This window comes from Hyla sarda, chromosome 9, assembly GCF_029499605.1.
Source record: "Hyla sarda isolate aHylSar1 chromosome 9, aHylSar1.hap1, whole genome shotgun sequence".
Lineage (NCBI taxonomy): Eukaryota > Metazoa > Chordata > Amphibia > Anura > Hylidae > Hyla > Hyla sarda.
The window spans coordinates 22,120,513-22,192,601 of NC_079197.1; the positions used below are offsets into that span (position 1 = coordinate 22,120,513).

Sequence of the window (72,089 nt, forward strand, 5' to 3'; positions counted from 1 at the left end):
TATGAGCCACAGAGCCTCTTTGCTGGTGGACAAACAATGCTCACATCCCTTGTGGGCAAACTGAGCTGCACTCTCATTGGTTGCCTACCTTTTTAAGCTTAGGATTCGCACCCTAATTCTTACCAAAATTATTATTGCTTTCGGAACCCAACAGGTTGAGGGGGGGGGGGGGGCTAGTTTACAAAATACCAGGGCACAGCCCTTTGGGATTACATCTACGTGCTATCAGTTTGGGCTTCGCTGGTAGGATTGACAGCGCCTAACACAACCACATCTTGGACCAATCTTAGTGTTATCCAATCTAATATGTGGCAGGAGGCCTGATAGTACCCTGAGGGGCATAGACATTGATCTGGGTGAGAGGAGGAGACAGGGGCCTGCGTACAGAGATTGCGCAATGCACAGTCACGCTTACCTGGCTCCAGGCTGCCATGATAGAGACATGGTGCCCCACTGGACACCGCACACACAGTCTGTGTGATGGCAGTGCAATGTCTGATGTCTGCCATAAGCGGTGAGCCACGGCTGCTTGTAGCAGCTGATACGCAGAGTCTATAAGGCAAGCGCAGACAAAGTGTCCGGTGTCCAGTCAGAGTTTGGCTAGAGGAGTCTTTACACTTTCTGGTAGCTAGGACTGTGAATAACTGACCCTGAGCACATTGTATGTGCAGACTATTAGGTAGAGTCCTGAGCACTTGTATAGGACTACCTTACCGGCTGGCACCCGTATGGTGGCGGTTGCGTGCAGTTCTCCAGTTGAAACCAGGTAATAGCGATGATGAATGTGATGTTGACATGTCCCGGGCAGAGAATGAAGCGCTGACTGTGAGATCAGGGCACAACACATATCCCAGATCTTTGGTGGTTGCCGTCTTCCATACGGCAAGATGGCTGAGTGGTTAGTGCTCTTGCCTTGCAGAGCCGAGGTCGTAGGTTCAAATCCAACCAAGGACAACATCTGCAATGAGTTTGTATGTGTTTGCGTGGGCTTCTTCCAGGTACTCTGGTGTCCTCCGGTTGGGTGGGGTTTTGCAGCTCAGTTGTTATTGACGTATATGGAGCTAAGTTGTAATACCACACACAACCTGGGGACAGGTGTGGTGGTGTTTTTGGAAGAAACCGTCTCTCTTTTTCTACACCTGCATAACCCCATTGGGAGTGATGCTGTTGCTCCTTAACGATTTGGGGACACTATCCAGTGATGTCTATATATATCGCAGGATAGTGTCCCCCACTGCTAAGCTGAGGGCCCTGCGCTTCCCAGCACTGTAGGGTTAACTAGCTAAGCTGATCATTGCTAGTTAACCCCTCCTGCCCTATACATTATACAGCCAGTATACTCTATCCTGTACACAGTCAGGAGCCATCCAATTGTTAGTGATTTTGGAGGTTACCGCCATGCCCTGGCTTATTTACGGATACCGTCCATAAGGAGGCTTCTGCCAATAAGCCTGTAAATTAAAGTACAAAAAAAAAAATCAAAAGAATGAAAACAAAATGTATTACAAAAAAGAAGAAAAAAAAACACACAAACCCACCTTAGACATTTTATTAGAAAAAAAAATGCTGGTCATCATCCTAGTCCCTGAATTCTGGCGTTTTCTTCAGCAAACACGTATCTAAAACAAAGAATAGAGGACTAAACAGATGGTTAGTACATTTTTCCCAAATAGGGGCAACTTTTTTTAACATGCCTTTTTAAACTACGTAAATAAGAAAAAAGATTGTTGCTAAAGCTATGCGTGAACACTGCATCACTAACAGATCAAGTCTTGTGTACAGTCTTCTTCCCTCTGTAGTTCTGCCTCTAGTGACATGATGTCATTAGAGGCGGAGCTAGAGTAGAAACAAGACGCTGTACAGGAACCCAGATAAGTAAACGCACAACTCCTTACACTACGCAGCCATCTATATAGATGGCCGTATACTGTATATCCCAGGAGGGATTAACTAGTGATGCGCAGCATTGCAAGTTAACCTCTTCAATGGTTGCCTAACCCAAAAACCTCGGCCCAGCAGTGGTTGGCCGCTACCCAGCAATCTACCGACATCTCAGGATAGTTTCCCAAAGAGTGAAGGAGCAATCATCGCTCCTTAACTCCTTCCCACAAATGGACGTAATTGTACGTTCATTTTTTTCTGTGCGTTCCCGCAAATGGACGTACAATCACGTCCAGTCACGATCACAGCGCCACGGGTGTGCGAGCGGTTATCAGCAGCGGGGGTGGCGATCTACTTTACAAGTAGAGAATCTGGAATTAAAAAAAAATGCTAAATGTTCAATTTTTTATGAAATTTTGGTGTTTTTCACATAAAAATGCAGAATTTATGGACCAAAATTTACCATTAACATTAGGTACAATATGTCACGGAAAAACAATCTCAGATTCACTTTGATAATTTAACGTGCCCCGCAGTTATTACAACATAAAGTGGGACAGGTCAGAATTGAAAAATTAACCTTGGTCCTTAAAGGGGTACTCCCGTGGAAAACTTTTTTTTCTTTTCAATCAACTGGTGCCAGAAAGTTAAACAGATTTGTTTAAATCAACTGGTGCCAGAAAAATCTTAATCTTTCCAGTACTTTTTAGGGTCTGTATACGACAGAGGAAAGGGTTTTCTTTTTGGAACACAGAGCCAAAGCCACTGCTGTAAACCGGCCCGCCTCCAGCTCAGAGCGGGGGCTCCGGACAGCCTGGAGTCCGGGCCCCTGGGAAAGGTGTTCACTGCTTAGGATATCTACTGAATGGAGACATTAGTGGGTCACGTGCAGCCAGTAAAGGCGGATGATCCCACCGCAGTATACGTGGCCCAGTATACAGTGTACACCGGGACACAGACCAAAGCCAAGAGGTGAATGGGGCCTTATAAACCTATCACTGTACTTACCTACAGTGAGGAGACCCTAAGCCCTTTTAGTTGCCTATCTAGTCTATAAGTCAGGGTTTCCCAACCATGGTGCCTTCAACTGTTGCAAAACTATAACTCCCAGCATGCCCGCACAGCTGAATGCTGCTGTAAGCAGTCACACTGTTTATGAGACTTTATACTTGTGGACCAGCCATATACTGTAAACTTCTGGATCTGTAACATTTTAATCTGCATACCCAGGTAGGTCCTGCAGGGCTCGTAGTAACACGGCTGCAGGAGCCAAGACGTAGATGTCTGTGCCCGCTTGGGGCCACTTCATGTAGAGCTGACAGTGAGAGAGACCATTCCCATATTGGGTTGCCATCAGTTTGCCAGTTTTAAACTGCAATTCCTCTCAGTTCCCCAGTAGAGGACATTGTCCATACAGCACTGTCCGCATCTAACAGCTTCTTCAGTAACCCCCAAAAATAAATGTCACCCCCCCCTTCCCCTCATGTAGAGGACAATGTACAGAGACTGATTCCCCTCTCCAAGCCTTTTAGCCATTGTTTGTCTGCTCTGCAGCGCTGTCTATAGACTGAATTCCCTTCATCAGTTGGTATCCATAGGGGGCACTCTCTGTGTACACTACTTTCCCTGTCTCACATATGCACCAAGCACATAGCAGACTGCATTAACTGACTAAAGCATCAGCCAATCAGAGTGCTGGGCCAGTGCAATATGCAAATGAGCTGCCACAGGTGACGTAACCGCCCCCTTTCTGTCCTGTTTTTCAAAAGAGGGAAGATGTTTAGTTCGGGAGAGGACGGAGAAGGGGCGGGCAGAGGGGGTCATTCTTTTGCCAGGTCCTTTTCCATTCACTTGTCATATACACCTCTCCCCAAGTTCAAGGTCTCACCCCCATGGGCCCATAAATAGAGTGGCGGTTATAGTATAGTACGGTAGGTGAGATGCTGACAGTCATCTATGAGCCACAGAGCCTCTTTGCTGGTGGACAAACAATGCTCACATCCCTTGTGGGCAAACTGAGCTGCACTCTCATTGGTTGCCTACCTTTTTAAGCTTAGGATTCGCACCCTAATTCTTACCAAAATTATTATTGCTTTCGGAACCCAACAGGTTGAGGGGGGGGGGGGGGCTAGTTTACAAAATACCAGGGCACAGCCCTTTGGGAGTACATCTACGTGCTATCAGTTTGGGCTTCGCTGGTAGGATTGACAGCGCCTAACACAACCACATCTTGGACCAATCTTAGTGTTATCCAATCTAATATGTGGCAGGAGGCCTGATAGTACCCTGAGGGGCATAGACATTGATCTGGGTGAGAGGAGGAGACAGGGGCCTGCGTACAGAGATTGCGCAATGCACAGTCACGCTTACCTGGCTCCAGGCTGCCATGATAGAGACATGGTGCCCCACTGGACACCGCACACACAGTCTGTGTGATGGCAGTGCAATGTCTGATGTCTGCCATAAGCGGTGAGCCACGGCTGCTTGTAGCAGCTGATACGCAGAGTCTATAAGGCAAGCGCAGACAAAGTGTCCGGTGTCCAGTCAGAGTTTGGCTAGAGGAGTCTTTACACTTTCTGGTAGCTAGGACTGTGAATAACTGACCCTGAGCACATTGTATGTGCAGACTATTAGGTAGAGTCCTGAGCACTTGTATAGGACTACCTTACCGGCTGGCACCCGTACGGTGGCGGTTGCGTGCAGTTCTCCAGTTGAAACCAGGTAATAGCGATGATGAATGTGATGTTGACATGTCCCGGGCAGAGAATGAAGCGCTGACTGTGAGATCAGGGCACAACACATATCCCAGATCTTTGGTGGTTGCCGTCTTCCATACGGCAAGATGGCTGAGTGGTTAGTGCTCTTGCCTTGCAGAGCCGAGGTCGTAGGTTCAAATCCAACCAAGGACAACATCTGCAATGAGTTTGTATGTGTTTGCGTGGGCTTCTTCCAGGTACTCTGGTGTCCTCCGGTTGGGTGGGGTTTTGCAGCTCAGTTGTTATTGACGTATATGGAGCTAAGTTGTAATACCACACACAACCTGGGGACAGGTGTGGTGGTGTTTTTGGAAGAAACCGTCTCTCTTTTTCTACACCTGCATAACCCCATTGGGAGTGATGCTGTTGCTCCTTAACGATTTGGGGACACTATCCAGTGATGTCTATATATATCGCAGGATAGTGTCCCCCACTGCTAAGCTGAGGGCCCTGCGCTTCCCAGCACTGTAGGGTTAACTAGCTAAGCTGATCATTGCTAGTTAACCCCTCCTGCCCTATACATTATACAGCCAGTATACTCTATCCTGTACACAGTCAGGAGCCATCCAATTGTTAGTGATTTTGGAGGTTACCGCCATGCCCTGGCTTATTTACGGATACCGTCCATAAGGAGGCTTCTGCCAATAAGCCTGTAAATTAAAGTACAAAAAAAAAAATCAAAAGAATGAAAACAAAATGTATTACAAAAAAGAAGAAAAAAAAACACACAAACCCACCTTAGACATTTTATTAGAAAAAAAAATGCTGGTCATCATCCTAGTCCCTGAATTCTGGCGTTTTCTTCAGCAAACACGTATCTAAAACAAAGAATAGAGGACTAAACAGATGGTTAGTACATTTTTCCCAAATAGGGGCAACTTTTTTTAACATGCCTTTTTAAACTACGTAAATAAGAAAAAAGATTGTTGCTAAAGCTATGCGTGAACACTGCATCACTAACAGATCAAGTCTTGTGTACAGTCTTCTTCCCTCTGTAGTTCTGCCTCTAGTGACATGATGTCATTAGAGGCGGAGCTAGAGTAGAAACAAGACGCTGTACAGGAACCCAGATAAGTAAACGCACAACTCCTTACACTACGCAGCCATCTATATAGATGGCCGTATACTGTATATCCCAGGAGGGATTAACTAGTGATGCGCAGCATTGCAAGTTAACCTCTTCAATGGTTGCCTAACCCAAAAACCTCGGCCCAGCAGTGGTTGGCCGCTACCCAGCAATCTACCGACATCTCAGGATAGTTTCCCAAAGAGTGAAGGAGCAATCATCGCTCCTTAACTCCTTCCCACAAATGGACGTAATTGTACGTTCATTTTTTTCTGTGCGTTCCCGCAAATGGACGTACAATCACGTCCAGTCACGATCACAGCGCCACGGGTGTGCGAGCGGTTATCAGCAGCGGGGGTGGCGATCTACTTTACAAGTAGAGAATCTGGAATTAAAAAAAAATGCTAAATGTTCAATTTTTTATGAAATTTTGGTGTTTTTCACATAAAAATGCAGAATTTATGGACCAAAATTTACCATTAACATTAGGTACAATATGTCACGGAAAAACAATCTCAGATTCACTTTGATAATTTAACGTGCCCCGCAGTTATTACAACATAAAGTGGGACAGGTCAGAATTGAAAAATTAACCTTGGTCCTTAAAGGGGTACTCCCGTGGAAAACTTTTTTTTCTTTTCAATCAACTGGTGCCAGAAAGTTAAACAGATTTGTTTAAATCAACTGGTGCCAGAAAAATCTTAATCTTTCCAGTACTTTTTAGGGTCTGTATACGACAGAGGAAAGGGTTTTCTTTTTGGAACACAGAGCCAAAGCCACTGCTGTAAACCGGCCCGCCTCCAGCTCAGAGCGGGGGCTCCGGACAGCCTGGAGTCCGGGCCCCTGGGAAAGGTGTTCACTGCTTAGGATATCTACTGAATGGAGACATTAGTGGGTCACGTGCAGCCAGTAAAGGCGGATGATCCCACCGCAGTATACGTGGCCCAGTATACAGTGTACACCGGGACACAGACCAAAGCCAAGAGGTGAATGGGGCCTTATAAACCTATCACTGTACTTACCTACAGTGAGGAGACCCTAAGCCCTTTTAGCTGCCTATCTAGTCTATAAGTCAGGGTTTCCCAACCATGGTGCCTTCAACTGTTGCAAAACTACAACTCCCAGCATGCCCGCACAGCTGAATGCTGCTGTAAGCAGTCACACTGTTTATGGGACTTTATACTTGTGGACCAGCCATTTACTGTAAACTTCTGGATCTGTAACATTTTAATCTGCATACCCAGGTAGGTCCTGCAGGGCTAGTAGTAACACGGCTGCAGGAGCCAAGACGTAGATGTCTGTGCCCGCTTGGGGCCACTTCATGTAGAGCTGACAGTGAGAGAGACCATTCCCATATTGGGTTGCCATCAGTTTGTCAGTTTTAAACTGCAATTCCTCTCAGTTCCCCAGTAGAGGACATTGTCCATACAGCACTGTCCGCATCTAACAGCTTCTTCAGTAACCCCCAAAAAATAATGTCACCCCCCCCCTTCCCCTCATGTAGAGGACAATGTACAGAGACTGATTCCCCTCTCCAAGCCTTTTAGCCATTGTTTGTCTGCTCTGCAGCGCTGTCTATAGACTGAATTCCCTTCATCAGTTGGTATCCATAGGGGGCGCTCTCTGTGTACACTACTTTCCCTGTCTCACATATGCACCAAGCACATAGCAGACTGCATTAACTGACTAAAGCATCAGCCAATCAGAGTGCTGGGCCAGTGCAATATGCAAATGAGCTGCCACAGGTGACGTAACCGCCCCCTTTCTGTCCTGTTTTTCAAAAGAGGGAAGATGTTTAGTCCGGGAGAGGGCGGAGAAGGGGCGGGCAGAGGGGGTCATTCTTTTGCCAGGTCCTTTTCCATTCACTTGTCATATACACCTCTCCCCAAGTTCAAGGTCTCACCCCCCATGGGCCCATAAATAGAGTGGCGGTTATAGTATAGTACGGTAGGTGAGATGCTGACAGTCATCTATGAGCCACAGAGCCTCTTTGCTGGTGGACAAACAATGCTCACATCCCTTGTGGGCAAACTGAGCTGCACTCTCATTGGCTGCCTACCTTTTTAAGCTTAGGATTCGCACCCTAATTCTTACCAAAATTATTATTGCTTTCGGAACCCAACAGGTTGAGGGGGGGGGGGGGGGGCTAGTTTACAAAATACCAGGGCACAGCCCTTTGGGATTACATCTACGTGTTATCAGTTTGGGCTTCGCTGGTTGGATTGACAGCGCCTAACACAACCACATCTTGGACCCATCTTAGTGTTATCCAATCGAATATGTGGCAGGAGGCCTGATAGTACCCTGAGGGGCATAGACATTGATCTGGGTGAGAGGAGGAGACAGGGGCCTGCGTACAGAGATTGCGCAATGCACAGTCACGCTTACCTGGCTCCAGGCTGCCATGATAGAGACACGGTGCCCCACTGGACACCGCACACACAGTCTGTGTGATGGCAGTGCAATGTCTGATGTCTGCCATAAGCGGTGAGCCACGGCTGCTTGTAGCAGCTGATACGCAGAGTCTATAAGGCAAGCGCAGACAAAGTGTCCGGTGTCCAGTCAGAGTTTGGCTAGAGGAGTCTTTACACTTTCTGGTAGCTAGGACTGTGAATAACTGACCCTGAGCACATTGTATGTGCAGACTATTAGGTAGAGTCCTGAGCACTTGTATAGGACTACCTTACCGGCTGGCACCCGTATGGTGGCGGTTGCGTGCAGTTCTCCAGTTGAAACCAGGTAATAGCGATGATGAATGTGATGTTGACATGTCCCGGGCAGAGAATGAAGCGCTGACTGTGAGATCAGGGCACAACACATATCCCAGATCTTTGGTGGTTGCCGGCTTCCATACGGCAAGATGGCTGAGTGGTTAGTGCTCTTGCCTTGCAGAGCCGAGGTCGTAGGTTCAAATCCAACCAAGGACAACATCTGCAATGAGTTTGTATGTGTTTGCGTGGGCTTCTTCCAGGTACTCTGGTGTCCTCCGGTTGGGTGGGGTTTTGCAGCTCAGTTGTTATTGACGTATATGGAGCTAAGTTGTAATACCACACACAACCTGGGGACAGGTGTGGTGGTGTTTTTGGAAGAAACCGTCTCTCTTTTTCTACACCTGCATAACCCCATTGGGAGTGATGCTGTTGCTCCTTAACGATTTGGGGACACTATCCAGTGATGTCTATATATATCGCAGGATAGTGTCCCCCACTGCTAAGCTGAGGGCCCTGCGCTTCCCAGCACTGTAGGGTTAACTAGCTAAGCTGAGCATTGCTAGTTAACCCCTCCTGCCCTATACATTATACAGCCAGTATACTCTATCCTGTACACAATCAGGAGCCATCCAATTGTTAGCGATTTTGGAGGTTACCGCTATGCCCTGGCTTATTTACGGATACCGTCCATAAGGAGGCTTCTGCCAATAAGCCTGTAAATTAAAGTACAAAAAAAAAATCTAAAAAATGAAAACAAAATGTATTACAAAAAAGAAGAAAAAAAAACACACAAACCCACCTTAGACATTTTATTAGAAAAAAAAATGCTGGTCATCATCCTAGTCCCTGAATTCTGGCGTTTTCTTCAGCAAACACGTATCTAAAACAAAGAATAGAGGACTAAACAGATGGTTAGTACATTTTTCCCAAATAGGGGCAACTTTTTTTAACATGCCTTTTTAAACTACGTAAATAAAAAAAAAGATTGTTGCTAAAGCTATGCGTGAACACTGCATCACTAACAGATCAAGTCTTGTGTACAGTCTTCTTCCCTCTGTAGTTCTGCCTCTAGTGACAAGATGTCATTAGACGCGGAGCTAGAGTAGAAACAAGACGCTGTACAGGAACCCAGATAAGTAAACGCACAACTCCTTACACTACGCAGCCATCTATATAGATGGCCGTATACTGTATATCCCAGGAGGGATTAACTAGTGATGCGCAGCATTGCAAGTTAACCTCTTCAATGGTTGCCTAACCCAAAAACCTCGGCCCAGCAGTGGTTGGCCGCTACCCAGCAATCTACCGACATCTCAGGATAGTTTCCCAAAGAGTGAAGGAGCAATCATCGCTCCTTAACCCCTTCCCACAAATGGACATAATTGTACGTTCATTTTTTTCTGTGCGTTCCCGCAAATGGACGTACAATCACGTCCAGTCACGATCACAGCGCCACGGGTGTGCGAGCGGTGATCAGCAGCGGGGGTGGCGATCTACTTTACAAGTAGAGAATCTGGAATTCAAAAAAAATGCTAAATGTTCAATTTTTAATGAAATTTTGGTGTTTTTCACATAAAAATGCAGAATTTATGGACCAAAATTTACCATTAACATTAGGTACAATATGTCACGGAAAAACAATCTCAGATTCACTTTGATAATTTAACGTGCCCCGCAGTTATTACAACATAAAGTGGGACAGGTCAGAATTGAAAAATTAACCTTGGTCCTTAAAGGGGTACTCCCGTGGAAAACTTTTTTTTCTTTTCAATCAACTGGTGCCAGAAAGTTAAACAGATTTGTTTAAATCAACTGGTGCCAGAAAAATCTTAATCTTTCCAGTACTTTTTAGGGTCTGTATACGACAGAGGAAAGGGTTTTCTTTTTGGAACACAGAGCCAAAGCCACTGCTGTAAACCGGCCCGCCTCCAGCTCAGAGCGGGGGCTCCGGACAGCCTGGAGTCCGGGCCCCTGGGAAAGGTGTTCACTGCTTAGGATATCTACTGAATGGAGACATTAGTGGGTCACGTGCAGCCAGTAAAGGCGGATGATCCCACCGCAGTATACGTGGCCCAGTATACAGTGTACACCGGGACACAGACCAAAGCCAAGAGGTGAATGGGGCCTTATAAACCTATCACTGTACTTACCTACAGTGAGGAGACCCTAAGCCCTTTTAGCTGCCTATCTAGTCTATAAGTCAGGGTTTCCCAACCATGGTGCCTTCAACTGTTGCAAAACTACAACTCCCAGCATGCCCGCACAGCTGAATGCTGCTGTAAGCAGTCACACTGTTTATGGGACTTTATACTTGTGGACCAGTCATATACTGTAAACTTCTGGATCTGTAACATTTTAATCTGCATACCCAGGTAGGTCCTGCAGGGCTAGTAGTAACACGGCTGCAGGAGCCAAGACGTAGATGTCTGTGCCCGCTTGGGGCCACTTCATGTAGAGCTGACAGTGAGAGAGACCATTCCCATATTGGGTTGCCATCAGTTTGTCAGTTTTAAACTGCAATTCCTCTCAGTTCCCCAGTAGAGGACATTGTCCATACAGCACTGTCCGCATCTAACAGCTTCTTCAGTAACCCCCCAAAAATAATGTCACCCCCCCCCTTCCCCTCATGTAGAGGACAATGTACAGAGACTGATTCCCCTCTCCAAGCCTTTTAGCCATTGTTTGTCTGCTCTGCAGCGCTGTCTATAGACTGAATTCCCTTCATCAGTTGGTATCCATAGGGGGCGCTCTCTGTGTACACTACTTTCCCTGTCTCACATATGCACCAAGCACATAGCAGACTGCATTAACTGACTAAAGCATCAGCCAATCAGAGTGCTGGGCCAGTGCAATATGCAAATGAGCTGCCACAGGTGACGTAACCGCCCCCTTTCTGTCCTGTTTTTCAAAAGAGGGAAGATGTTTAGACCGGGAGAGGGCGGAGAAGGGGCGGGCAGAGGGGGTCATTCTTTTGCCAGGTCCTTTTCCATTCACTTGTCATATACACCTCTCCCCAAGTTCAAGGTCTCACCCCCATGGGCCCATAAATAGAGTGGCGGTTATAGTATAGTACGGTAGGTGAGATGCTGACAGTCATCTATGAGCCACAGAGCCTCTTTGCTGGTGGACAAACAATGCTCACATCCCTTGTGGGCAAACTGAGCTGCACTCTCATTGGTTGCCTACCTTTTTAAGCTTAGGATTCGCACCCTAATTCTTACCAAAATTATTATTGCTTTCGGAACCCAACAGGTTGAGGGGGGGGGGGGGGGGGCTAGTTTACAAAATACCAGGGCACAGCCCTTTGGGATTACATCTACGTGCTATCAGTTTGGGCTTCGCTGGTAGGATTGACAGCGCCTAACACAACCACATCTTGGACCCATCTTAGTGTTATCCAATCTAATATGTGGCAGGAGGCCTGATAGTACCCTGAGGGGCATAGACATTGATCTGGGTGAGAGGAGGAGACAGGGGCCTGCGTATAGAGATTGCGCAATGCACAGTCACACTTACCTGGCTCCAGGCTGCCATGATAGAGACACGGTGCCCCACTGGACACCGCACACACAGTCTGTGTGATGGCAGTGCAATGTCTGATGTCTGCCATAAGCGGTGAGCCACGGCTGCTTGTAGCAGCTGATACGCAGAGTCTATAAGGCAAGCGCAGACAAAGTGTCCGGTGTCCAGTCAGAGTTTGGCTAGAGGAGTCTTTACACTTTCTGGTAGCTAGGACTGTGAATAACTGACCCTGAGCACATTGTATGTGCAGACTATTAGGTAGAGTCCTGAGCACTTGTATAGGACTACCTTACCGGCTGGCACCCGTATGGTGGCGGTTGTGTGCTGTTCTCCAGTTGAAACCAGTTGAAATTTTGGTGTTTTTCACATAAAAATGCAGAATTTATGGACCAAAATTTATCATTAACATTAGGTACAATATGTCACGGAAAAACAATCTCAGATTCACTTTGATAATTTAACGTGCCCCGCAGTTATTACAACATAAAGTGGGACAGGACAGAATTGAAAAATGAGCCTTGGTCCTTAAAGGGGTACTCCCGTGGAAAACTTTTTTTTCTTTTCAATCAACTGGTGCCAGAAAGTTAAACAGATTTGTTTAAATCAACTGGTGCCAGAAAAATCTTAATCTTTCCAGTACTTTTTAGGGTCTGTATACGACAGAGGAAAGGGTTTTCTTTTTGGAACACAGAGCCAAAGCCACTGCTGTAAACCGGCCCGCCTCCAGCTCAGAGCGGGGCCCCTGGGAAAGGTGTTCACTGCTTAGGATATCTACTGAATGGAGACATTAGTGGGTCACGTGCAGCCAGTAAAGGCGGATGATCCCACCGCAGTATACGTGGCCCAGTATACAGTGTACACCGGGACACAGACCAATGCCAAGAGGTGAATGGGGCCTTATAAACCTATCACTGTACTTACCTACAGTGAGGAGACCCTAAGCCCTTTTAGCTGCCTATCTAGTCTATAAGTCAGGGTTTCCCTACCATGGTGCCTTCAACTGTTGCAAAACTACAACTCCCAGCATGCTCGAACAGCTGAATGCTGCTGTAAGCAGTCACACTGTTTATGGAACTTTATACTTGTGGACCAGCCATATGCTGTAAACTTCTGGCTCTGTAACATTTTATTCTGCATACCCAGGTAGGTCCTGCAGGGCTAGTAGTAACACGGCTGCAGGAGCCAAGACGTAGATGTCTGTGCCCGCTTGGAGCCACTTCATGTAGAGCTGACAGTGAGAGAGACCATTCCCATATTGGGTTGCCATCAGTTTGTCAGTTTTAAACTGCAATTCCTCTCAGTTCCCCAGTAGAGGACATTGTCCATACAGCACTGTCCGCATCTAACAGCTTCTTCAGTAACCCCCAAAAAATAATGTCACCCCCCCTTCCCCTCATGTAGAGGACAATGTGCAGAGACGGATTCCCCTCTCCAAGCCTTTTAGCCATTGTTTGTCTGCTCTGCAGCGCTGTCTATAGACTGAATTCCCTTCATCAGTTGGTATCCATAGGGGGCGCTCTCTGTGTACACTACTTTCCCTGTCTCACATATGCACCAAGCACATAGCAGACTGCATTAACTGACTAAAGCATCAGCCAATCAGAGTGCTGGGCCAGTGCAATATGCAAATGAGCTGCCACAGGTGACGTAACCGCCCCCTTTCTGTCCTGTTTTTCAAAAGAGGGAAGATGTTTAGTCCGGGAGAGGGCGGAGAAGGGGCGGGCAGAGGGGGTCATTCTTTTGCCAGGTCCTTTTCCATTCACTTGTCATATACACCTCTCCCCAAGTTCAAGGTCTCACCCCCATGGGCCCATAAATAGAGTGGCGGTTATAGTATAGTACGGTAGGTGAGATGCTGACAGTCATCTATGAGCCACAGAGCCTCTTTGCTGGTGGACAAACAATGCTCACATCCCTTGTGGGCAAACTGAGCTGCACTCTCATTGGTTGCCTACCTTTTTAAGCTTAGGATTCACACCCTAATTCCTACCAACATTATTATTGCTTTCGGAACCCAACAGGTTGAGGGGGGGGGGGGGGCTAGTTTACAAAATACCGGGGTACAGCCCTTTGGAATTACATCTACATGTTATCAGTTTGGGCTTCACTGGTAGGATTAACAGCACCTAACACAACCACAAGTAGGACTCATCTTAGTGTTATCCAATCTAATATGTGGCAAGAGGCCTGATAGTACCCTGAGGGGCATAGACATTGATCTGGGAGAGAGGAGGAGACAGGGGCCTGCGTACAGAGATGGCGCAATCCAACCTATATAGCAAAAGAACTGTGGCAGACAACAATGTGAATGCAAATAACAAGAATTTTTACTATTTAAAAATTACAATAAAAACAAGAATGGCGTCAAACATGGAACATCTTTCATATATTGGTACTGCTAGTATGGGGTAATATAGAATATAGAATGCCCACACAACATGGAGGGATAGTGCTAAGTATCTTTGTAGCAGCATAAGAATGGTAAGGTGCTGTATCCAAATAAAGTGCATGGGATACAAACACAAAGTGCATAGGTAAAGTACAAGCATAGGATCACAGCAACAGATACCTACATGTGCAAACAAAAAGTACAATGGAGAGACGTCCACCCCTAAATCCAATTCGGACTTGCGTCCTTCTTCCGGGAGTCATGGCGCAATGCACAGTCCCGCTTACCTGACTCCAGGCTGCCATGATAGAGACACGGCGCCCCACTGGCCCCCGCACACACACAGTCTGTGTGATGGCAGTGCAATGTCTGATGTCTGCCATAACCGGTGAGCCACGGCTGCTTGTAGCAGCTGATACGCAGAGTCTATAAGGCAAGCGCAGACAAAGTGTCCGGTGTCCAGTCAGAGTTTGGCTAGAGGAGTCTTTACTCTTTCTGGTAGCTAGGACTGTGAATAACTGACCCTGAGCACATTGTATGTGCAGACTATAAGGTAGAGTCCTGAGCACTTGTATAGGACTACCTTACCGGCTGTTGAATCCAGGTAATAGCGATGATGAATGTGATGTTGACATGTCCCGGGCAGAGAATGAAGCGCTGACTGTGAGATCAGGGCACAACACAAATCCCAGATCTTTGGTGGGTCCCGGCTTCCATACGGCAAGATGGCTGAGTGGTTAGTGCTCTTGCTTTGCAGCTCCGAGGTCGTAGGTTCAAGGACAACATCTGCAATGAGTTTGTATGTGTTTGCGTGGGCTTCTTCCAGGTACTCTGGTGTCGTCCAGTTGGGTGTGGTTTTGCAGCTCAGTAGTTATTGACGTATATGGAGTGATGCTGTTGCTCCTTAACCATTTGGTGACATTATCCAGTGATGTCTATATATCGCAGAACAAAAGTACAAAAAAAAAAAAAAAAAGAATGAAAAATATTTATTACAAAAGAAAGAAAGAAAACCCCCTCACAAACCAACCTTAGACATTTTATTAGAAAAAAAAATGCTGGTTATCATCCTAGTCCCTGAATTCCGGCGTTTTGTTCAGCATACACGTATTCAAAACAAAAAATAGAGGACTAAACAGAGGGTTAGTACATTTTTCCCAAATAGGGGCAGCCTTTTTTAACATGCCTTTTTTAAACTAAATAAATAAAGATTGTTGAAAAAGCTATGCGTGAACACAGCATCACTAACAGATCAGGTCTTGTGTACAGTCTTCTTCCCTCTGTAGTACTGCCTCTAGTGACCATGATGTCATTAGAGGCGGAGCAAGAGAAGAAACAAGACGCTGTACAGGAACCCAGATAAGTAAGCGTACAACTCCTTACACTACGCAGCCATCTATATAGATGGCCGTATACTGTATATCCCAGGAGGGATTTACTAGTGATGCGCAGCATTGCAAGTTAACCTCTTCAATGGTTGCCTAACGAAAAGACCTCGGCCCAGCAGTGGTTGGTCGCTACCCAGTGATCTACCAACATCACAGGATAGTTAGTGGGATCCCCCGCAATCTCTCTGCAGCACCTGCCAGGTACGGTGTCGAAGGCTTGTGACATCACACTACGCCCCCTCAATGCAAGTCTATGGTTGCCCAGACATCCAGTCGGATCTATAAAATGTGTGTCAACACAGTAAGCCAATCCTTCCATTGAGTTTCGGCACCTTAGGGTCACCGCACTAACCAAGGCACAAAAGAACCTAGGCTCTATACCCTCCCGGCCCATGGCCATACCTGGAGGGAACAAGTCTCATTGGAGAAGCCATTGAGTCAGCTTCAGGACTGCTCCTGGTACACCTCTCCCCTTCATTCAGCACCTATCCCCACCAGTAGCCACCTCACAACCACTGATAAGAAAAGATACTACATTTGATCTTAGCCAAGAAGCTGAAAAGCAATGTCATATATATATATAATATATATTGCTGGACAGTGTCCCTCACTGCTGGGCCTAGTGCCCTGTGCCTCCCAACACTGTAGGATTGACTAGCTAAGCTGAGCATCACTAGTTAAGCCTTCTGGCAATCTTTTGTGTGCTGGAAATCATGAAGTATTTCCTGCTTCATTGTTTCTTTAGTACAGAGCTATACAACAGGGTGTTTGCTTCCTTGGTTGGCCTAGGCTGGCCAGTCTCTTCTATGTGGAATGGGTCTCTGGAGCAGAAACCTTGGAGGCTGCACCGGAGAATGTTATTCCTAGTGGTCAGTTCGTACACGGGGTATGCACAGTGTTTAGTGTCAATGCAGCCTAAAATCCTCCCTGTGGATGAGGATGTGGATTAGGAGCATACTGGGTGACCTGGTGAAGGTGCATTCTTTGGAGTACCAGAGGCTTGGTGCTGGTAGAGACTCTCATCTTTGGAAGGGCTCTGCCTTTTAAGTGCCTTAGCCTGGTGTTTCATTTCCTATTGGTGGGCTGATGCTGACACAACTGTTATTTTGTTTTGTGCTGTAATATATAGAAATATAGGGCTTGCAGGTGCTGAACTTGGGCTTTAGTGGTTGGTTTGTGTGGTGAAATGCCACAGTATTGTTTGGTTTGTATAGTTTGTAGTATCTTTTGCGTTTATTTGTTTTAAAGATTCACAGTTGTGGACCCACTTTGCCACAAAAGGTAGCTGGCCAGGCAGAAGGTGCAAAGTGACACTAAAGATAGCATCAGATGTAGCAGAGCTGACTATGTGTTTATTTGCAGAGCAGATGCTGTGAGAACAACTAGCCAAGATGGCTACAGGAGCAGGATGGCTGGAACAAACTGTTAGCAGACAGGAACATAATAGACAGTCCAAATTCATACACAGGAGAGACAGGTCTGGTTTCAGGGGATGAAACAAAGGCAAAGTTCAGAAGACAGGTAGGGTCAACAGTACATGCGGACCCCAGAGGACCAGAAAATACTTTGATGGACATTTATAGACTAATATGGACTTGTGGTGACCCAGTACAGAATCACATGTTCTTCTGTACTCCTGCCCATCCTGTTTGGCAGATGCTGCTTCAATGTCCGTCTTGGGCCCACTCTCCTTAGAACTCTCTATAAGGGTACGTTCACATATACGCAGATATGATGTGCAGGATTTGATGTGCAGGTTTTTCTGCTGCAGATTTCAATGTAAACTAAATGACTGATCACAGCTTCTAATTGGCAGTTACAAATCCTGCGCATCAAATCTGCACAGGATCCTGTATGTGTGAACGTACCCTAATGCACTATATAATGTACTGTCATATAAGGGTTAATGTATGAGTATTTTCTATGCACTTGTTACTTTAAATATCCTGTTGCTAAGGACCTTATGTTAGGGGAGTATGCAGAGGTGTACATGTGACTTATCCGGCCAACGGGATCTCTCTAAATTCCTCCCATATATATAGTGAGGTCAGAGTTCAGTTCTCTCTCTTAATGCTGAGGTACATTTTGGTGAAGTGTGAAGTCGGTCTGTAAGGTGGATCTGAAAAGAGGCCTGAGACCTAGTCCAACAACCACGCATCAACTACCAGTTAACCCCACTACCCAGGTGAAAGTCAAAGCCTTGCGGTAAGCCTTACAGTCCGGTGATATATTCACCCTGCAACTCCTTCACGCTAATCTGAGCTGTAAAGGATTGTACTATCTTTCCAACCTCAGTAAAGCAAGCCAGTTAACCATAAACTTGCGTCGAAGTGATTATTTGCCCCTTGCCTGTCACAGGTGAAGCTGGCCTTCCTCGGGTGGTGTATAGGTCAACCACGCCCTGGCATCACGTAACGGTTAATTACACATTACGGCGTCTGACACTACGGTCTCATTTTTGTATATATTGTACTGCTGTATGTTGTTTGTTGGATGTAACTACTGTTCATACAATTGTTCTGACCCATAACTAATGGGCTGCATTATGGCCAATCCAAATTGTAACACCTTAAGGACACAGACCATTTTGGCCTTAACCTCTAAAAGGGGTACTCTGCCCCTAGACATCTTATCCCCTATGCAAAGGATAGGGGATAAGATGTCAGATCACCGGGGTCCCACTGCTGGGGACCCCCGGGATCTCCTCTGCGGCACCCCGCTATCATTACTGCACAGAGCCAGTTCGCTCTGTGCGTAATGACGGGCAATACAGAGGCCGGAGCATCGTGACATCACGGCTCTGCCCCTCGTGACATCACGGCCCGCCCCCTCAATACAAGTCTATGGGAGAAGGCGTGGCGGTCGTCACATCCCCTTCCATAGACTTGCATTAAGGGGGCGGGCTGTGATGTCACGAGGGGCGGATCCATGATGTCACTCTGCTCCGTCCCCTGTACCGCCCGTCATTACGCACAGAGCGAACTTGCTCTGTGCAGTAATGATAGCGGGGTGCCGCAGCGGAGATCCCGGGGGTCCCCAGCAGTGGGACCCCAGCGATCTGACATCTTATCTCCTATCCTTTGGATATGGGATAGGATGTCTAGGGGCGGAGTACCCCTTTAAGGATACCTGTACGCCCTGGGGCCGGTCCCGGTATTTAAAACGGGGTCACGCGGTGACCCCTCATCATACCGGGTCGGTCCCGGCGGCTTATGATGAAAGTAAAAGCTTCCCGGCAGCTCAGTCAGGCTGATTGGGACTATCGCGATAAAATCGCAATGTCCCGATCAGCTAGGACGCGAGCGGAGGTCCCCTTACCTTGCTCCGTCGCGTCCGATCGGCGTTTGATTGCTCCAAGCCTGAGCTAAAGGCTTGAGCAATCAACCCCCTATAATGCTGATCCATGCAAAGCTATGGCTTTGCAGGGATCAGTGTGTGCAGTGTTATAGCCCCCTATGGGAGCTATAACACTGCAAAAAAAAAAAAGTTAAAGGTCATTTAACCCCTTCACTAATAAAAGTTTGAATCACCCCCCGTTTTCCCAAAAAATACAGTGTAAATAAAAATAAACATATGTGGTATCGCCGCGTGCGGAAATGTCCGAAATATACAAATATATTGTTAATTAAATGGCAATGGCATATGGGCAAAAAAAAATCAAAAATAGCGTATTTTTGGTCACTTTTTATATCATGAAAAAATGAATAAAAAGCGATCAAAAATTCAGATCAATACAAAAATGGTACCGATAAAAACTTCAGAACACGGCGGAAAAAATGAGACCTAATACCGGCCCGTAAGCGGAAAAATAAAAAAGTTATAGGGGGCAGAAGATGAGAATTTTTAACGTATAAATTTTCATGCATGTAGTTATGATATAAATCAAACCTATATAAGTAGGGTATCATTGTAATCGTATGGACCTACAGAATAAAGACAAGGTGTTTTTACCAAAAAATGCACTGCGTAGAAATGGAAGCCCCCAAAAGTTACAAAATTAAATTTTTTCTTCAATTTTGTCGTGGATTTTTGGGTAAAATTACTAATGTCACTGCAAAGTAGATTTGGTGGCGCAAAAAATAAGCCATTATATGGAATTTTATGTGCAAAATCGAATGGGTTATGATTTTTGGAAGGTGATGAGGAAAAAATGAAAACGCAAAAACGGAAAAATACTGAGTCCTTAAGGGGTTAAAGGGGTACTCTCCGGTGGAAAACAAATTTTTTTTTTTTTTTCAAATCAACTGGTGCCCGAAAGTTGAACAGATTTGTAAATTACTTCTATTAAAAATATCTTAATCCTTCCAGTACTTATCAGCTGCTGTATAGTACAGAGGAAGTTGTGTAGTTCTTTTCTGTCTGACCACTGTGCTCTCTGCTGACACCTCTGGCCATGTCAGGAACTGTCCAGAGAAGAAGCAAATCCCCATAGCAAACCTGTCCTGCTCCAGACAGTTCCTGACACGGTCAGAGATGTCAGCAGAGAGCACTGTGGAAGACAGAAAAGAACAACTCAACTTCCTCTGGAGCATACAGCAGCTGATAAGTACTGGAAGGATTAAGATTTTTTAATATTAGTAATTTACAAATCTGTTTATCTTTCTGGCACCAGTTGATTTGGAAAAAAAAAAAGTTTTCCAACGGAGTACCCCTTTATTTTTCAATCTTCAGACCCATATGAGGGCTTGTTTTTGTGCAACCAATTGTACTTGTTAATAACATGACTTATTTTACCCTACAATGTACAGAAACACACACACAAAAAATTTGTTTGGGGAAATTAAAACGAAAAATGGAATTTTGCAGGGTTTTGTATTCATGCTGTACATTTTAGGGTAAAAATGACATGTTTACTATTCTGTGGGTCAATAAGATTAAAACAATTTCATGTTTACATCCTTTTCCATTACTGTACCTGAAACCTTTTTTTAAAAAAAAGTTCATTTAAATTGCCCTAATTTGACCACCTATAACTCATTTCTGTATCTAATTTTTATACACTGTGATCTGTTGTTTTTTATTTTTTTACAACTTTTGCGTATATGTGACTTTTTAATAACTTTTTATTAATTATGTTTGGAATGTGATGTGACCAAAAAGCAGCAATTCTTGACCTTTGTTTTTAATGTTCACACCATTTACTGTGCAGGATTACTAACCTTATATTTTGATAGTTCAGACATCTATACATGCTGATACCAATTACTGTATGTTTATTTATTTATTGATTTTTTTTGGGGGGGGGGGAATGGGGAAAAGGGGACAATTTACATTTTTATTGTGGTGAGAGGGGAGGGGCTTAGTCACATGTATTTTTTTTATTGTTTTTATACAATTTTTATGTCCCCACTATTTATAGCAATCATTAAATTGCTAATATTGATCAGTGCTATGCATAAGCATAGCACTGATCAGTATTATTGGCGATCTACTTCTCTGGTCTGCTAGAAGGCAGACCAGAGAAGACCCTCAGATCGTCCACAGGCAGGTAAGGAGACCTCCATCAGCCATCTTGACTCATCTGATCCCTGCGGTCGTGTGGTGGGTAATCAGATGAGCCATCGCCACTGCCGCAGTTACCGATTTCTGGTGTTTTTTTTTATCTTACAGAGTTGAGTGGAGTGTAAGAGTAACATGCCATGTGATGTAGAGCTTAGGGAACCTTTGCTGTGTATTGTACTTTCATGCTTTGTGTGATTGTCATTTATTGTATGACTTGTAATGACTGAACGATCAATAAAGCTCTTTCAATAACCACAGTATCTGAGAGGTTAAAGGGGTTCTCCGACGCTTAGACATCTTATCCCCTATCCTTTGGATGCCTGATCGTGGGGTTCCCGCCGCTGGGGACGCCCGTGATCTTGCACGCCGCACCCCGTTTATAATCAGTCCCCAGAGCGTGTTCGTCCGGGTCTGATTACCGGCGACTACAGGGCCGGCGGTGTGTGACATCACGCCTCCGCCCCCGTGTGACGTCAGGCTCCGCCCCCATCAATGCAAGCCTATGGGAGGGAGCGTGACAGCTATCACGTCCCCTCCCATAGGCTTGCATTGAGGGGCGGAGCCTGACGTCACACGCCGCCGGCCCTGTGGTCGCCGGTAATCAGACCTGGAGCGATAGATAGGAGATAAGATGTCTAAGCGCCGGAGTACCCCTTTAAAAGGTGGACATCAGCGCGATCTCTGATTTTTGCCAGTTGATAGCAGCCAGGACCTGCCGTGCATGAGGAGAGTGCAGCTCCTGTGCTCCCTTCATGTACAGGACATAAATATATATCCTAGTGCATCAAGTACCAGCGCACATTTACATCCAATGTCATTAGGGGGTTAAAGGAAACCTGCTATCACTGTTATCAGCTCCTGTTTGACTCCCCTAATCTTCTGTTATCTTCCTGCTTCCGAGATGAGCGATGGCTCAATAAACCACAGGCTGCAGTGTCACCTCTGGGTCAGTGATTGGCTGTGCCAGCAGGTCCTGCATCCAGCGCTTGTCTCAGAAGCAGGAAGAAGACAGACGATCGGGGGACCGGATGGTGTCGAGCGGAACCTGAGGGGGGACTGGGATTAGGCAAGTATAGGTATTTTTTTCTTTTTTTTAATCCAGCCCCAGAAACACATTTTTTAATTATTATTATTATTATTATTTTTTTTTTTTTTTTAAAGTTCCATCTTAGCAGATGTTGTCCTTGGTGGGGATACCCCTTTAAGGACTGGGACAATCTTCTGTCTTGCCATACTTTGGGGACTGATTTTTATTAAATATACTGGGAATCCACAACCCACGACTTTATGATGTTTACTATAAAGTAAACCTAACATATTAACTCATGTCAGTACAGTTACAGTTTGCCCAATTTGTGTAGTTGTGTTTTACTGCTTTAGAAATATGACTTTTTTTTAAATAAAACTTTAATATTTAAATTTCCATATTCGGACCACTATATTTTTCTACCTACAGAACTGTGTTATCCCCATTATGTCATGTTTTATTCCAGGATTTTTATTGAAAAAATAGAGGTAAAAATGCCAGACAAAAAGCGCACACGTATATGGATATATAGATATGTATTTTATAATTATTATAAAGGCCTATGATGTTCTTCAGGCTCTTTGATGTTCTTCTTTTTATAACGTCCTCCTCTCACTCCTCTTCCGCTAGGATCAGGACGGATGAAGAGAAGTTGTACTCCTCTTGGTAATACGCCACTAGAAAAACAAGAAGAACATGAATCCACTGCTCTATATTACATGGAGAACAAAATCCCAACCTGACGGCTCCATTATAAGTTCTCATTACATGGCTCATCTTCGGACGCCGCCTCCAGGTCCCTAAGCCAGGCATTGCTGCTCTTCCTTCTAAAATAGAAAAACAACCAGTGAGAAGCTATTCCAATAGGGCTTGTGTGAACACGGCCACATCGCTCTAGTGCAGTAATGCAGGGACTTACCTATAAATTTTATATAGGGCAAAGCCCACCCATAACATTGCGCTGAATGCACACACACTCGCAACATAGAGATCTATTAGAAATAAAAGAGAAGTAATGCTTAGACAGGCAGGGGGTTGCTTAGACAGGCAGGGGGTTACTAAGACAGGCATTGGATATGCTTGAAAAATCCAGGATGGCAGCCTCAGGTAGCTATGCCAGCCTGGAACTGGCCCACACTGGAACTATATTTTATGACTGCCCCACCCCCTTTACACTAAACCACGCCCCTTCAGGTAATAAGGTCAAAATACTGATTTTTTACATCAAATAAAACCCCCTAAAATAAAAAAATAAAGACAACACTTACCAGACATCTTGTCTCGCTCCTTCACAAACCCTCAAAGACTCAAGACAGCGGTGATGTCATAGATGCAGCCGCCACAATCTGTGACATCACCGCCTTCTACACCCTCTACCATCATGTGATTTACATTATATACCGTCCATAGGCTATAATGGTAACATGCTGGCCACCACTGGGGGGGGGGGGGGGGAACTTACTGTATACTGTTATATATTGTGCTGAATAAAGACACATTGGGGCAAATGAACTAAGGCCGGATTCACACTACAGTATGTGGCTCAGTATTTTACTTCATTATTTGTTATCCAGAATCAGAAGAGGAGCCAACAGAGAAAAGATTTGGACCTTTTCCAGGTTTCGGACCCACTCCTGGTTTTGGCTTACATATACTGATGTCACCTACATGGCCACATACTGGTGTGTGAGAACAGCCTAGAGCCGCGTTCACACAGCAGGAGAATTAGTGACATAGGGGAGAGATTTAGCAAAACCTGTGTAGAGGGAGAGTGGTGTAGTTGCCCATAGCAACCAATCAGATCGCTTCTTTCATTTTGAAAAAGGCCTCTGGGAAATTAAAGAAGTCATCTGATTGGTTGCTATGGGCAACTGCTCCACTCTTCCTCTACACAGGTTTTGATAAATCTCCCCCATAATGTTTTGCGCGCTGACTATGGGAAGAAATGTGATCATTCTGGGGGAGATTTATCAAAACCTTTCCAGAGGAAAAATTGCTGAGTTGCCCATAGCAACCAATCAGATTGCTGCTTTCATTTTTGAAAAGGCCTCTGAAAAATGAAAGAAGCGATCTGATTGGTTACTATGGGCAACTCAGCAACTTTTCCTCTGGACAGGTGTTGATAAATCTGCCCCTCTATGCCAGTGGTCTCCAAAGTGTAGACTTGTTGTAAAACTACAACTCCCAGCATGCCCGGACAGCCGTTGGCTGTCCGGGCATGCTGGGAGTTTTAGTTTTGCAACATCTGGAGGACCACAGTTTGGAGACCACTGCTAACAGTTTCCCAAGTATTTTTCAAGATGAGGAAAAGTAGAGCAGTTGCCCTTAGCAACAGATCAGATTCCTTCTTTAGTTTTTAAAGGAACCTCTGAAAAATGAAAGAAGTGATCTGATTGGTTGTCATCTATAGCGATGGCTGTATAGTGTAAGTTGTACTTACCAATCTTTGTTCCGGTCTCTTCTCTAGCTTTGGTATTTCTGCGTGTGAAATTGTTCAAACTATTTAAATATAATGTTTATGATCCCGTGCGGTGAACAGCATAAGCGTAAAGTTAACCAAACGCCAGAATTGCTGATTATTATGACATCACTAGTCAGGAAAAACTAATAAAAAGTGATCAAAAGGTCCCATTGAAACAAAAGTTACCGATAAAAATTTCAGATCATTGCGCAAATAATGAGCCCCTCATGCAGCTCCCAAAAAAGTGTTATATGGGTAAGAATAGATCAATTTTAAAAGGAAATCTGGCAGCATTATCACCCGCACTAAACCTGTCACACAGACCTGTAGTGCGGGTGATGCTGATGAAAATGATACTCACGGCGTCCAGATTTGCCGCAGTTCGCCGTTTTCTTTTTATGCAAATGAGAGCCTTGGGGCATGGGCGGAGCTCCAAACCGAGCTAGGGGAACGCTGACATCATCTTCGCCGCCGGGCAGGCCCTGCTCATCAATATTCATAACCCCCCTCCCTGCTCTTGCACCCGGTGTCCTTGGAGGTCCTTGGGTCATGTGTTACTCACAAGTCTTTGTAATGTTGATTGACATCAGTATGGACCAATTAGCACTAGTCCAGCCCCTGCCTATATAAGGGAGCTGCGTCCAATTATCGCTCTCTTGGGTTGCTGCTCTAGTGGATGCCGGACTAGCAGGACGGATCTACGCAACTTTCAAAGACATGCTAGGCCTGAAAACCTACTGGCCTCAGCTGAACCAAAACCGTGAGTTCTAATCTAAATCTATTATTATCTACCTCCCTGTCGCTCTTGGGAAGGGTGGTGTAGGACAAGCGTTACTGAGGAGCCCTCACCCTGGCGTCAAGAATAGCAAGGGTTAACAAGCACCCTTTAATTACCGCACAGCTACACTATCCATACCCTACATCCCCCAGGCTACCACATTTTGAAAGTAGTAAAAATAAACCCCCCAAAATTTGATGGTTTTATTTCTCCCAATTTTACCCCACAAATAAGATTTTTTTTTGCTATACATTTTATGGTAAAATAAAAGATGTCATTCCAAAGTACAAAAGGTCTGTGGATGGGGCCCCATGTCTCTATCACGGCAGCCTGGAGCCAGGTAAGCGGGACTGTGCATTGCGCCATCTCTGTACGCAGGCCCCAGTCTCCTCCTCTCACCCAGATCAATGTCTATGTCCCTCAGGGTAATATCAGGCCTCCTGCCACATATTAGATTGGATAACATTAACATGGGTCCTACTTGTGGTTGTGTTAGGCGCAGCCCCCCCCCCCCACCCCACACACACACACACACAATCGCAGTCAATCTCAGTAACTCATCCCCACCTCCCCCGACAGCATAGTTTCCCTACATAAGGTAGACAGCATAGTTTCCCTACATAAGGTAGACAGCATAGTTTCCCAACATAAGTTAGACAGCATTCCTTGCCTCCTGCCTGACCAACACACACTACAGACAGATACACTTACAGACACACTCACCTGGCCGTCCGTGATTTCTTCTTTTCTGTGGCGGCCGGGACTGACGTGTGACATCATCCTGTGTGGGTCTGCGGAGGAACGTCATCCGTCAGTCCCTGCCGCAGGCTCAATGTTTTAAAGGCCGCAGCGCCACTTTAGAAAAGTGAGCCACAGCGCAGGGGCGGATTCAGAGTGTAGTCTCGGGAGGGACACTATTAGAGTATTTTGTGTTGGCGGACAGAAAATAAGATGTTGCTTACGGAACTCACAATATTATTAAATGCATCATACAGTCCTAACCTTGTTTAGGACTCTTAGGCCGTGTTCACACGTCAGAATAATCATCAAATATACCAATTGCCACAGAATGGGAAAGTGCTAAAGAAGTTTTTACCATTTAAAACTAAAGCCTCCAGTATGACCTAAGCAGTGGTGAGGGGATGCTGGGAGTTGTTGTTTCACCCATTTTAACTGCAGAACTTAGAAGACTCCTACTCTAATGGGACAAAGTGAGGAGAATACACACTGATATCAGTGACTACAGGTGACATCTTCTCTATAGTGAGGAGAATACACAATGATATCAGTGATTACAGGCGACGTCTTCTCTATAGTGAGGAATACACAATGATATCAGTGACTACAGGTGACATCTCTATAGTGAGGAGAATACACAATGATATTAGTGATTACAGGCGACGTCTTCTCTATAGTGAGGAGAATACACAATGATATTAGTGATTACAGGCAACGTCTTCTCTATAGTGAAGAGAATACACAATGATATCAGTGACTACAGGTGACATCTTCTCTATAGTCTTTCCTATAACATACCGCCAGGACTTGTTCCAGCTGAATCTTCTCTCTGCAGAACTTGATGCCCAGATGTTTCCTCACTGTCAGCAGATTCTGATCCTCTATATGAAAACAATAATTCTTATAATACTGCCAAACACCATATTCTGTGAATATAATTCTGGCACACACCCTCTGAATACAATTCTCACACACTGTACCCTCTGGATAAACTACAGCACACTGTACCCTCTGAATATAATACTGCTACACACTGTACCCTCTAAATATAATACTGCCACACACTGCACCCTCTGAATATAATACTAACACACACTGCACCCTCTGAATATAATTAGAGATGAGCGAACTTACAGTAAATTCGATTTGTCACGAACTTCTCGGCTCGGCAGTTGGACTTTTCCTGCATAAATTAGTCCAGCTGACCGGTGGGCTGGAAAAGGTGGATACAGTCCTAGGAGACTCTTTCCTAGGAATGTATCCACCTTTTCCAGCCCACCGGAGCACCTGAAGGCTGAACTAATTTATGCAGGATAAGTCATCAACTGCCGAGCCGAGAAGTTCGTGACGAATCAAATTTACTGTAAGTTCGCTCATCTCTAAATATAATACTATCACACGCTGCAATCTCTGAATATAACTTGCTGTGCAGTGCACCCCCTGAATACAATACGTAATGTATTGTGACCCATATAAACTGTACCACCCCAGAAATTCCTCATAATACACAATATACCTCTAAAATGCAAAACACTCTGTGCCTTCACTTTTAGTGATAATGCCCCATCCTGTGCCCCCACATATAATAATTATGAACTGTCCTGTGTTCCCCCCCACATAATTATGCCATCTGTTCTGTGCCCTTCACATATAATGCCCCCATCATGCGCCACCTCACATATAATGCTCCCTCTCCTGTCCCCTCAAGGGGCATTATGTGAGGGGCACAGCACAGGGGGCCCCCTGTCATGTGCTCTTGACATATAATGCCCCCTGTGCTTTGCCCCTAACATTAAATATTCCCTTTCCTGTGCCCCCCAAGTTTTAAAATTGCCCCTCTCCTCCTGTGCAATATAGTCTCCAGGTTGTGTGTGGTATTAAAACTTAGCTCCATATATGTCAATAACAACTGAGCTGCAAAACCCCACCCAACCGGAGGACACCAGAGTACCTGGAAGAAGCCCACGCAAACACATACAAACTCAATGCAGATGTTGTCCTTGGTTGGATTTGAACCTACGACCTCGGTGCTGCAAGGCAAGAGCACTAACCACTCAGCCATCTTGCCGTATGGAAGCCGGCAACCACCAAAGATCTGGGATATGTGTTGTGCCCTGATCTCACAGTCAGCGCTTCATTCTCTGCCCGGGACATGTCAACATCACATTCATCATCGCTATTACCTGGTTTCAACTGGAGAACAGCACACAACCGCTACCATACGGGTGCCAGCCGGTAAGGTAGTCCTATACAAGTGCTCAGGACTCTACCTAATAGTCTGCACATACAATGTGCTCAGGGTCAGTTATTCACAGTCCTAGCTACCAGAAAGTGTAAAGACTCCTCTAGCCAAACTCTGACTGGACACCGGACACTTTGTCTGCGCTTGCCTTATAGACTCTGCGTATCAGCTGCTACAAGCAGCCGTGGCTCACCGCTTATGGCAGACATCAGACATTGCACTGCCATCACACAGACTGTGTGTGCGGGGGCCAGTGGGGCGCCATGTCTCTATCACGGCAGATCAATGTCTATGCCCCTCAGGGTACTATCAGGCCTCCTGCCACATATTAGATTGGATAACACTAAGATGGGTCCAAGATGTGGTTGTGTTAGGTGCTGTCAATCCTACCAGCGAAGCCCAAACTGATAACACGTAGATGTAATCCCAAAGGGCTGTGCCCTGGTATTTTGTAAACTAGCCCCCCCCCCCCCTCAACCTGTTGGGTTCCGAAAGCAATAATAATTTTGGTAGGAATTAGGGTGCGAATCCTAAGCTTAAAAAGGTAGGCAACCAATGAGAGTGCAGCTCAGTTTGCCCACAAGGGATGTGAGCATTGTTTGTCCACCAGCAAAGAGGCTCTGTGGCTCATAGATGACTGTCAGCATCTCACCTACCGTACTATACTATAACCGCCACTCTATTTATGGGCCCATGGGGGGTGAGACCTTGAACTTGGGGAGAGGTGTATATGACAAGTGAATGGAAAAGGACCTGGCAAGAGAATGACCCCCTCTGCCCGCCCCTTCTCCGCCCTCTCCCGGACTAAACATCTTCCCTCTTTTGAAAAACTGTACAGAAAGGGGGCAGTTACGTCACCTGGGGCAGCTCATTTGCATATTGCACTGGCCCAGCACTCTGATTGGCTGATGCTTTAGTCAGTTAATGCAGCCTGCTATGTGCTTGGTGCATATGTGAGACAGAGAGCGCCCCCTATGGATACCAACTGATGAAGGGAATTCAGTCTATAGACAGCGCTGCAGAGCAGACAAACAATGGCTAAAAGGCTTGGAGAGGGGAATCAGTTACTGTACATTGTCCTCTACATGGGGGGGGGGGGGGGGGGGGAAGAGATTTTTTTTGGGGGTTACTGAAGAAGCTGTTAGATGCGGACAGTGCTGTATGGACAATGTCCTCTACTGGGGAACTGAGAGGAATTACAGTTTAAAACTGACAAACTGATGGCAACCCAACATGGGAATGGTCTCTCTCACTGTCAGCTCTACATGAAGTGGCCCAGTGAGTGCGCTAGTCTGGAGAGACTGATACCACAGGGGTAGGGGTAATACCGCCAAATAGTAAGTTGTAGTCCACTATACTCATGGATGCTGTTATGTTCTGTGAAGGGGGTGTATAGCTACCTTTTAAATGTTTGTTATACTGCTGTCCTGTGTATTTTACCACAATACACCCACATATAAAGTTTAGTGGTGCCCAGAGCCCTCCATCAGTTAGGCCTGAAAAGCTGCAGTTTTTATCAAACAAAATATTTTAAAGGAGCTAAAATATAAGGTACAAAAATAAATTTATTTAATCTGAGGGATAAAATAGTAATCTTTAGGATGTCCTATACATTGGGTGCAGAGTGTGGATCAGACACGGTTTACAGCGCAGTCATCGAATGGTCGAATGAAGCCGCGCTGCGCAGGTTGTAACGTGGAGTCTAAAAGGAAAAAAAAACTATAGTGATTACAAAAACAGGGCTCAAGTATTTCATTTTTCCATAATACAACATTAAAAAAATGAAAACAAAATCACTGACATTTTCACTCTAGGCCCCTGATCCTGGCAGCAGATTTAAAATAAATGTAATTAAGGAAAAAAAAATTATATATTTTACGCAATGCTGCACTATAAATATATTTTTTTTGATATAAAAAGTGCTCACAACATTAGAGACATCTCTTCAAAAGCCTGAGAATGGGTTTAAGTATATAACGTAAAAGGAAAAAAAAGACTGCTACAGTAAAGTGACCAGATGTCCCCGGACAAATGATGTCCCTAGAGGTGTCCCTGAACTACAAGAACGCTGCCCTGAATCTCCATTGAGTAGTAATGTAAACAAAAAGGGAAAAAAAAACTTTCACTGTTAGGGCCGTCCACACTATGGAATTTCCACCGGTGAAATTCTGCCATGGAATTCTGCTTGCAGCAGAGTACTATTGTTTTCTATCCAATTCTATCCAATTCTGCTGCCCCATTCACACTGCTGCCTTATTATGAAAGGGGCATAATGTGTGTTTTGGGCAGTGCTTTGTGGGGGGGCACAAAAGGGGAAGTATTACAGTGTTGTAGCCACTAAAGAGAAGAGCTGTTTCAATTACTGCTTGGGGCAATATCAGTTTAGCACTATTATTGTAAACCATAGTTATGACATCGTATTTTCTAACGTTAAGTAGATAGTAGTACAGATGGACACTTAGGGCAGCAGCAGGAAGAGGGGAAAGTAGCAAAATGGTGCTGTTAAAGGGATGGCATAATGATGTCTGGGCAACAAACCATGCAGTCATGTCGTGACTAGAAGTCATCTTGGTGGCCTGGCCCAGTTAGAAATTATGGAAAATGTGAACGACTCAGAAGATGTCACCTGACATAACTGCACTGTAATCATTTATATGGTCTGCAGAGCCTGTGTACAGCTGGTATCTACCACTGTATGTGGGAGTATTGGTCTTTGTATAGTTAATTTAATAGTAACAATATAGAGGTATTGGTCAATAGTCAGTGGTGATGGTAGTGGTCATGGTGTAGCAGTACTTGTCCTTTACTGATAACATGCAAACTAACAGTGTGCACCTATTTCATTTTGTTTGGAGGTGCTGAATTTTTTTTACATTTTTTTTTTAGTACTGGTATTGTTGGCAATGTTTGTTTTAGTATACATTATATTTCCCTACCGAAATTCTGCCGCCAAAATAATGAGCTCACTGATTCTTTAGGCGGAATCCACACTGCAAACATTGCCTCTATGGGGAAAGCAGTGTCTGCACGGTGCATTTCCATTTTGGTCTCCATTGAGCTAATGGCGCTCTACTCATGCACAATGGAAGCTTTTCCAGTTTTTGCGCTAGCTGTAAAGGTGACAAGAACATAGCTTTATAGTGTTATCACGTAACACTCACCATGGGTTGGGTGACTGGAATATTATAAACTGCTGGCTCTGAGGGTCTAGAGCTCCTTCTGCGGCTGCCGCTGCGTGACCGAGAGCGGACTCTTTTTTTGGGGGTGCTTGTAATTTGTGCTACATAAAAAGAGAACAGTGAGAAACAGATATTACAGGTCTTAGATACATGGAGCGATGTTTGACAACTTGTGAATTACTAACGACTTAGGCTAGATTCAAACTACAGAATGTGTCAGCAATGGGATTCCGCTGCACAGTGCACACTACGGAATTTCAGCAGTGGGACGTTCCACCATTAAAATTCTGCAGCCAAAAGAATTAACTTGTTTATTCTTGGGGCGGAATCCGCTCTGCAGACATTGCCGTCTATGGGGCTCAAGAAAGATTATTCACCCCCTCCCCGTAGAACTACATCTCACCAAGTTGTACACTGTACATTGAGTCCCTCAGGCTGTCGCTCTCAGGAACATCCTGAATATATGAAGGATCAGGAATCCCGGAATCTCCAAATAATAAATCATCTTTCAGCAGGAACTTCTCTCCAGAACACTCTGGTTTGTTGAGCAGCTTTTCTACAGACAAAAGGATCAAAAAGCATTATACTCATAGCAAGGGTTGTATAAAGGGGTTATCTATAGCTGCATTATTCCCAAAACCACACCACACCTGTCATCAGGTCATTTATGGTATTGCTGCTCAGTTCCATTCACTTCAATTGAATTGGACGGCAATACCACCCGGAAATGGAGGACAAGGGTGGTGATGTTTCTAGACAAAAGCAGCTATGTTTTTTTTTACTCCTAGATAATCCCTTTCAAATTTTAATATTTGCACAACAATTGCACACTCCTACATACTCATCCAGAGACAGAGGCTATTAGGGGTCCCCATACCATCCAGAAAAATATCCTGTCCGGCTGCAGCATCATCTCTGTCTCAGCTGAAGCACAGGCTGGGACAAAGTCCAGTAAGTGAGGGCAAGACTAGCACTCCTATGTGCTCACTCCTCTCCTGTCTATCAGACTACAGCATATAAACAGAGAGGATTGGGTTAAAGAGCAGCCTGCAGGGATTGGATGAAGAAGCACAGCAGACTCAGGGAGGAAGTGAATGCATGGTGAGTGAGGGCGGGCTCAGTGCTTGCCTTGGAAAAGCCCCTTCCTGAGCAGTGGATGTTGGAATAAGTAAACAGCAGAACATAGGGATTAGGGAGCAAAATACAGTAGATAGACACATAAATAAGACATGTTATGCATATATAGGACCTAGTGAGTAATGTATAGAAGCATTTTTTTTATTTTCAGTGATATGACAGGTGTGCTTTAAGGCCACACTAAAGGGTAATGGTTGTAGAAGCTATTAGGAATTTTGGGCGAACTGTATACCTGTGACATGTCATGGAGAGGAACTTTGAGATTGAGCGTATTGAGAGTCATCTGATTTCAGCCAATCTGTGTCATTGGATGTGTTCTACACAATGCTGATTGGCTGTGATTGGCTGTTAGATGGATGTCGGGTATGGTACACAGTTTACCCAAACAAGGCTATTGGCCAGCTATAGATAGAGATAAATGATTAAAAATAATAGTTCATAAAAATATAGATACTGGAAAGCCGGAGTGACACTTTTTGCTTTTTTCCCCCCCATATATTATATATATATATATATATATATATATATCTCTAACCAAAGAATAAGTTGGCCAGCACTATTGATTCCAAACTATTGTAAAGACCTGGCTTACAGGTGCAGGCTGCTGAGCTAAATTGGCTAAATAGCTATCTATCTATCTATCTACACACACACATACATACACGTATATATTTTATCATTATTTTTTATTTATTTATTTTTATTAATTATTATTATTATTTCTTTTTCTAATTGTCTACAAACTTTTTAAAGAGTTATCCAAGAGTGTTAGGATCCAGAATTAGGAAAATGTTGTTCTCTTCCTAACACAGGATTACCCCCTGTCTATAGTTTGTAAGTGGAATTACCCTTCGATGGAGCCGAGATACAATAGTTGTATGAAGTTGGGGTGAAGTTGTGTATTTCTAAGCCTGAACAACCCCTTTAAAAAGGTAAACATTGATCAGATCACAATACGAAAGATAACAAGGTGTATACTACCTGCTTCCCGTATAATGTTTTGCAGTTCAGTTTTGGTCTCCTGAAGTCCTTGAAGCACCTCCAAGCTCTGCTTCTGAATATCCCGATGTTTTAGAGACACATGAAGAAGAACCAGTAAACCAAGGGAAATGGAGATCTTTCTTGCGATTCCAATCCAGAAGGTCACACTTTCCTGGGCACAGATGATGAGACGTTAGGTAGCTTTGGAGAAGAAGAGATGATGATCCAGCAGTTCAAAGAACAAAACGGCTTTATTGAGGAACCTTGAATAAAATCTTGCCATGACTTGACATCACAATAGACCACATCTTGACGCGTTTCGGCAAGATTTTATTCAAGATTCCTTAATAAAGCCGTTTAGTCCTTTGAACTTCTGGATCATCTTCTCTTCATTTGCTGTTACGAGACACCGGAGCCTGAATGCTGGATCCTTGCAGAGAACATATGAGCCGGACTTTGTTTCATTTTGTTCACGTAGATACCATTGGATACCAACAATGACATTTTTAATTTAAGCCAAAATTTCCCTCACCGTCTGGTCATAGCTGGGCTGGGCGCCTCCTAATATATACGAGCAGATCATCCTCTCCATATAGAGGTTTGCAGCCACCAAACCGAAGAGAACTAACCTGCGGAAAGAGGTCGGGTCCAGATATACTACACGTATAGTTCATAAATGGTGTAAAGGTAATGGGGTCTGGATTACCTGGCACCAGCTGTACGCTGAGTTGAGGTCACCAAGAAGACTGCTCCACAGCCCATTAGGTTGTACAGGAAGGAGTAGAGGGTGTTCGATTCTCCCACCACAAATTGGTGCAGGTAGGTGATTCTGTTAAAGATTTCGGAGAAGAGCAGGCGCTGCTCGGTTGCAGATTGCTGCATCTCTTCAAATGCTTGTCTCACACCTAGAACACAGAGCAGATTAACCAGGGCTGGAGAAATCCCAAACCGCGATTACTGGGAACGTTGCTTCATTTTACAGATATACTTGATTGGACATAAGGGGTGCCAAGGTAAAATTGACTCAAGGCACAAAGGCTAGTGCTTGGGGGGGGGGGGCAGCAATGGCACAAAGGCTAGTGCTTAGGGGGGGCAGCAATGGCACAAAGGCTAGCGCTTAGGGGGGCAGCAATGGCACAAAGGCTAGCGCTTGTGGGGCAGCAATGGCACAAAGGCTAGCGCTTGGGGGGGCAGCAATGGCACAAAGGCTAGCGCTTGGGGGGCAGCAATGGCACAAAGGCTAGCGCTTGGGGGGGGCAGCAATGGCACAAAGGCTAGCGCTTAGGGGGCAGCAATGAGTTGTTTTCACTTGTCCCTTTTTAGACCCCCGTTAGTAAATTCTATGCTGATTTTTGTATCTACATTTTCCCATCGTGTGTTTCTAACCAGTTTACCACCCAGTTCTTGGGCTAATGTATCATGCCTGACATAGGTGGACTGACGGTCACACCCGGAGAGAGGGAGGATGGGCAGGCAACTCATCACCCACATGTGATGTCCCAGTATGGGATATATTTCAGTAAAGTACTTAGGCCCTGTCAGATTGAGTCCCTCTGTGTCCTAGGGGCCCTCCTGCAGTGTCGCCCCCATAATAATGATATATCAAATGTATAGTTTTATGTGTGTTATGGATAAAGGACCTTTAAGCTTGACCTATGGGCTTCTGGCTCAGCCCCCCCCCCCTTTATAAGAGGAGGAGCCATTACAATCTCTTATCACCATAACTCCTGCTGAGGAACAGTAAAGACCAGACGTCTCAGAGCTAATGTCCAGCACATCTGGAGGCCTCAAACCTAACCTTCAGCCACATTCCAGTAAGTCAAGTCTATGTCTACTGTCACTACCTACAACCCAGTCCAGTCTAAAGTCAAGCCTAAAGTCAAGTCTATTATAGTCTGCATGGCTGAACTAAAGTCTATCAAAGTCACTATAAGTCCCAGCAAGCTGCAAGGTCCTTCTGTGTTACTGGCCACCTCTATGGGATCCTGACCTAGCTGTAAAGACTATTTCCATCTGTCTACCTCAGTAAAGCTTCTGTTAACCCTTACCTGGTCTTGGACTATTATTGTCATGCCTAACATTGGGATAGCGGTACTACTGTTCGGGTGGTTACCGGGAAAACCACTCTGGCATCACGAACATTAGGGGTTAACAACACCTTGCCCCTGGGCAATACCATCTGCCCCATACACCTCATCTTCACACCCAGTGGCCACTTTGGCATCACCACACACACACACATTTTAGTTTTGTTTTTAGACCTTTGCTTGGTTTCTTAGGTTTAATAGTTTTCAACAGCTGAATAGTTAATGGCATGTTTTTCCCAACCAAGCAAAAAAGAAAATTATGGACAAAGATAACATTTATTATTAAAATATATATAAAAAAATAATTTTTAATTACATTTCTAGGAATTCTCCATGACAGCCCCACAGAAGTTGAATCTATGCCCTAGTAAGAGCAGGAAGAAGAGGGGTTAAAAGCCTCCCCCCACCGTTAGACCAACAGTGTATTACAATTTACTATGAACCATTGAATAACATCAAAGAAGAGCAAGTGTGGTGGCCCAGTAAAGGAGTTGCACCCCTGTGCCCTAGCTGTCCTGTCCGGCAGACTCCATCCTGTGACCCCTGGGCCCCCTTCACCTATGTCTTGTATATATCACCTCCAGTGCCTATGTTATATAATGGTTTGTACCTATAACGTGTTATACCTTTAAGAAAGGTGTCATGTGATTGTAACTAAGGAAGGTACCAGTTACCATGTGACCTACAGGGAGACCTATGGGACCCCCTCAGGGTCTCCCCCATATAAGCCCTGGGTGGAGCCTCTTCAGTCTCTCTTCCTGCTAAGTTGAGTTGCAGTGAGGTCAAGTCCTGTAAGAGTGGGCCTGGAGTCCAGAAGAGGCCCAAAGTCTACCCCACAGCCACGGATCCACAAGCCCACTACCCCCCAGGTCCAAGTCAAAGCCTGGTAAGCTACAAACTGGGTATAGTCCCTCTTAGTCAAGTCAGTCCAAGTCAAGTCTGTATCAAGTCAGTGTGGTCAGCATCAAATTGTCCAAGTCCACTATAAGTCCCCGCAAGCCCTGTGGTTTCCGAAGTCACTGGTCACCTCTTTGGGCCTAGCCAAGCTGTATAGACTGTTACATCTGACTGACTCAGTAAAGCTGCCGTTGTTCTGTAACTTGGCGTCAGTAATTTTTTGCCCCTGTGCCTACCAAGGATCCAGCGGTATTCTTTTGGGTGGTGTAGAGGATAAACTACACCCTGGCATCACGAACACAAGTGGTTAATGCCATCTGCCCTCATCACACAAGAATAGGGGATTCCTAGAAAATTCATTTCTGAGAAGAACCAAACCTATTTTATTAAGTCCTCCTCCATGGCCGCACCACTTAGGAAGGGATTATATATCCTGATGAACTTTTCCACCAAAGTGGAGAACTTTCACCTATAAACAGATCCAGGAGCCAGTGTTCAGTGAAAGTAAAAGAACGACCATGTAACATCTTTGCTGATTCGCTAGCTCCTTCACCCCAGTAAACAAACAGGGCTCTGACAAAATGAGCCTTGAGTTTTCAGGAGGAAATAAACTTTGAATACATTTTGTATCAAGGTATTCCTGGAAATCTCATTTTTTTTATTGGTCTTTATTAAACGTTTGCTTAGCTTCACTTCTTAAAGGGGTACTTCGCCCCTAGACATCTTATCCTTTATCCAAGGATAGAGGATAATATGACTGATCGCGGGATCGCTGGGGACCCCCGCGTTCTCAGTAGTAGGCACCCCGCTGTCATCACAGCACAAAGGAACATCTCTGTGCTTGATGGGGCGAAACAGGGGCCGGAGCACCATGACGTCATGGCTCCGGCCCCTCCTGACATCACACCCCGCCCCGTTAATGTAAGTCTATGGGAGGGCCCGTGACGGCCACCACACCCCCTCCCATAGACTTGTATTGAGGGGGCAGGACATGACATCACGGTGCTCCGGTCCCTGTATTGCCCCATCATCACGCACAGAGATTTTCCTCTGTGCTGTGATGACAGCGGGGTGCCACTACTGAGAATGTGGGGGTCCCCAGGGGAGGGACCCCCACTATCAGCCATCTTATCCCCTATGCTTGGATAGGGGATAAGATGTCGAGGGGCGAAGTACCCCTTTAAGACTCTACAGTTTACTCTGTTCCCTCTGTACAGTTTTACACAGCCCCCGAGATTCTCCCCAGCCGACTGCCTTTTGTGTGCTCTCCTGCCTATCTCCAGCCTATGTGAGCTTTCCTCCAAGTATTCTCTTCCCCCATCCATACTCTGAACTGACGTATAACCTTCCCCCTGCTGTTGTCTCCAACAATGAAAGAGCAGAAAGTCTGCCTGAAAGCCGAGTAACAGCTAAATGGTAAGAAATTTTTAAAGCAGACCATTTACAAAGTTGCTTATTTTTGCATTTAAAGAGGTACTCCGGCACTTATACATCTTATCCCCCCCCCCTCAATGCAAGCCTATGGGAGGGGGCGTGACAGCTGTCACGCCCCCTCCCATAGGCTTGCATTGAGGGGGCGGAGCATAACGTCACACGGGGCGGGGCCTTGACGTCACAACGCTCCGGCCCCGTGATAGACAGTAATCAGACCTTGAGAAAACACGCTCCGGGGACTGATTTTAACGGGGTGCAGCGTGCAAGATCACGGGAGTCCCCAGCGGCGGGACCCCCTCGATCAGGCATCTTATCCCCTATCCTTTGGATAGGGGATAAGATGTCTAAGCGCCAGAGTACCCCTTTAATGAAGAAAAAGTTTGAAGGCATCTATAGCTTTTAGGGATGATTCTATAAAAAAACGGACATATGGGTCTATTAGAGTCTAACAGCTACTAAGAAAGTTCTCACAACTGAGCTGTGACCTACGAGTGTATGACTTAGTGGGCCCGATGGTCCCTGCCTCTCCATAGTATTCTAATCCTTATCCATGTTGTTGAAAGGGGCTCGGGGGTGTTTTAACCATGTAATTTCCCTAGGGGACAGTGGGTGGCCTCAAACATTAACAAGTACCTCCAGGCCCACCGCCTCATACGTTGCCCATGTTAGATGAGTTACTACTTAGGACAACAGATTAGTTGTCAATTTTACTGTTTCCAATTTTGAGGATTATAAACCACAGACCAATGGTGGACTCCTGAAGTGTTTTCTTCAGCAGGTGCCCGTTTCGTAGGATCTCCTCCTGCGATTGTAGGGTGGCATTCTGAGCTTGCATCATTTCCCCTGCCATCAGGTTTGTCACTTCCAGTTGTTGGGCTACACTGTCAGAATTCACTGTCAGCCTGCAAAGAAATCATGGATCATCAGAGGCAGGGAATGGAACCAAAACATTCAAGGTTTCAAAGGCCTTTTCTGTTTTCAGCTTCTGGATCACGTCCGGCAGCCACAAACAGAGCGGAGGGGGTGGGGGAGCCCATGATCTGAAGATAAATGCATGTCCTAGAGGTGGGACCTGCACCTATGAGGCATTTATGGCATACCAGATACCTTCAAAGTTATTTTTATAGTAATGAAACACATGAAGGCAGCTGTGCTGGTATAAAACAGATGGCACTGTAGGGCCAGTAATAGTGAGTGTTTGTGATATGGGCAATATCAGGAACTGTCCAGAGCAGGATAGGTTTGCTATGGGAATTTGATCCTGCTCTGGACAGTCCCTAACATGGACAGAGGTGTCAGCAGAGAGCACTGTGGTCAGACAGAAAAGAAATTCAAAAAGAAAAGAACTTCCTCTGTAGTATAGAGCAGCTGATAAGTACTGGATGGATTAAGATTTTTAATTTAAAAAAAAGGGTGCAAAGCTGTCATCACAACAAAATGAGACACTTAAAAAAATATATATACTTTTTTTTATTTATATTTAAAAACATTCTGGTTTGTTTAACGCTTTGTTTGCAAAATGTTTTTGGAAATATGCCGGCCCACCTCGTGCACACATGAGTGAAGAGTCCTTCATGAATATTTATGAGGCATACGGACATATAGGTGCAAGGATGCTGGGTATGCCGGGTCCCGCCTCGATTGCACAAATAAGGAGAGGAGCAGAAAATAAACAGACCTTATTCTAGGCGCTGATCGCAGAATTCAGACCAAACACAATTGTGTCAGAGAAAAGTGCCAGGAGGCTCTATGTTTATTAGCAGATTCCAATGACGCGTTTTGGAGGGTAAATCCTACTTCATGTTGCCAATCTGAGGAAGGAGGATTTACCCTCCGAAATGAGTCATTGGAATCTGTTAACCCCTTAAGGACTGAGCCCTTTTTCACCTTAAGGACTGAGCCCTTTTTTGCAATTCTGACCACTGTCACTTTAAACATTAATAACTCTGGAATGCTTTTAGTTATCAATCTGATTCCGAGATTGTTTTTTCGTGACATATTCTACTTTAACATACTGGTAAAATTTTGTGGTAACTTGCATCCTTTCTTGGTGAAAAATCCCAAAATTTGATGAAAAAAATGAAAATTTTGCATTTTTCTAACTTTGAAGCTCTCAGCTTGTAAGGAAAATGGATATTCAAAATATATATTTTTTTGGAACACATATACAATATGTCTACTTTATGTTTGCATCATAAAATTGACGTGTTTTTACTTTTGGAAGACACCAGAGGGCTTCAAAGTTCAGCAGCAATTTTCAAATTTTTCACAAAATTTTCAAATTCGATATTTTTCAGGGACCAGTTCAGGTTTGAAGTGGATTTGAAGGGTCTTCATATTAGAAATACCCCATAAATGACCCCATTATGAAAACTGCACCCCCCAAAGTATTCAAAATGACATTCAGTAAGTGTTTTAACCCTTTAGGTGTTTCACAGGAATAGCAGCAAAGTGAAGGAGAAAATTCAAAATCTTCATTTTTTACACTCGCATGTTCTTGTAGACCCAATTTCTGAATTTTTGCAAGGGGTAAAAGGAGAAAATTTATACTTATATTTGTAGCCCAATTTCTTTCGAGTAAGCACATACCTCATATGTCTGTGTTAATTGTTCGGCGGGCGCAGTAGAGGGCTCAGAAGGGAAGGAGCGACAAGGGGATTTTGGAGAGTACGTTTTTCTGAAATGGTTTTAGGGGGGCATGTCACCTTTAGGAAGCCCCTAGGGTGTCAAAACAGCAAAACAAAAACACATGGCATACCATTTTGGAAACTAGACCCCTTGGGGAATGTAACAAGGGGTAAAGTGAACCTTAATACCCCACAGGGGTTTCACGACTTTTGCATATGTAAAAAAAGATATATATTTTTTACCTAAAATGCTTGGTTTCTCAAAAATTTGACATTTTTACAAAGGGTTAAAGCAGAAAATACCCCCCAAAATTTGAAGCCCAATTTCTCCCGATTCAGAAAACGCCCCATATGGGGGTGAAAAGTGCTCTGCTGGCGCACTACAGGTCTCAGAAGAGAAGGAGTCACATTTGGCTTTTTGCAAGCAAATTTTGCTCTGGGGGCATGCCGCATTTAGGAAGCCCCTGTGGTGCCAGGACAGCAAAAAAAAACACATGGCATACCATTTTGTAAACTAGACCCCTTGGGGAATGTAACAAGGGGTAAAGTGAACCTTAATACCCCACAGGGGTTTCACGACTTTTGCATATGTAAAAAAAAATGTATATTTTTTACCTAAAATGCTTGGTTTCTCAAAAATTTTACATTTTTACAAAGGGTTAAAGCAGAAAATACCCCCCAAAATTTGAAGCCCAATTTCTCCCGATTCAGAAAACACCCCATATGGGGGTGAAAAGTGCTCTGTTGGCGCACTACAGGTCTCAGAAGAGAAGGAGTCACATTTGGCTTTTTGAAAGCAAATTTTGCTCTGGGGGCATGCCGCATTTAGGAAGCCCCTATGGTGCCAGGACCGCAAAAAAAACCCACATGGCATACCATTTTGGAAACTAGAGCCCTCGGGGAATGTAACAAGGGGTTAAGTGAACCTTAATACCCTACAGGTGTTTCACGACTTTTGCATATGTAAAAAAAAATAAAAAAATGTACCTAAAATGCTTGGTTTCCCAAAAAATTTACATTTATACAAAGGGTTAAAGCAGAAAATACCCCCCAAAATTTGAAGCCCAATTTCTCCCGAGTACGGCGATACCCCATATGTGACCCTTAACTGTTGCCTTGAAATACGACAGGGCTCCAAAGTGAGAGCGCCATGCGCATTTGAGGCCTAAATTAGGGATTGCATAGGGGTGGACATAGGGGTATTCTACGCCAGTGATTCCCAAACAGGGTGCCTCCAGCTGTTGCAAAACTCCCAGCATTCCTGGACAGTCAACGGCTGTCCGACAATACTGGGAGTTGTTGTTTTGCAACAGCTGGAGGCTCCGTTTTGGAAACCGTGGCGTACCAGACGTTTTTCCTTTTTATTGGGGAGGGGAGGGGGGGCTGTGTAGGGGTATGTGTATATGTAGTGTTTTTTACTTTTTATTTTATTTTTTGTTAGTGTAGTGTAGTGTTTTTAGGGTACAGTCACACGGGCGGGGGTTCACAGTAGTTTCTCGCTGGCAGTTTGAGCTGTTGCAGAAAATTTGCTGCAGCTCAAACTTGCAGCCCGATACCTACTGTAAGCCTCCGCCCATGTGAGTGTACCCTGTACATTCACATTGGGGGGGGACATCCAGCTGTTGCAAAACTACAACTCCCAGCATGCGCTGACAGACTGTACATGCTGAGAGTTTTAGTTTTGCAACAGCTGTAGGCACACTGGTTATGTATCACGGAGTTTGTGACCTTACTCAGTGTTTCAAAACCAGTGTGCCTCCAGCTGTTGCAAAACTACAACTCCCAGCATCGTGTAAGGTGACTGCTGGGAGTTGTAGTTTGCAACAGCTGGAGGCACACCGGTCGTGAAACAATGAGTTAGGTAAAAAAAAAACTACGTTTCACAACCAGTGTGCCTTCAGCTGTTGCAAAACTACAACTCTCAGCAGTCACCGACAGCCAACGGGCATGCTGGGAGTTGTAGTTATGCAACCAGCAGATGCACCACTACAACTCCCAGCATGCACTTTAGCTGTTTGTGCAAGCTGGGAGTTGTAGTTACACAACAGCTGAAGGTACACTTTTCCATAGAAAGAATGTGCCTCCAGCTGTTGCAAAACCATAAGTCCCAGCATGCCCATAAGGGAATGCTGGGAGTTGTGGTGGTCTGCCTCCTGCTGTTGCATAACTACAGCTCCCAGCATGCCCTTTTTGCATGCTGGGAGCTGTTGCTAAGCAACAGCAGGAGGCTGTAACTCACCTCCTGCTGCTGCTCCATCGCTGGCTGTCCCTCGCCGCCGCCGTCGCTCCTGGGGCCCCGATCCCAACATTAACGCCGGGGATCGGGGTCCCCAGCACCCGGGGTCGTCTTCCCGCACCCGCTCACGCCCTCCGGAAGAGGGGCGGAGCGGGTGCGGGAGTGACACCCGCAGCAGGCGCCCTGATTGGTCGGCCGGTAATCCGGCCGACGAATCAGGGCGATCGTGAGGTGGCACCAGTGCCACCTCACCCCTGCAGGCTCTGGCTGTTCGGGGCCGTCAGAGACGGCCCCGAACAGCCAGTAATTCCGGGTCACCGGGTCACTGGAGACCCGATTGACCCGGAATCGCCGCAGATCGCTGGACTGAATTGTCCAGCGATCTGCGGCGATCGCCGACATGGGGGGGCATAATGACCCCCCTGGGCGATATGCCGGGATGCCTGCTGAAAGATTTCAGCAGGCATCCGGCTCCGGTCCCCAACCGGCTAGCGCTGGGGGCCGGAATTCCCACGGGCGTATGGATACGCCCTGCGTCCTTAAGGACTCGGGATGCAGGGCGTATCCATACGCCCTGCGTCCTTAAGAGGTTAAACATGGTGCCTCCTGGCACTTTTCTCTGACACAATTGTGTTTGAATGGTCTGAATTCTGCGATCAGCGCCTAGAATAAGGTCCGTTTTTTTCCTCCTCCTCTCCTTATCTGCATGGGAGAAGATTCTATCCTCTCCTGTTTGGACCTTGGGCTTTGCAGTTCGCTCCTTCTTTACATCAAATACCCCAAAGGGGTGATATGCCTGTTTTTTTCCTCTATCTGGTGAGCAACAAATTTAAAGAGACCTCGCTACTCCAGTCCCAGCTGGGACCATGGTGTCTAGGATAATACACAAGGCGCTGCCCTCTCTCCTCTCTTTCTTTCTCTCCTTCTATCGATGGCACAAATGCCATACAGTTCGTATTATGATTGTGATGGTCAGAAGCTCTGGTGCCGGGCCATCATTGTCAGCTTCCTTCATCAGGAACAGTCTGGGTCGTGTGCCCAGCCATGAACGATTTTTTAGGGCCGATAATCTGTGAAGGTTAGGGCCGATATCCGATAAGTTATACCGATATTCCGGTATAAGTTATCGGCTGTTTATTCTCCCCGAACCCCCACCCCCCGCGACACCGCTGCAGATCATTGATTTAAAGCGAGCGCTTTAAATCAATGAACTGCAGCGGCTTTTGCTAGGGATCGACCGATTATCGGTATGGCCGATATTATCGGCCGATAATCACGATTTTGGGCATTATCGGTATCGGCAATTACCTTGCCGATAATGTCCAGCCCCCCACCCCCTGACCCACCGCGTCGCACCCCCCACCGTAGTGGTGGGCGGTATACCGATATGGATTTTTGCCCATACCGCTATACCGATCGGGCCCCTCCCCCACCCTCCGAGTCAATAAAAAATAAAAATAATAAACTTACCCGTAATGGGGGTAGTCCGGGCCATCCATCCTTCCTTCCTGTAGTGTCCGGCGCCATTCCGGGTGGAGGGTGCACCGGTACGGGCTGTCCTTCTCCGGGGGTCCTCTTCTCCACTCCGGGCAGGCTCCGGCCTAGTACGCTGCATAGACGCCGCTACGCCATGACGTCAGGTGCGTCGCTGCGCACGGGCGTCACTGCGTAGCGGCGTCTATGCAGCGTACTAGGCCGGAGCCTGCCCGGAGTGGAGAAGAGGACCCCCGGAGAAGGACAGCCCGGACCGGTTCACCCTCCACCCGGAATGGCGCCGGACACTACAGGAAGGAAGGATGGATGGCCTGGAACACCTTGACAGGTTGGTGGAGAGAAGCGGGTGGTGGCGGCGGCGGCGGCCTATGGCACCGCAAAAGCCACTGCAGTGCATTGATTTAAAGCGCCCGCTTTAAATCAATGACCTGCAGCGGTGTCGAGGGGGGATAAATAGCTGATAACTTACACCGGAATATCGGTATAAGTTATCGGCTATCGGCCCTAACCTCCACCGATTATAGGTATCGGCCCTAAAAAAACGATATCGGTCGATCCCTAGCTTTTGCGGAGCCAGAGACCACCGCCGCCACCCGCTTCTCTCCCCCTGCCTGTCCGGGGGTCCTCCTGAGTCCCATCACCGCCACCGTGACAGTCCCCACCACCACGCCGCACCCCCCACGCACTGCCCCAGCCAGAGACAGCCGCCGCCCCATTGCCTCACCCATCCCCGGTTTTATAATTACCTGTTCCCGGGGTCCGTGCTACATCTGGCTCCGGTGGCTTCCTCCTGAGCTGTCTCTGTGCGCACTGACTGTGACGTTGCGTTGAGGACTTCACTCGTCATTGCACAGCGTAACACAGGATGCAGCAGGAGCCAGAAGTAGCGTGGACCCCGGGAACAGGTAATTATAAAACCGGGGATGGGGGAGGCAATGGGGCGGTGGTGGTCTCTGGGCAGTGCGGTGGGGGGGGGGGGGTGCGGCGCAGTTCTGTGGGGGCGGTGCGGGGCATTATCGGATTATCGGCAAGGTAATTGCCGATAACGCCCAAAATCGTGAATATCGGCCAAACCGATAATCGGTCTATCCCTACCATGAACCCATGTGAACCTGATGACAAAAGGCTAAAAAAGAGAAAACAATGCAATTCACAATGCCAAGTTACCAAGCTATTACTGCCAGCCAAGTGTGGTGCCACCTGTCACCAGATCAGACGTCAGCAGTCACTTACCTGAGAATGATGTCCTGTGTCTTCTCCTGCCACAGCTCGTTCTGCAGGTAGTAGCAGATACTATGAGCATGAGTGAAGAACTCCGTGTAGGCATTAAATGCCGCCGTGTCCATGTTGTGCGTACAGTCCCGTATCGTGCTCTTCTCTGTACAGACTGGGAAGTCCCGTCCTGATCTGTAGGGGACACATTACATATATATCAGGATATCTGACACCCCATGACCATCTGACACCCCATCAACTGCAACCAGATCCCAGCAGTCATCGTTCTGATTTATCACCACCGCATGTCTAGGATTGCCATCTGGCTGGTATTTTACCGACAGACGTTTTTTTGACCACCCTGCTTATATTTTTATATTAAAAATACCGGCAATGCAATGGCAAGTATTTATCCAATCAATTCTCCAACTCCCGGAATGTTGCCCTATAACCGATACCAGTGTTTGCCAACCAGAGTGCCTCCAGCTGTTGCAAAACTACAAGTCCCAGCATGCCCGGACAGCCAACGGCTGTCCGGGCATACTGGGACTTGTAGTTTTGCAACAGCTGGAGGAACCCCTGCTTGGGAAACACTGACCTGTAATGTCCCAGTATGGGATATAATCCTGTACTACACTTAGTCCCTGTCAGGTTGAGTCCCTTAGTGACCTGGGCGCTCCCCTGCAGTGTCTTCCCCCTCCCCCATTGTGAAGCTATATCTGCGTATAGTCAGTATAATGTTATGTACTATGTATATAAAGTATAAAGGACCTTTGGAGGTATCACGTGTTACGTTAAGGACCTTTGGAGGTATCACATGTTATGTTCACATGATCTGTTATGTTACCCAGAGAGCACCAGTTAAACACATGACCTGCAGCTTGACCTATGGGCTTCTGGCTCAGTCCCCCTTTATAAGAGGGACGGCCATTAAAATCTCTCTCTTCTACCATCACTCTTGCTGAAGAACAGAGAGACCAGATATCTCAGTGCTACTGTCCAGCATACATGGAAGGCCTCAAGTCTACAGTCACTTCCAGTAAGTCAAGCCTATGTCTGCTGTCACTGCCTACAGTCCAGTCTAAAGTCAATTCCAAAGTCAAGTCTATTTTAGTCTGCAAGGCTGATCTAAAGTCTATTACAAGTACTACCAGTCCCAGCAAGCTGCGAGGTCCTTCTGCGTTACTGGCCACCTCTCTGGGATCCTGGTCAAGCTGTAAAGAATTTCACATCTGTCTGAACTCAGAAAAGCCTCCATTAACCATAACCTGGACTCCTATTGCCCTACCTAACCTTGGGATAGCAGAAATATTGTTTGGGTGGTTACCTATCCCCAAAAACCACTCTGGCGTCACGAACATTAGGGGTTAATACCATCTGACCCATCCACCTACACCCTTCACGCGCTGTGGTCAGCCAACAACTTGGGTCACCACAGACCAATACTATATACTACTATATGGTCCAACATGCTGGGAGTTGTAGTTTTCATTTGGGGCAGCTGCTGAGCCACAGGCTGAATTAGGGCATGCTGGGAGTTGTAGTTAGTAACTAACTGCAACTCACGAATTTAAATAAAAAAAAAAAGCGATCAAAAAGTCCCATCAAAACAAAAACTGTACTGTTAAAAACTACAGATTGGGGCGCTTAAAATGGGCCCTCATATAGGCCTGTATAAGATAAAATAAAGTTATAGGGGTCAGAATAGGACAACATTTTCCCCTCATGTGTATCCTGTGATGTCACGCATAGATAATTAAGCAAATTAGCATGGCCGGTATTTTTTTTTATTTTGCCAGAAAGGTGGCGACCCTATGTTTGTCGCCTTGAAAAAAAAAAACCTAAACTCACACTCACCAACCCGCACCACTCGACCACTGGCTGTGTCTGGCATTATAGGTTCGCTTCATTCTAATGAACCAACCAATGGCATGGTTTCATAAAAAATCTTATCTTTGTTTTTCTAATGGCATCAGAATATAATTTACTATGGCTGAGAAATACAGGGCCGGCACCAATGCAGGTAAGCAGGGGTTAATGAACTGCTGTGTGGAGTGGAGAGGCGCAGAGATAGGAAACACTCCTGGGGGTGCTAATCATAAGTCCAGAGATCTTGTATCGCTTCTCGGCCTTTTGGCTAAGATCAAGTGTAGTATCTGTTCTTATCAGTTTTCATGCCGGTGGTAAACTACGCTGGTATGGGGCTGGTGGGGATGGGTGCTGCATGGTAGGGAAAAGGTGTACCAGGGCGTTCCGGGGCTGGTTCTGAGGAATCAGCTCGAAGGCTGCCCCGATGTGACCTGTTCCCTCCGGGTCTCTCCATGAGGCTGAGAGGGTCTAAAGCCGAGGTACTTTAGAGGGGTGACCCCCGAGGTGCCGAAACTCACTGGGAGTACTGGCTCACTGAGTTGAAGCACGGGCACCATAATCTCTTCACCTTATGGCACTCACCTCTTGATTCCCGGCCTTCTGGCTCTAGGATCAGAGACATTTTTATAGATCCGGCCGGATGTCCGGGCAGTATATCTGCACACATTCACTTATTTATTTCTTTTTTGTCTCACTGTGTCACTTTTTGCGTGTTGTGTGTTCACAGGATTTGTCAGGATGCGGTAGCCCTTCTGTGTGTCCCTTCTGGCGGTCTAGGGGAGGTGTGTGTGTGGCCATTTGGTTCCGCACCTCCCTGCAAACACCCCGGGTACTCCTGCTTTGGCAGGGTACCTACAGTTATCGGCTCTGCAGGTAGATACCTTGGCTAACGCCAATGGGGATGCCGGGAGCATTGGTGGTCCCTTAGTAGCTTCGGCGAAAAGGAACATCGAACCTGGAACCTCGCAGGTACCTTTTGGTCCGGAGGCGAAGGGTAAGGTTTGTTGGGGTCTCTCTCCTATCGGAGAAGGGCTTGCGATAGACCGCATCCTTTGTGCACGTTTTTTTAGTGTAACACGTTTGCACTTTTTCTTGCGCTTTGGGTGATTCGAGAGCACGTTCGTCCGCTTTAAAAAAAAATAAAAATAAAAAGAGATCTTGTATGCAACAAATAGTAGAAAACAGAAGATTGCACTCACCCATCGGAGGTAAAACAATATCTTTATTCGATGCTTGTTAAAACATGTGGAAGTAGGGGTAGAGAGATGCGGTCAGCGTTAGCTGACCGCATCTCTCTACCCCTACTTCCACATGTTTTAACAAGCATCGAATAAAAGATATCGTTTTACCTCCGATGGGTGAGTGCAATCTTCTGTTTTCTACTATTTGTTGCATAGAATATAATTACTGTTTCCATTAATAAACCAACCTCTCCAAATGACAGTGGGTGAAGGCCAGGGCTATTCTGCTCTGCTCCTCCTCATTGAGCTGCTTGCATCCCACATCCACTCTCTCCAGGGCTCTCCTCCAGCAATCTCCATAGCGGGGGTGTAGAGCGAAGTTCTGCAGTAGCTGCAGCTGTGTCCTTCCCTTCTCGATCTGGCTGGGCTCCGTGTCAGACTTGGCACTCCACAGGGTAAGAGTGGACATTAGCAGGAATACTACCAGAACACTGCCGCCCATTGACTCCCAGGTGGCAGAAACCCAACAGATCGTGAAGAGACTATAAAAGGGGAAAGTTTAATATTAGGCATTGGTAGGGTCTTAAAAGATGGGGGGCACAAGCCCCAAGGTATGTGACTCGTCCACGACCACCACAAAATAAATATTTACACTAAATATTATCTCTGAACTGTTAATAATAAACATAAAAAGAACAACAACAAAAATACCATTATACAAAGCCCAAATACTACCGTGACCACTAGAGATGAGCGAACTTACAGTAAATTCGATTCGTCACGAACTTCTCGGCTCGGCAGTTGATGACTTTTCCTGCATAAATTAGTTCAGCCATCAGGTGCTCCGGTGGGTTGGAAAAGGTGGATACAGTCCTAGGAAATAGTCTCCTAGGACTGTATCCACCTTTTCCAGCCCACGGGAGCACCAGAAAGCTGAACTAATTTATGCAGGATAAGCTATCAACTGCCGAGCCGAGAAGTTCGTGACAAATCGAATTTACTGTAAGTTCGCTCATCTCTAGTGACCACTATCATTACTACTACAGTGACTGGATACTAATCAGCATACAAAAAAAAAAAATAATAATAATAAAAAAACTTTGGCTATTTAAAGCGGTACTCCTGTTGAAAACTTTTATTTTTATTTTTTTTAAATCAACTGGTGCCAGAAAGTTAAACAGATTTGTAAATGACTTCCATTAAAAAATCTTAATCCTTCCAGTACTTATTAGCTGCTGAATACTACAGAGGAAATTATTTTCTTTTTGGAACACAGAGCTCTCTGCTGACATCATGACCACAGTGCTCTCTGCTGACATATCTGTCCATTTTAAGAACTGTCCAGAGTAGGAGAAAATCCCCATAGAAAACATATGCTGCTCTGGACAGTTCCTAAAATGGACAGAGATGTCAGCAGAGAGCACTGTGGTCATGATGTCAGCAGAGAGCACTGTGTCCCAAAAAGAAAACCATTTACTCCATAGTATTCTGCAGCTAATAAGTACTGGAAGGATTAAGCCTTTTTTTTTTTTTTTTTTTATAGAAGTAATTTACAAATCTGTAACTTTCTGGCACCAGTTGACTTAAAAAAAAAAATTTAAAATAAAAGTTTTCCACGGGAGTACCCCTTTAATGGTATAAATCAGCTCTACAGGCTCATAACATGCCCGACCGTATAAGTGATTACAGTGCAGTTCCATCTAGTGCCTACAGTGACTTCTACGATTGCAATTTTTCACTGTTCCGGTCTTTTCCATCAGAACCAGAACATAAAGAATACTTCCTGACACGACTCGTCTGAAGAGTTTGCTGCCCAGACATCTTTGTCTTGTCCCTTTCCCAGCACCCTCCCTATATTTTAGAAAACCTACACGAACATCTTGTCATCCTGCTACCCCCCCCCCCCCCCCCCCCGTTCTGCACCTGTTACTGCCCCATCTATACTGTTACTTTACCTGCTTGTACAGGTCTCCCAATCCCTAAACTTCAAATACGCCCCCAAAATAGTGCCATACAGACAGCACCCCTAAAAACAATAGTGCCATATAGTGTCTCATTGAGGTGGTGCCCCACATGGTAATCACCAACCACACCAGAAATGGTTCATCTTATTGACCCCACATAGTAATCATCTGCGGGCACCTTTAGGTCTCAAACAATAATAGATTGTGCCCAACGGCAATAATGCCCCCTTTGTGGTCTGGCACAATAATGACGACCCTTGGGTGGGTTATACAACACAACATTTTCTGCTGCCAATTTTCCTACCCATTGAAGTCCAAAAAATACCATGATGTTTTTTTGGGGAATGTTTGATTTAGTGGCTCCTAGGTACAGTCAGTGGGGTATAGATTGACTGATTGGTTAAAGTTTATTTATTTATTTATTTATTTTTAAATAACCTGGTGCCAGAAAGTTAAAACAGATTTGTAAATTACTTCTATTAAAAAATCTTAATCCTTCCAGTATCTATTAGCTGCTGAATACTACAGAGGAAATTCTTTTCTTTTTGGAACACAGAGCTTTCTGCTGACATCACGACCACAGTGCTCTCTGCTGACATCTCTGTCCATTTTAGGAACTGTCCAGAGCAGCATATATATTTGCTATGGGGATTTTCTCCTACTCTGGACAGTTCTTAAAATGGACAGAGATGTCAGCAGAGAGCACTGTGCTCGTGATGTCAGCAGAGAGCTCTGTGGGGGGAGATTGATCAAAACCTGTGCCGAGGAAAATTTGCCCAGTTGCCCATAGCAACCAATCAGATCACTTTTATTTTGCAGAGGTCTCGTTAGAAATGAAAGAAGCGATCTGATTGGTTGCTATGGGCAACTGGCCAAATTTTCCTCTGCACAGGTTTCGATAAATCTCCCCCCTGTGTTCCAAAACAGAAAAGAATTTCCTCTGTGGTATTCAGCAGCTAATAAGTACTGGAAGGATTAAGATTTTTTTTAATAGAAGTAATTTACAAATCTGTTTAACTTTCTGGCACCAGTTGATTAAAAAAAAAAAAAAAAAGTTTTTCTACCGGAGTACCCCTTTAATACTAAACTTCCAATTAATTAGCCCTTAAAGGGAATATGCCCGGCCAAGGCCAAGCCAAAAAAAAAAAAAAAAAAGTTTTCCAGTGGAGTACCACTTTAAATAGCTGTTTTGTGAAATACATAATCTGGTCACAGACTAAGGCAGTGTTTTCCAACCAGGGTGCCACCAGCTGTTGCAAAACTACAACTCCCAGCATGCCCGGACAGCCAAAGGCTGTCCGGGCATGCTGGGAGTTGTAGTTTTGCAACAGAGGCACGCTGGTTGGGAAACCATGGACTAGGGCACATGTCTGACAGACCATAGGAACCGGTTCTAGGATGGCAGTGCCCCTTCTTTCAGCTGCTCAGGTTGCACATATCCCAAACAAACATAAAACTTTTAACACTTTACAGTGGTCCCTCAACATACGATAGTAATCCGTTCCAAATGAACCATTGTTTGTTGAAACTAGAGATGAGCGAACTTACAGTAAATTTGATTCGTCACGAACTTCTCGGCTCAGCAGTTGATGACTTATCCGGCATAAATTAGTTCAGCTTTCAGGTGCTCCGGTGGGCTGGAAAAGGTGGATACAGTCCTAGGAAAGAGTCTCCTAGGACTGTATCCACCTTTTCCCGCCCACCGGAGCACCTGAAAGCCGAACTAATTTATGCAGGATAAGTCATCAACTGCCGAGCCGAGAAGTTCGTGACGAATCAAATTTACTGTAAGTTCGCTCATCTCTAGTTGAAACCATCATATGTTGATGGGTCCGTGCAATGTAAAGTATAGGAGGTTATACTCACGTGTCCCCGCCACTCCGGACCATCACCGCTGCCCTGGATGTCGCCCTCCATCGCTGTCGCTGCGTCCCCGGGGTGTCCCAGTCGCTCCGGAACGTCACTGCTGCCCGGGATCCTCGCTCTCCGTCGCCGCCATCACGTCGCTACCTATTGGATGACGGGACGGCGTGCGCAGGACGGAACGACGTGATGATGACGACGGAGAGCGCCGGCGATGCAGGGGATCCCGAAGAGGACGCGCCGGAGCCCCGAGGACAGGTAAGTGATCGTCAGCGGACCACACGGGGCACCGTAAACGGCTATCCGGTGGCAGCTGAAGCAGTCTGCGCTGCCAGATAGCCGTTTATGTGATGGCCCCGACATACAAAAGCATCGTATGTTGAAATCATCGTATGTCAGGGGCATCGTAGGTCGGGGGGGTCACTGTATAAGAAAACAATATGGACGCTCTACGGCAAGAGAGGGATCATAGGGTGGACTACATACAAGATACACGAGTAGAGGCATAATCTATGTTTTAGTCTCATAGAACACTGTATTACCTCCTCCGTGCTGATCCCATATAAGAGCAATGATCCCACCACAGGCGCCAGCTGCTCCCATCACACCAAATAATACCTGTGCAGCCCCACCCAGCATAGCCTTAACCCTTACCGGCCCATCCTACAAATTGTATTGCCTTAGGGTGCGTTCACACTAAGGAATAATTTCGGTCAGGAAATTGTTGCCTTCTCCGTCCAGCGGAATTTCCATGCGGAAATGAAGAGGAATGAAGGAGGAGACTATTTAATCTACTTTTCTGAATTCCACTTGAAAACGATGTCGGGCAGAATTTTTTTTTACCATTGACTTCTATTGGATTCTGCTCGCGGATTCCGCTTGAAGAATGTTCTTTCTTCAAGCGGAAAGGAATTCAGCGAGCAGAATTTCCTTCGGCTGTCCGGGCGTGCTGGGAGTTGTAGTTTTGCAACAGCTGGAGGCACACCGCATGGAAAACACTTCTGTAGTTCTTGAGAATGTTTCATTCTCTTGCTCCTCATATAGGGGGGCTGCTGAAATATTTTATCCCAATTTTTTCCATAGAATTTACTATGGGGCTCCTCCAGAAGGGCAGTGAAGTTTTCGGCACAGTAGTCACATTGTAGGGTGTTTAATTGTTTATCTATTTGGCGGCCCCCCGGTACCTGACACTTCCACAGACATCAATGATTTCTCTGTTCTCAGGGAAGGGTGAAGAATAACAAGATGGAAGTCGCTGTTTATACTGAACGTCTGCTGGAGGTCCTAAAATTACAGGACAGGAAGCCGAATGTTCACATCCATAAAACCAGGAACAGATAGAAGGTTTTCACACTCTTTTTGGTGGCATTTTATTCTTTTATTGAACTTTTTATTTTGGTGTTTTACAATGCAGATTTTTGTGTCTCCCCCCCAAATGAGTATATTTAGGTACATGTATTTTTTAAAGGGGTACTCCCGTGGAAAACTTTTTCTTTTTTTCTTTTTTTAAATCAACTGGTGCCAGAAAGTTAAACAGATTTGTAAATTACTTCTATTAAAACATCTTAATCCTTCCAGTACTTTTTAGGGGCTGTATACCACAGAGGAAATGCTTTTCTTTTTGGATTTCTCTTCTGTCACAACCACAGTGCTCTCTGCTGACCTCTGCTGTCCATTTTAGGAACTGTCCAGAGCAGCATATGTTTGCTATGGGGATTTTCTCCTGCTCTGGACAGTTCCTAAAATGGACAGCAGAGGTCAGCAGAGAGCACTGTGGTTGTGACAGAAGAGAAATCCAAAAAGAAAAGCATTTCCTCTGTGGTGTACAGCCCCTAAAAGGTACTGGAAGGATAAAGATTTTTTAATAGAAGTAATTTACTAATCTGTTTAAACTTTCTGGACTTTAAACTTTAAAAAAAAAAAAAAAGTTTTCCATAGAACTACCCCTTTAATGGCGAATGATGTATTTTTTTAGATCATGCGATTCAAAGACTTCTATTGAGGAATGTAGAAAAAATGCATCACACATTTGCAACTTATTTTTTTTTTTAAGGCTAAGTTTCCACTTTCCGCTTCCAGTTTTTGAGCCAAAGCCAGAAGTGTATTCAAAAGGAATAGGACATATAAAGGAAGGACTTATACTTTTCCTCCCTTATGGATCCACTTCTGACTTTGGCTCAAAAAACTGCCAGAAAAAAAAAACAAGTGGAAACTTAGGCTGGGTTCACACCACGTTTTTCAAATACGGTAACAGTTTACGGTTTTCCGAAAAAAACGTATCCGACCGTATCCGAAACCGTATGCATAGAGAATGCATTGTAAACCGTATTCCAAATGTTGTGTACGGTTGCATCCGTTTTGCCTCGGATACGGTTTTGCCGATTTTTCAACCATAGGCAAAAACGCTGTGGACCACGTTTTTGCCTCCAGTTGGAAAACCGTATGCGGTTCTTTTAACATTGTTGTCTATGAGAACCGTACACAGAATTTCAGAATACGGTTGCACACGGTTTTTCTAATCCGTTTTTGGAGTTGACACACGCGCAGATTGGAATTTCAATAGAACAATAGTAACTTTATTAAATTGCTGGAAAACGAATTCCAACAAAATAGCAAAACCGTTGGCAAAAACGGATGCGAACGGATAGAACCGTACTTACGTTTTGGAACCGTATACGGGGAAAAACCATATACGCTTTAATTTGGAGTCATACGGTTGTATACGGTTGCATACGGTTTTTGCCATACGTTTTTTAGCGGAAAACCGTATACGGTAACCGTATTTGAAAAACGTGGTGTGAACCCAGCCTTAGCCCAAGAAGGAAACTATGGCAGAAGGCGGCAGTGTTTTCTTTTTCCAGACAAAACACCATTGTCCCCTGAGGAAGCTCCATGGTTCGAGCGAAACGTGTTTTGGGGTCTGTACACATATTGGTAAGACTTGTGTATATTGAGTGGATACCGGGACATTTTTGTTATTATTGTCCACTGTTGGTGGTCTTATCTTTGTATTTTTATGCACTATGCACCTTATGAAGTAATGATTTGATTACCCTCATTCTTTATGTCATTCTTCCTGGTCCACAGGAGTATATTCTTTGCCTAACTGTTCTTACTAATCGTGTACTTCCATTTGTGGCTCATGTGACTTCCAGTGCCTATGAATGTATGAATTATATTTTTAATCTAATTGTGTACTAATAAAGATTTACTTCCTTTATTAAAACATTTTTTGGGTGTTAGTGTTTACATTTGGGGGTACAAAACACCATGTGTGAAACCACCATAAGGCCACCTTGCCTTTCCAAGTCTTCCTACTTTAAAGGGGTACTCCACTGGAATTTTAATTTTTTTAATTTTTTATAAAACACATGCCAGAAAGTTAAACAGATTTGTAAATTACTTCAATTTAAAACTCTTAACCCTTCCAGTACTTATCAGCTGCTGTATACTACAGAGGACGTTCTTTTCTTTTTGAATTTCTTTTCTGTCTGACCACAGTGCTCTCTGCTGACACCTCTGTCCGTGTCAGGAACTGTCCAGAGCAGGAGCAAATCCCCATAGCAAACCTCTCCTGCTCTGGACAGTTCCTGACACCGACAGAGGTGTCAGCAGAGAGCACTGTGGTCAGACAGAAAGGAGATTAAAAAAAAAAAAGAACTTCCTGTGGAGCATACAGCATCTGATAAGTACTGGAAGGATTAAGATTTTTAAATAGAAGTAATTTACAAATCTGTTTAACTTCCGGGTACCAGTTGATTAAAAATGTTTTTTCCACCGGAGTACCCCTTTAAGGCCTAAGGATTACTGCCACGGTGGTATAGCTGTCACATCGGACGCCCAGATGATGATGATGACATCAATGCAATGGCCATACCAAACAATGCTGTCATAAAAGGCAATAGATACATTTCTTCCAATCATGCAACACATAATATGGCGAGAATTTAGCACTAATACACACATCAACCCGCTGCAATTTGTGTCCATAGGTATTCGATGTCCATAAGGATAAACATTTTTAAAGGGGTACTCCCGTGGAAAACTTTTTTTTTTTTTTATAAATCAACTGGTGGCAGAAAGTTAGTAAACAGATTTGTAAATTACTTCTATTAAAAAAGTCTTAATCCTTCCAGTACTTATTAGCTGCTGAATACTACAGAGGAAATTCTTTTCTTTTTGGAACACAGAGCTCTCTGCTGACATCACGAGCGCAGTGCTCTCTGCTGACATCTCTGTCCATTTTAAGAACTGACTAGAGTAGGAGAAAATCCCCATAGCAAATATATGCTGCTCTGGACAGTTCCTAAAATGGACAGAGATGTCATCAGAGAGCACTGTGCTCATGATGTCAGCAGAGAGCTCTGTGTTCCAAAAAGAAAATAATTTCCTCTGTAGTATTCAGCAGCTAATAAGTACTGGAAGGATTAAGATTTTTTAAATAGAAGTAATTTACAAATCTGTTTAACTTTCTGGCACCAGTTGATTAAAAAAAATAAAAAGTTATCCACGGGAGTACCCCTTTAAATCACTTCCACAATCTGAATATTTCTCCATATGGAATTCCACCGTAACCAGAGCTAATCTGCGCGGAATACTTGAACATAATGTTACACTTCAACCCAGTGTTTCCCAACCAGGGTGCCTCCAGCTGTTGCAAAACGACAACTCCCAGCATGCCCGGACAGCCTTTGGCTGTCCGGGCATGCAGGGAGTTGTTGTTTTGCAACAGCTGGAGGCACCCTGGTTGGGAAACACTGCCTTAACCAGTCCATGGAAGTTTACCCCTCCAGTACGGATTTTAATGGGGTCAGCCATGTTTTATCAAGTTTATGGCAAATCATTGTAATAATTACTCACTTGCTGATGGGACAATTTCGCAGTATTTGGCTCAGTATGTTGCAAAACCAGAAACAGAACCTACAGCGAAAGTAATGGAATCATTTGTTTGTTTTTTCCGTGGACCACTCCTAGTTTTGGCTTACAAATACTGATGTAAAATACTAAGTGGTGTGAAACTGGCCATATATTGTGCCTTCCATGGTGCCCTGTTATGTATCATTATCTATAATTATGGATAAAGAAATCATTATGTGGAATTTTTGTAAATAATTCCTGCATGAACATGTTATGTCTCCTTGTGACCAGCAGGTGTCAGTGTTGTTTAGAAAGCTGCGCTACACAGAAACACACAACACTGTATTCACTTAAAGGGGTAGTCCAGTGGTGAAAAAACGTATCCCCTATCCTAAGGATAGGGGATAAGTTTGAGATCGCGGGGGGGGGGGGGGGGGTCCGACCGCTGGGGCCCCCTGCGATCTCTCTGTACGGGGGCCAGGCTCTCCGGCCAGATAGCGGGTGTCGACCCCCGCACGAAGCGGCGGCCGACACGCCCCCTCAATACATCTCTATGGCAGAGCCGGAGATTGCCGAAGGCAGCGTTTCGGCTCTGCCATAGAGTTGTATTGAGGGGGCGTGTCGGCCGCCGCTTCGTGCGGAGGTCGACACAACCCCTTCCCGCGGGCTGTCGGGGCTCCGTACAGGAGATCGCAGGGGGCCCCAGCGGTCGGACCCCCGCGATCTCAAACTCATCCCCTATCCTTAGGATAGGGGATAAGTTGTTCACCACTGGGTTCACCACTGGACTACTCCTTTAAAGAATTAGGGTGGATTTTAGTTTTCAAAACAAAAACACCTTCAATTATTTAAAATAAAAAATAATAAAAATAACAGCTCCATTACTTGGCCTTGATCTAATATTAACCCTGTGCAGATACAACATTAAAACCGTTAAATTGAGATCTCATTGTTATGATCACTAAATCTTTAAAGGGGTACACCTCTGGAAAACATTATTATTATTTATTTATTTTTTTTTAATCAACTGGTGCCAGAAAGTTAAACAGATTTGTAAATTACTTCTATTTAAAAATCTTAATCCTTCCAGTACTCCTTCAGCTGTTGTATTATCCACAGGAAGTTCTTTTCTTTTTGAATTTCCTTTCTGACCACAGTGCTCTCTGCTGACACCTCTGTCCATTTTAGGAACTGTCCAGAGCAGGAGAGGTTTGCTATGGGGATTTGCTCCTACTCTGGACAGTTCCTGACACGGACAGAGGTGTCAGCAGAGAGCACTGTGGTAAGGGAGAAAGGAAATTCAAAAAGAAAAGAACTTCCTCTGGAGCATACAGCAGCTGATAAGTACTGGAAGGATTAAGATTTTTAAATTGAAGTAATTTGCAAATCTGTTTAACTTTCTTGCACTAGCTGATTTAAAAAAAAAAATCCTTTAAGGGATATGTATTCTAAAAACAAAACAAAAAAAAAAATTTTCTTCAAAATTAGCGCCACTCTTGTCCATGTCAGGTTATTGCGTCCAAATGTTCCTCAGCATACACAGCACATGGGCAGTAGTGGGGCACCATTGGCGGCATCATAGAAGACTTCAATTAAAGACATCCAGGATGAGCTGGTACATAGTCGCCCATCTCCCACCCAAAATAAAACCCGATTCTTACATGAGCCCAGGCCTTCACTGCTGTATGACTGATCCCCAACCTGTGCACTGGCGGGGTCACAGATCAGAGACCTTGTTATATAGAACCTCATTTATTCTCATTATACATTTACATTTTATACATATAAATATACATAGACATAAATTTGTTATTATACAGTAATTGAAATCCTGGGACTTTAATAATCCAATGTAAACCCAAGTGTCACATACCGGTCATTAAAGGGGTACTCCAGTAAAAACCTTTTTTCTTTTAAATCAACTGGTGTCAGAAAGTTAAACATATTTGTAAATTACTTCTATTAAAAAATCTTAATCCTTCCAGTACTTATTAGTGAATGCTGAATGCTACAGAGGAAATTCCTTTCTTTTTGGAACACTGATGACATCACGACCACAGTGCTCTCTGCTGACATCTCTGTCCATTTTAGCAACCGTGCATAGCAGATGTAGGCTAAGGGCAGCATGGTGGCTCAGTGGTTAGCACTGCTGGGGACTTGGGTTCAAATCCCACTAAGGACAACAATAAATAAAGCATTATTATTATTATAATGACATCAGCAGAGACAACTGTGCTCGTGATGTCATCAGAGAACATTCCAAAAAAAAAAAGAAAGAATTTCCTCTCTAGTATTCAGCAGCTAATAAGTACAGGAAGGATTAAGATTTTTTAATAGAAGTAATTTACAAATATGTTTAACTTTCTGCCACCAGTCGATTTAAAAGAAAAAAGGTTTTCACTGGAGTACCACTTTAAATGAATATTCTGCCAGATTATCAGATTTTCTGGACTATTGGTGGCCGGTTTCCTGTAGTGAAGCTGCTTATACATGGAGAATAGACAGCACTCCAACCCCAGAATATCCTGATCTACCTCCAGCACGGACCCCGGGCTCCAGCTTTAACCCTTGTAACTGCAAGGACAAACAGCACAACGGCACTGCTTAGTGTGAACAAGGACCAACGCGTTTCAACTGCGTCAGGCAGTCTTAAAGGGGTACTCTGGTGGAAAACTTTTTTTTTTTTTTATCAACTGGTGGCAGAAAGTTAAACAGATTTGTAAATGACTTCTATTAAAAAAATCTTAATCCTTCCAGTACTTATGAGCTGCTGAATACTACAGAGGAAATTCTTTTCTTTTTGGAACACAGAGCTCTCTGCTGACATCGCGACCACAGTGCTCTCTGCTGACATCTCTGTCCAGTTTGAAAACTGTCCAGAGTAGGAGAAAATTCCCATAGAAAACATATGCTGCTCTGGACAGTTCCTGAAATGGACAGAGATGTCAGCAGAGAGCACTGTGCTCGTGATGTCAGCAGAGAGCTCTGTGTTCCAAAAAGAAAAGAATTTCCTCTGTAGTATGCAGCAGCTAAATACTGGAAGGATTAAGATTTTTTTATAGAAGTAATTTACAAATCTGTTTAACTTTCTGGCACCAGTTGATTTAAAAAAGAAATGTTTTCCACTGGAGTACCCCTTTAATTACGGCTGGTTAGAACCGCATGTAGTGGTTGAAACGCGTTGGTTCCTGTTCACACTATGCAGTTTGTATCTTCCTGTCCGAATAAATCTCCCGTTGTAATTGCACCTCGCTGGACTCCATTGTTTTGTTCGTGTAGTGAAGCTGCGTATGTCCATGTAGCACAGCCAGCGTTGTTTATGGCTTCATCAGGATGTGTTCACAAGTTCAGGTTTTTTAATTTTTACTGAATACAAAGGTAGGAACAGGTCATAAATGGGGGACACATATAAAGGAAAGACTTAGGCTAGGTTTAGGCTAACATGTTCCGTGTTCAGTGTTACAGAGTTCTGTTACATGTGCTGATATTTAAGGGTATTAAAGGGGTTATCCAGGAACTGGCTCCAGAAAGTTAAACAGATTTGTAAATTACTTCTATTAAAAAATCTTAATCCTTTCAGCACTTATGAGCACTTGAAGTTGAGTTGTTCTTTCCTGTCTAAGTGCTCTCTGATGACACCTGTCTCGGGAACCGCCCAGTTTAGAAGAAAATCCCCATAGAAAACCTCTTCTACTTTGTGCAGTTCCTGAGACAAGCAGAGATGTCAGCAGAGAGCGCTGTTGCCAGACAGAAAAGAACAACTCAACTTCAGTAGCTGATAATTATTGGAAGGATTAAGATTTTTTAATAGAAGTAATTTACAAAAATGTTTAATTTTCTGGAGCCAGTTGATCTAAAAAAAAAAGTTTTTCCTGGAATACCCCTTTAAGGGTAGAGTCACACTGCGCAAAATCCACTCTACAGCGGGAAATACACTGTGTATTCTCCTATGAGCAGACACACAGGGCTACTCTGCAGAAGCCCTGTGTGTTCAGTGAGGTCTGGAGGCGGGGCCAGCACGCTGATATGACTGTGATGTGATAGCCCGCCTCTAAACCTGACTGTACACTCAGGGCCGCCGCCGTGTATCTGTGCATCTGCTCATAGGAGAATGCATAGCATATTTCCCGCTGTGGAGCAGATTTTGCGCAGTGTGACTCTACCCTTAAAGGGGTACTCTGGTGAAAAACTATTTCTTTCAAATCAACTGGTGCCAGAACATTAAACAGATTTATAAATTACTTTTATTAAAAAATCTTAATCCTTCCAGTACATATCAGCTGCTGTATGCTCCACAGGAGGTTCTTTTCTTTAAAAATGTATTTTCTGTCTGACCACAGTGCTCTCTGCTGACACCTCTGTCCACGTCAGGAACTGTCAAGAGCAGGAGAGATTTGCTATGGAAATTTACTCCTACTCTGGACAGTTCCTGACATGGACAGAGGTGTCAGCAGAGAGCACTGTTTAAAAATAAAATTTAAAAAGAAAACAAACTTCCTGTGGAGCATACAGCATCTGGTAAGTACTGAAAGTATTATCATTTTTAAATAGAAATCATTTACAAATCTGTTTACCGTTCTGGCACCAGTTGATTTAAAAAAAAAAAAAATGTTTTTCATCGGAGTACCCCCTTTAATGGGGTCTGCCAGAGTTCCGGTGTCTGCTATTTTTTCGGGATTGTACGGAGAGAAAAACTTATTTTTCTGCTGCAAATCTGCAGAGAATCCATCTGCTGCAGATTTTCGGCAGCAGGCACGGCGCTGATGAAAATATGCGGCAGAGAGCCCGCCCCAATTCAGACTCCCAGCTGGAAATGCGCTGCTGTCTCGCAATAAAATCCACCAGTGTGAACCCAGCTCTAAGGCAAGTTTCACACAGCAGTATTTAACTCTGTATTTTCCATCAGCCATAACAAGAACTGACACAGACACAATACACAGAAAAGGTACAAATCTTTACATTAGGTTCCACTCCTGAGACAAATACTGCCGCATGAAGCCACCCTTAGGATAGGATCACGCTGCGTTTATGCCGCACGTCATAGGTATCCCTAGGCAACCCACCAAGAACGGGATACTAATGTATACTGGAGCGTACAGCAGTGCAACCCATTCATTTCAATGGCCTGTGGGTAATCACCTAGTTAGGTGTTTCTCAACCAGGGTACCTCCAGCTGTTGCAAAACTACAACTCCCAGCATGCCCGGACAGCCTTTGGCTGTCCGGGCATGCTGGGAGTTGTAGTTTTGCAACAGCTGGAGGGACCCCGGTTAGGAAACACTGACCAAGTGGGCCATGTGAGCCTCTTTCCACTGAATGAGACCCACTGCTGTACCCCCCCAAGTATACATTGGCATCCCATTCTTGGCAGGATGCTTATAGATAGCTGTAACGTACGGCATAAATGCAGTGAGAACGCAGCCTTATAAAATAGGCAACCTACTGATTAAACCACAGCCGATTAAAGGGGTACTCCACTGGAAAACATATATATTTTTTTTTAATCAACTGGTGCCAGAAAGTTAAACAGATTTGTAAATTACTTCTATTAAAAAAAAATATATATCTTAATCCTTCCAGTACTTATCAGCTGCTGTGTGATCCACAGGCGGCTCTTTTCTTTTTTGAATTTCCTTTCTGTCTGACCACAGTGCTCTCTGCTGACACCTCTGTCCATTTTAGGAACTGTCCAGAGTAGGAGCAAATCCCCATAGAAAACCTCTCCTGCTCTGGACAGTTCCTAAAATGGAGAGAGGTGTCAGCAGAGAGCACTGTGATCAGGCAGAAAGGAAATTAAAAAAAAGAAAAGAAAAGAACTTCCTGTGGATCATAACAGCAGCTGATAAGTCCTGGAAGGATTAAGATTTTTTAATAGAAGTAATTTACAAATCTGTTTAACTTTCTGGCGCCAGTTGATTTAAAAAAATAAAATAATAAATGTTTTCCAGTGGAGTACCCCTTTAAGGGGTCACAGTAAACACCTCTGCTACATCAGTACATTTCTAGCTGGAGTTCTCACATCTCCTGATGGTCTGATGTCACATAGGAGAGGTAGTCTCCGTCCAGAATCCTCTCGATGTCTGTGTGTTTAACCAGCCAACATTTGGACAGGTGCGTCTGCGCCGTCGAGTCCTTTAAGGACTTTACCACCAGAGATGCTGGCGCTGTGTGATTGCCTCTTCTGAGCATCCCGGAGAAGGTCACATCATTGTCCTGTTTCCGCTCAGTGACTTCTATGAAGGAATTTTGGAATTGTCCTGAAATAGACCAAAAACGTACTTTACTATGTGTCCGCTCAAGATGTCTCCCCGTGGATTTCACTTACATCATATCTGCCTCCTGATGGCAATCTCAAAATAGGTGACATCTACCACTAGGTGGAGCTGCACCATTTGTATTATGGCTAAGGACACTTAAAGGGGTACTCCAGTGGAAAACAAATTATTTTAAAAACAAATGGTGCCAACAAGTTACACAGATTTGTAAATTACTTCTATTTAAAAATCTTAATCCTTCCAGTACTTATCAGCTGCTATATGCTCCACAGGAAGTTGTGTAATATTCTTCTGTCTGACCACTGTGCTCTCTGCTGACACCTCTGTCCATGTCAGGAAACATGCAGGAGCAAATCTCCATAGCAAACCTCTCCTGCTCTGGACAGTTTCTGACAGGGACAGAGGTGTCAGCAGAGAGCACTGTGGTCAGACAGAAGAGAACTATACAACTTCCTCTAGAGCATACAGCAGCTGATAAGTACTGGAAGGATTAAGATTTTTAAATAGAAGTAATTTACAAATCTGTTTAACTTGATGGCATCATTTGATTAGAATTTTTTTTCCCCACTGGAGAATTCCTTTAAGACATGACACATCCTAGATTGATCTCTTGTGACTGTCTGGACGTGAATGTGACCACTTGTGGGTCGCAGTGTGACCCCATTTATGTATGTTAAGTGCAACACAACATGATCCCTGGAGTGTAATATGGTGATTTGTGGCCACATGAACAGTGTCAGGGCCAAAGTCACTGTGTAGCTCCAGCCTAGAGCTTCCCAAACTTCCCATGTTGGTGATACCCTTTTTGGACGTGCATAGTTTGGTGACACTCCTCGCCGTAGCGCTGTATGCGCATATCACGTTTCACATACTTTGACGCGCGACACGATACCATTATCGGCATTACAAATGTGGCTGCTACCCTGCGCCATTTCACCCTCTGTCCCACTTTATTCCCTCCTTCTTCCCCCTGTGCCATCCCTTCTCCCCCTTTCATCACCTTCTTTGCCACTTCATGCCACCCTCTTCATCCCCCTGTGCCACTTCATGCCACCCTCTTCATCCGCCAGTGCCACTTCATGCCATCCTCTTCATCCCCCTGTGCCACTTCATGCCACCCTCTTCATCCCCCTGTGCCACTTCATGCCATCCTCTTCATCCCCCCGTGCCCCTTCATGCCACCCTCTTCATCCCCCTGTGCCACTTCATGCCACCCTCTTCATCCCCCCGTGCCACTTCATGCCACCCTCTTCATCCCCCTGTGCCACTTGATGCCACCCTCTTCATCCCCATGTGCCACTTCATGCCACCCTCTTCATCCCCCTGTGCCACTTCATGCCACCCTCTTCATCCCCCCGTGCCACTTCATGCCACCCTCTTCATCCCCCTGTGCCACTTCATGCCACCCTCTATATCCCCATGTGCCACTTCATGCCACCCTCTTCATCCCCCTGTGCCACTTCATGCCACCCTCTTCATCCCCCTGTGCCACTTCATGCCACCCTCTTCATCCCCCCGTGCCACTTCATGCCACCCTCTTCATCCCCCTGTGCCACTTCATGCCACCCTCTTCATCCCCATGTGCCACTTAATGCCACCCTCTTCATCCCCCCGTGCCACTTCATGCCACCCTCTTCATCCCCCCGTGCCACTTAATTCCCCCTTATCCCCCCCTGTGCCACTTCATTCCCCCCTTATCACCCCCTGTGCCACTATATTCTCCCTCTTGATTCCCCCCTTCCCCCGTGCCACTTAATTCCTTCATTCCTTCCCCTTATCACCCCCTTGTGCCACTATATTCTCCCCCTTGATTCCCCCTTCCCCTGTGCCACTTCATTCCTTCATTCCTTCCCCTTATCACCCCCTGTGCTATTCACCCGGGACGCGCACAGGCATTTTGGGGGGGCAGGGCCTGAATTGAAAAAAGGGCACTTCTCATAAGTTAGGAAAGCACAGCTCTAGCTATATACAACTCCTATTAATATTAATGAGCGCTGTATAACTACCATATGGATTTAGTGAAGTCCAAAAATCACAGCACCAAGCAGGTTCAGGATCCTGGAGTCAAGCATGTTACTGCTGCCGAAACGTTGCAATTGTTTGTGGGTAAATAAAAGACTCCAGCTTTGTACACCAGATCCTGGACCGGCTTGGTGCTGTGATTTTTGGACTTTGCCGTATCTACACCCGGGTTGGTTGCCTGGTTGATCAGAGTCTTCTCCTTCACGCTGTCTATCCTCTGCTATATATGTATTTGGTGAGTGGTATCATTTCATTTTATGACTTTAGAAACTTTGCTGGTACTGTTTATGGGGGGACACTACCCTAACACTGTTTATAGGCAGCACTTTGCTGGCAGTATTGTTTATAGGGGGTATTACGTTGGCACCGTTTATCAATAGCCACCTTGGCACTTTGTCCACATTGACTTATCTAAGAGCCGAGGAACGTGCTCTCTAATCACCCAAAGTGCAAGAAAAAGTGCAAACGTGTTACAAAACGTGCACAAAGGATGTGGTCTATCGCAAAACCTTCTCCGATAGGAGAGAGGCCCCCAACAAACCTACCCTTCACCTCCGGGCCAAAAGGTGCCTACGAGATTCCAGGTTCAATGTCCCTTTTCGCCGAAGCTACTAAGGGGCCGAAAATGCTCCCGGCATCCCTCTTGCGTTAGCCAAGGTATCTACCCGCAGAGCCGATAACGGTCGGTACCCTGCCCATGCAGGAGTACCCGGGGTGTTTGCAGGGAGGTGCGGAACCTAATGGCCACACACACCTCCCCTAGACCGCCAGGAGGGACACCCAGAAGGGCTACCGCATCCTGACAATCCTGTGGACACACAACATGCAAAAAGTGACAAAAATAAATAAGTGAATGTGTGCAGGTATACTGCCCCGACATCCGGCCGGATCTATGAAAATGTCTCTGATCCTAGAGCCAGAAGGCCGGGAATCAAGAGGTGAGTGCCACAAGGTGAAGAGATCATGGTGCCCGTGCTTCAACTCAGTGAGCCAATACAGTGGTCCCTCAAGTTACAATATTAATTGGTTCCAGGACGACCATTGTATGTTGAAACCATTGTATGTTGAGACCATAACTCTATGGAAACCTGGTAATTGGTTCTAAAGGCACCAAAATATCATCCAAAAATAGGAATACGTGAGGATTAAAGAAAAATAAGTAGATAACTAATATAGATACAGCAAGTCCTTATATATAAAAGTAATAAAGATCTGCTGGGAGCTGTAATCACTGTCTGTCAGTGTTTACCAAGCATGGAGCCTCAAGCTGTTGCAAAACTACAACTCCCAGCATGCCCGGACAGCCAAAGGCTGTCCGGGCATGCTGGGAGTTGTAGTTTTGCAACAGCTGGGGGCACCCTGCTTGGGAAACACTGGTCTATGTAGAGGACAGAAGCTTCTTCCGGGTCCTGTACAGTACACAGTGTCCTAAAAAAGTAACATGGAGCTGCCCTCACCTGGTGTCCAAAGGAGCAGCTAACCCTGGTACAGGTAAAGAGTACAGAACATGTAATACCTTCCTGTACTGTAGGGGGCGCTACCATGCACCAGTCAGTGCATGCACTTCAGTAATACAAGGGTTTTACCAGTGAATGTCCATTCTGATTGGTCAGTTCCTCCAGTTGTGACGCGTTTCACAAATCTGGACTGTCCGTAGCATTGTATGTTGAGTCTGGTTTCAACTTACGATGGTCGAGAAAAGACCATTGCATGTTGCAACTATTGTATGTTGAGGCCATTGTAAGTCGAGGGATCACTGTACTCCCAGTGAGTTTCGGCATTTCGGGGTCACCACTCTAAAGCACCTCGGCTCTAGACCCTCTCGGCCTCATCGTGTGACCCGGAGGGAAACAGGTCACCTCAGGGCAGCCGTAGAGCTGGGTGGGTGCCAGCCCTGGACCGCCCTGGTACACCTGCTCCTCCATGCACCCATCCATTACTACCAGCCGTTGGCTGTCCGGGCATGCTGGGAGTTGTAGTTTTGCAACAGCTGGAGGCACTCTGGTTGGGAAACACTGACCTATACTGTATACTACTATAAAGTCCAACATGCAGGGAGTTGTAGTTTTGCAACAGCTGGAGGCACCCCTGGTTGGAAAACACTGACCTATACTATACTATATAGTCCAACATGCTGGGAGTTGTAGTTTTGCAACAGCTGGAGGCACCCCTGGTTGGAAAACACTGACCTATACTATATAGTCCAACATGCTGGGAGTTGTAGTTTTGCAACAGCTGGAGGCACCCCTGGTTGGAAAACACTGACGTATACTATACTATATAGTCCAACATGCTGGGAGTTGTAGTTTTGCAACAGCTGGAGGCACCTCTGGTTGGAAAACACTGACCTATACTATATACTACTATATAGTCCAACATGCTGGGAGTTGTAGTTTTGCAACAGCTGGAGGCACCCCTGGTTGGAAAACACTGACCTATACTATATAGTCCAACATGCTGGGAGTTGTAGTTTTGCAACAGCTGGAGGCACCCCTGGTTGGAAAACACTGACGTATACTATACTATATAGTCCAACATGCTGGGAGTTGTAGTTTTGCAACAGCTGGAGGCACCCCTGGTTGGAAAACACTGACGTATACTATACTATATAGTCCAACATGCTGGGAGTTGTAGTTTTGCAACAGCTGGAGGCACCCCTGGTTGGGAAACATTGACATATACTATATACTACTATATAGTCCAACATGCTGGGAGTTGTAGTTTTCATTTGGGGCAGCTGCTGAGCAACAGGCTATATAGGGGCATGCTGGGAGTTGTAGTTAGTAACTAACTGCAACTCCCAAATTTAATTAAAAAAAAGTGATCAAAAAGTCCCATCAAAACAAAAATGTTACTAAAAACTACAGAAATGATCCTTATACAGGCCAATATAAGGAGAAATAAAAAAGTTATAGGGGTCAGAATAGGACAAAATTTCCCCCACATATGTGTATCCTGTGATGTCACGCATATATAATTAATCATGCAAATTAGCATGGCCAGTATTTTTTTTGGGCAAGAAAGGTGGCGACCCTAAGCTCATACCTAGCAGGCCTCCAGAGCTGGACGACAACCCATCTCCTCTCACAATGTAAAATCCTAGGTGGTTCATCTGTAGGTAGGTTGGGTGTTGGTAGTGATGAAACAGGATCAGCAGCTCCACATTGCGACCGATCCACACGGTGATGTTGGTGGACGGCGCCATCTTGATGGTCAGTTTGGGCTTTCTCAGCAGAGCGGGCCGGTTTACAGGCAGGACGGTCAACTTTTCTCCCTTCAGCATCAAACTGTCCAAGGTGATATTGACTACGTAATTGACCCACGGCTGGTTAATGCTGATGGTTATAACGTCTAGGAAGGTCCGAAGGCGGTTTTCATAGCCTAATCTCGGAGGAGCCTTCATTAAATGTCCATTTACAGTGATACCTAGAGAAAAGAAACAATTGCAGGGATATATAACATATCCAAGAAATCATAGTGCCTACAGGATCTTAATCTTTTATTTCCTGAATGAGCAGTTGCTCAGTACAACAATTCCCAGAATGCAAAGGTTTTCCCTCAGCTTTTTATCACAGTCTTCCCATTCTGCTCACTCCCATTCCACAGCACTCCGTACAGTTCTCCACCCAGAGCTGTTGCAGAACATTTCATTTCACAGCAGACTATAGCACAATCAGTAAGGTTGCGGCACCTGAAGCTTTCTTTCCCTGTCTGCTCCTCTGCCTGTGGCATTGATAAGCAAAAGGCAGCATTCTGTAAACACACCTCATTCTTCCCTAAATGTTCCAATAAAGATATGTGTATGAGACAGGGAGATGGTGATTGAGGCTGTAGAGGCTGGTAAGAGGTGGTGACGTTGCTCAAGGGGTGGGGCTTGAACTCTTAGACTAGATCCAGCCACACCTCCTGTGACAACAAAGTATAAGAGGGGGAGCTAGAGATAAAAGCTCAGTGACAATGAGAGGACTACACAACTTCCTGTCAAGAAAGAATTGCACAAAAGCATGCTGAAGTCAGTACAATTTGTGATGACACCATATTAGTAAGTTATATGTGGTGGCCCAGAACAGGAAGTGTTACCCCGTGCTCCTGCTGTCCTGTCAGGCAGCCTCCTTCAGTGTCCCCAAGGCCCCCTGCACTTGTTTCCCCATTGTAAATATGTTTTACCATGTAAAGTGTTATAAAATGTAATGTTGCTTTAAGAGTTATACCATGTGATATGTCATGTGATTGTTACCCAGGAGGTGCCAGTGACCAGGTGATCCCAATAGTGACCTATGGGCCCCCTGTTAGTCTCCCCCATATAATCCCTGGGTGGAGCTTCTCTCTCTCTTCTCTCTCTTCGGCTGAGGTCCAGTGCAGTCGCCTAGTGTGTGTGTCCAGAGTGTTGGAGACTTCAAAGTCCAGTCCTGCAGCCACCATCAAGTCAAGTAAGATAAAGTCACAGCTTTATGAATCAAGTCAGTCCCTGTCATCTGTCAAGTCAGCATGGTCTGCATTCAATTGTCCAGTCCTACTACAAGTCCCAGCAAGCCATTAAGGTCTCTGCATCACTGGTCACCTCCTTGGGCCCTGGCTGAACTGTATAGACTTTACCATCTGTCTACCCTCAGTAAAGCTACTGTTGTCCGTAACTTGGCGTCGGAGTCTTTATTGCCCCCGTGCCTAGCCCAGGATCCAGCGGTATACCTTCGGGTGGTTATAGGCTAAACCACGCCCTGGCGTCACGAAAACAAGGGGTTAATGCCATCTGCCCAAACATCTGCCCTGCACCACACACCCCGCCACCACAACAGTGTTCTCAACCGTGTTTGAGGTCCTTCCCATACATTACACTTTGGAGCTTTTAGGAACTTGGTCCATCCACAGAAGAAGTAGAAGTTGTGGGGACAATTGTGCAGAGGTGCATGAACTGGAACTAGAGGATTGGGAAAAGGAAAAACAAACAGAGAGGACGCTCCGTTGTGTAGTACTCTGGGATATCTCTTATACCTACCCACCTCACCACAGGTGTCCACTTACCTGGCATGGTGTTAGGGCTTTGCAATGTTAGTGGCTTGCTGCCAAGGTGACCCTATTCAGACACCATGAATGGTTGGATCATACAGGGTTTGTTTTGCTCTCTTTGTTTTTTTACCTGAAGTTGGATCAGAGAGGAGCTTCAAAATATCCCCTGGACGTCCATCTAGAGTGAAGCACAACTTCTCCCGGATGTGAGGTAAGTTAACCACAAAGTGAGGATCACCATCAACTGCAACAACACAATGTCAGCAACATCTCTAAAACTACCATCTATAAAACGTGTTATCGCCTCAGCAGAAATAAATATTCGGATGGTCTCACCAGAAGACATGAAGGTCAGAAGTCCAGGGGCTCCGAGAGAAACGTCTATATAAGGGAAGGAAACATACAATAAAAAGAACTGACGAAGCAAAGTTATACTGAATAAACATAGAGAACATAATACAAATAGTAAATGAAGCTGGATATGGCCCGTGCACAAAAGTGGTGTTGTTTCAGCCTAACCAAGTAGGATCATGCTCCTAAGGCTGGGTTCACATTACGGAATTTCATTTTGGAGAAATCCCACTCGGAAATTCCACTGCAGCAGCCTCCTATTGTTTTCAATAGCATTCTATGGAAGCATGCACACAGCAGAATTTTTCGAGTCGAGTTTATTCTTTTGGCAGAGTCTGCTCTGATATGCATTGCTGTTTATGGAGATGTGGTGTCCCAGTTCCGGAGTGCGTCCTGTCAGGTAAACATTGCTTCTGGTGCCTGACCTAGGCCCTACTGTTCAGGTGATGCTGTGCCATTCATTATAATATTTGTTCTGTTAATATGATGCAGAGTACCCATGTGACCCTTATTGCCCAATGGGAACCCCCAAATTGCCCTGTATATAGTGTAGGGAGGGAGGAGCTATTCAGTTTAGTTCCAGTTTAGTTTCAGTTCTAGTTGTGCAAGTTCAGCTTAAAGCTGAGTGCTGTGTGGAAAGGAGACAGAAAAAGTTGCGAGGTGATTCCAAGGGAAGCCTTAAGAAAATCTCTTATCAAATCAACCCGCCATTCTGCAAGTGTTCCCCGCATAGGAGTTCATACCCTGGCGGTGTAAGTAAATTGGACCTTAGCAGAACCATAATCGGCGTGGGATATATCCAAGTCTCAAGTCTGTCAAATCTAAAAGCAAGTCAATTCAAGTGGGTGAAAAGCACCATAAGTCCCAGCAAGGCCACAGGGCCCCCACAGGTTACACTGCATCCCTTCTACACTGCTCTGGAGTGTGAGTATTGTACATCTGTTCCTGCCTCA

At 45.2% G+C, this 72,089-nt stretch overlaps 2 protein-coding genes and 1 non-coding gene across 5 annotated transcripts in view; 1 reads left to right on the forward strand and 2 right to left on the reverse strand.

The window, feature by feature from the left end:
* Window positions 1-30,024: 30,024 nt before the first annotated feature.
* LOC130291514 (uncharacterized) lies at window positions 30,025-57,801 on the reverse strand. Its single transcript, XM_056540301.1, has 10 exons — window positions 57,486-57,801; window positions 49,047-49,340; window positions 45,767-45,940; window positions 38,921-39,078; window positions 34,465-34,663; window positions 34,291-34,387; window positions 33,759-33,930; window positions 32,044-32,196; window positions 31,623-31,741; window positions 30,025-30,163 (listed from the first exon to the last, which is right to left on the reverse strand). Exons 2-10 carry the CDS (start codon window positions 49,298-49,300, stop codon window positions 30,104-30,106), a joined length of 1,386 nt encoding a protein of 461 aa, XP_056396276.1. The 5' UTR covers window positions 49,301-49,340; window positions 57,486-57,801; the 3' UTR covers window positions 30,025-30,103.
* LOC130292072 (U2 spliceosomal RNA) lies at window positions 47,866-48,053 on the forward strand. The gene has a single exon (XR_008848074.1). It is a non-coding gene; the product is annotated as a U2 spliceosomal RNA (small nuclear RNA).
* A 5,587-nt stretch (window positions 57,802-63,388) lies between the features above and the next one.
* Window positions 63,389-72,089, reverse strand: part of ITIH6 (inter-alpha-trypsin inhibitor heavy chain family member 6) — a 65,312-nt gene continuing 56,611 nt past the window's right edge. For all 3 annotated transcript variants that reach the window (XM_056540304.1, XM_056540302.1, XM_056540303.1), the window contains exons 12-15: window positions 71,122-71,166; window positions 70,916-71,029; window positions 68,824-69,204; window positions 63,389-63,738 (exon numbers count right to left, since the gene is read on the reverse strand). In XM_056540304.1, the coding sequence (XP_056396279.1) occupies window positions 63,497-63,738; window positions 68,824-69,204; window positions 70,916-71,029; window positions 71,122-71,166 (782 nt within the window). In that variant the 3' untranslated portion in view covers window positions 63,389-63,496. The remainder of the gene's footprint in view (window positions 63,739-68,823; window positions 69,205-70,915; window positions 71,030-71,121; window positions 71,167-72,089) is intronic.

What these genes read in the sequence shown, in the direction of transcription:
- LOC130291514 (XM_056540301.1), bottom strand. Translation starts at nt 49,300, where the DNA reads ATGGGCGGCAGTGTTCTGGTAGTATTCCTGCTAATGTCCACTCTTACC. An exon ending in ACACAGGACATCATTCTCAG is followed by an intron (nt 39,079 to 45,766) that starts GTAAGTGACTGC and finishes ATTTCTTTGCAG; the next exon opens with GCTGACAGTGAATTCTGACA. An exon ending in AGCCCAGCTATGACCAGACG is followed by an intron (nt 33,931 to 34,290) that starts GTGAGGGAAATT and finishes ATCTGTGCCCAG; the next exon opens with GAAAGTGTGACCTTCTGGAT.